Source organism: Urocitellus parryii, chromosome 5, assembly GCF_045843805.1.
Source record: "Urocitellus parryii isolate mUroPar1 chromosome 5, mUroPar1.hap1, whole genome shotgun sequence".
NCBI lineage: Eukaryota > Metazoa > Chordata > Mammalia > Rodentia > Sciuridae > Urocitellus > Urocitellus parryii.
The window spans coordinates 109593659-109665488 of record NC_135535.1 but is presented as its reverse complement, the minus strand read 5'-3'; the positions used below and the strand labels follow the sequence as shown (position 1 = coordinate 109665488).

The window sequence follows — 71830 nt, the reverse complement described above, 5'->3', positions numbered from 1 at the left end:
GGGCGGCCGAGGAGAGGCCAGGGCACAGGCAAGTGGGGCTGGAGAGGGAGTTTCTGAATCTTGCTCTGTACACCACTCGGCGGTCCCTCATGTGGACTTTCTGATGTGACCGTGAGATGAGAAGGCTCTGAGGACAGCCCAGGACTACTCACCCCTGAATCCAGAGAGTCAGTCACGGAGTCCAAGCCTCTACCTCAGCTCAGCCCCAACCCTGAGTTCCCCCAGATGATGAGTCAGTCTGAATCCTCATCTGCAAGATCTTCAGAGAAGGAGATGCCTTACTGATCTCTTCCTGGGTCTATACACTTGGATGGTTTCTATGAACTTCCTTGGGTCTTGCCTAAGTCCTTCCTGCTGCATTTTTAAAAGGCCTCTTTTTGGGGTCTCTGTGGGGGCAGAGCAGGCATGGTGCCCAGGGGCAGGAAATGAAGTCATGATGCTGATCATTTCCCACTTTTCTTCCCTGTCTTCCCTCATCCTGCCCCATCTCCCTGTTGCCCCCACTCCTGGGACCACTCATCAGATGTCCTGTGACTGTGACGAGAAAGGGCTGTGTGCACAGTGCCCTGATGTGTTGTCGATTTTTGCAGTGAGCCTTGAGGCTTCTCCTGCAGCCCCGACAAGGGAAATCCCATAATGAAGGATTTCACGGAGCTCCACACACGGGGGGAGGCTTTTCTTTCCATCTGTCATTTTACTTTAAGCCTTGACCTTTGTGTTCCCATGTAAGGCAGGACCAAGAAGAGGCTTGGACTGGGGAGTGAACGTCTGGGTTGGGACCCTGGACCGGGTGGCCAGTGAACCAGGGCAAGTGACCTAAGACTCGGGTGGCATGGAAACGAGAAATTAAGCAAGATATACACACTCGAGAAGTGGAGACGGGAGACAGGCGGGAGGAGTAGAGAAGAGTTTAAAGAAAGGACAGCCCCCTTGGTTTAGGAGTTCCTATAAGGAGGTAGGAAGGCTGAACAAGCTACGAGTCCCCTGGTCTAGCCAGACACTCAGGGAATTCGTGATGACCAAAGAAAACAGAGGGTTCAGAGGAAAAAATAAAAAAAAAATGGGGGATTTGAATACCAGTTCCTCCACTTGGAGCAAACTTGAGCAAGCTGCTAAACTTCCTCAATTCTCATTATCCTCTTTTGAAAGTCAGGGATAGTGATGCAGACATAGAAGACATTGCAGGTTTGCTTTGCAGATAAAAGCACTTGGCAGCTGGGCGTGGCAGCTCAGGAGGCTGAGGCAGGAGGATTGCAAGTTCAAGGCCAGCCTCAGCACCTTAGCCAGACCTTAAGCAACTTAGTGAGACACTGTCTCAAGAAAAATAAAAAGGGCTGGGGATGTGGCTCAGTGGTTAAGTGCACCTGGGCTCAGTTCCCAGTTACCACCCCCTGACACACACATATGATCCTTGGCATAGCATCTGCAAACAGGTAGCACTTCATCATGGGTAGCTACAGGTCCTTGGAGAAAAGATAGGACCTCAACATCAAAAAGCCCAGCCTTCGTCTCTCTTTGCCAATGGGACCCCCTGAACCTCCGCAGAGGGGCCTCAAACCAGCTCAGACAGCCGATGGGAAAGCCAGCCCAGGGCTTTGATACCAGCAGAGGGACCATCTTCTGCCCAGCTTTCCCATGTCAGGTCGATAGGAAGACTGAAAAAAGAGAAAAACCCGGTCTCCAAGGCTCCAAGACAAAACCCCCGCCCCGCACGGCTTTGAAAGGGCAGACTCTCAAGATGCACAAGGATTTTGATTGTTTGCAATGTTGGTAACATTTCATCTTCCCAGAGACCTTGTTCATTTATCAGGGTTCTTAAAACCCTTTTGTTCATGAGCTCGTGGTGGGGACAGAAAACATTCCATCTAATATCAGCACAGCTGTTCAGTGACCGAAAGACTTGGGGGGGAGCCCTGAAGAAAGGAAGGGGGGACCCACGAGGGACAGAGACATGGGAAAAGGAGCTGGGGCAGGAAGGAGGCCCCACAGCCACAGCTGCCTCGCAGGAACACGGCGTTGGGGTGGTGCGAGAAAAAGAACCAGCTCGCTGACGGCGCAGCTCCACCAGGTCTCGGCCAACAGGGCGGGCAGGCGACAGGGCAGGCCCCCAGCCTGGGCTCCTCCTCTCTGTAGGGTTCCTGGCAGTGGCGCACGAGGTCCCCAGACAGGGCCCCTAAAAATGTTTGAAGTAGGTGTGGAGGCCTGAGTAACATCTTCTTAAGGGCCAGTGTGGCTGGGGGAAAAAAAAAAAAAAAAGTCTAGTGGAAAACTTTGTCCATCAAGGCCACAGCAGAGCAGGCAACATTTTCTAAAAAGGGCTTTGAATGCTGCTGAGAGCACAGGACAGAGCGAGCAGGGCCAGGCCTAGGTGGGGAACCCGCGGCACTGCCACCGGCGGTGTGAGGTGAGGGCAGACGGTCCTGAGTCTAGACTTTATGTGCAGCTCTTGATTACCTAGTCCTGTGGAACTTCACAACTTAGGAGAAGGGAAAATCACCTCCGTGTCTATGAAATGTCTGGATCGTAGGACATTTTTTAAATGTGAATTTATCTCACATTTAAAGTCACTTCCAAAAAAAGAGGGAAATAAACTGAAGGACTGTTTTTTTTTTTTCAGAAACAGAGCTCAAAACCAGGGCCTCACGGGTGTGACCTCAGCCTTCTACCACTGAGTTACATCCCCAGCCCAGGTTCATTTTTTAACACTGAGAATTACAGTTGCCTCGCATGTGCATATTTGTATGTGTGGACCAGTCTGTGATACCAGTGTATTATAGAAATCATCATCACCGTGAGCTCCTGAATCGTGTGTGGGTTTGGATTCTGGTGCTGGGTGACCTTGAGAAAATGTTTCCACCTCTCTGGGCCTGGCATTCCTCACCAGCACAATGAGAATAAAGGCACCTACTTCATGGGATTGTTATGAAAACGACGTGGGAGGCTACTTACGAAATGTTTAGAAGAGGACAGGAACCTAACGAGCCCCACAAAATTAGAAGTTATGATTTTAATAAGAGGAGGCCGTCATGAGATTTTGTTGCAATAAGAAGAACCAAGTCAGCAAACATGGTTATTAATTTGACCATAAATTGGATCTCATAACATCTCTGGACCTCATTTTTCTCTGTCAGAGGCACATGACCTATCTACCCTATCTGACATGCACGTTATGTTCAAAGAAGCTTACGGAACATGAAGGCACTTATGAGCGTAACCTACAGTTTAGGTAAAGTGTCCTTATTCTGTGTTTTAGTACAGCAAACATTCTCATGTAAGGACTTTGAATAACCAGACAGTGGTCCCGCCTGATAACCTGGCCTTATCTCTGATTTAGGATTTTGATTCTAACAAACTAGTTACAGAGTGGGGGGCAGACACAGAGACAAAGAGGAAGAGACAAAGAATATGGGAAGTCCAGTGAGATTAAGGAATTATTGTTGATTTTTAAATTGTGATTGCAGATATGTATCAGAGGTTTTGCTCACAGTTACACATGGAGTAGTCACTGATGCAATGATAGGAGGTTGGGATTTGCTTTAAAATTATCTGGCTGGAGGGGAAACAGGGTTGGGTATTGGCTGTAGTTAATCATTGTAGAAGCCAGGTGAGGGGTGCATGGGAGTGAGCTAGATTATATTCTCTACTTCAATGTTTGAAAGTTTTCCATAATAAAACAAAGAAACAGCACAGATGAAATCCAAAAAACTGGATCACTGACTAAGCATCCTTGAAGGCAGCTGAGGACCAGGTGGAGTTCCAACTAGGAGTCCCGGATCTTGGACACCACATGAGGCACGGTAATGGGAGAAAACTGGACACTGGACTTTGCAATGTGAAAAGTCAGGAAATTTCTCCAGGCCACAGTTTCTTCCTTTCTAAAGTGAAGAGTGGAGACTCAAAGTCCCTCCCAGAACTAACATGATGTCAGTTCCAGGGGTCTCAAGTGGCCAGGTATATGGTGCCAGACTTCACGAGTTGAATGTTCTCTCTCTCTTTCTTTTTTTTTCCTTCTTTTTTGTACTGAGAAGTTAATCCAGGGGTGCTTAACCACTGAGCAACACCCCCACCCCTTTGAATTCTTTTCTTTTGAGACGGGGTCTCACTGAGTTGTTGAGCTGGCTTTTTACTTGTGATCCTCCTGCCTCGGCCTCCCAAGCAACTGGGATTAGAGGTGTGCCCCACCATGCCCAGCCAGAATGTTCTCTTTCACATAATGAAATGGTTTTAAGGTACCAGAAATATTCTCTGATTTAAGAAGCACCACAACAGAGACTCCAGCTAAGTAAAAAAATCCTTAATGAAGTGTGTCCCTTCTTCCCCAATTAATTTGTGGTTTCAGATTTGTTTTTATAGTAAAAGTTAAATTGATTCAAACATTCAAAGCTTGGAGAATTTATTCTAGATTCCATTTTTATGAACTGAATATTAACTTGAGAAAAAAAAGAATCCTTTATGTTTCTTTCAAAATTGGGTTATTTCTCTCAAAAGAAGAGTCTATTTTCCCATCTTAGCAAGCACAGAGCAAGGAATTCAACCTTCTGGGTTCTGACCAGAAGTTACCACAGGCATGGACTCTCACCATCTGGGATTGGAGATGTGGACAGAAGGGTAGAGGTGAAATTGAGTCTACACTGATGCCTCAGAACCTTCTAAAAGATGCATGTTCAATATCGGTCTTTGTAGGAGCCTGTTTTATTGCAGCTTCTCTTATAAATAGAAGACAGAAGAAAGAAGAGTAGTTAATAAAGTGTTTTGGTTGCATCACTTTTATGAAATGTGTTTTCTCCCTGAAGTCTCAGTCCCAAACACTTCTCAAAAGATTTGGAGTTGGGCACTGTGGTGCATGACTGTCATCCCAGCTATTCTGGAGGCTGAGGCCAGAAGGTTGCTTGAGTCCAATAGTTTGAAACCAGCCTGGGCAACAGAGTAGGATTCCCATCTGAAAAACAGAAAATGAAGAGGATTAAAAAAGACTTGGAATAAACTTTTCTAGGGCATCTCTCACTTCTTCTAAGTGCCTATTTTCTCTAGCATCCATTCAATACTTTTGCTCTCTTCAAAGTACCCTGTTTCACTGACCATTGAAAAAGCAGACAAGAAAGGTTAATAAGCCATCATTTACTGAATGGCTGCTGCATGCAGACACACTCACTGGGAGCTACAGGAGATAAAAAGGAACAAGAAGGTCCCTGAGAGCAGGGCACACACCTGGAATCCCTGCTACCTGGAGGCTGAGGCAGGAGGATTGCAAATTCTAGGCCAGCCTCAGCAACTTAGTGGGGACCTCTCTCTCTTAAAAAAAAAAAAAAAAAAAAAAAAAGACCAGGGATGTAGCTCAGTGGTAGAGCACCTGCTGAGCATGTGCAAGACCCTGGGTTCCACCTGTAGTACCAAAGGAAAGAAAGAAAGGGAATGCCCCCAACAAGTTCTAGACTCTGATACCAGGGTTTCTGCACTGTGTTTGTCCCAGCTTGCTTCTCATTCCCTGAGCACTTGGGCTTCCATTTCCTTCTCTGTTACATGGTGATTGATATTACATCCCTTCTTGGGATGGCTGGGAGGACTGAATCCATGGAAAGCAGTTAAAATAGTGCTTGGCATAGGCTCAAGAGGCTTGAGCATCTTGGAAAAGCACGCGGGAGCCCACTAACACCAGGAGACACTGTACCAGTGGGGCAGTGTGGTGCTTCACCAGAGGCCCGAAGCCATCAGGCTGCCTGATCTGGGACCTCAACTTCTAGAACCATGAAATAAGTAAAACCTTTCTCTTTAGGAGTTAATTGTCTCAGGTATTTCCTTGTAGTATCAACAAGCTGACTAATAATAGCACAGGGTGTCTGAGACTTTCAACACCCAAGTGGCTGGTCTGAGCTTCAGCCCACCAGGGACCCCCTCCCTAAATGAATGTGGAAGGCCTGGACCTCAGGGCACCTAGGCTTCTGTCCACTGAATAGAATTGTGAGTTCTCCAGGTCGCCGGCTAGAGGGGGCATCATGGAGGAGGCGTATTGGAGCCAAGACTTCAAAGATGGGTAGGGCTTTAGAAGGTTCGTGGACAGAAATGATGAAGAGGTCAGCTTCAGAGGAGCACATCTCCTATTTCTAGAGGACCCCTTGGTGGCCACGTCTTCCAGGCTGAGACCTCAGGTGCTGCGGGGACTGTGTTCCTCTCTCCCCTGGGAATTCCCAAGCTGCTGCCTGAATAGCAACTGACTTTCTTGCTCCCCTGACTCTTGGAGGAGCTTCTACCCACATCCCCCTCTTCCACAGAACAGCCCTTCTCAGGCCCGACTGCTGAGGTTTGCCAGTTCTTTCACGAGGTGTTCTCCTCTCCCGGGGAACGCGTTCGGTTGATTTCCTGGAAGCCAGGACTTGTATGTGTGCACCGCCCAGGGCAGGGTTGCCAGCCTTAGGGTGGGGCTTGAGGCCTTCCCTGGCAGGCCCCCAGGCTTGTGGCTGCCATGTAGTCACCCTTCTACTGCCCTGCACCCTCCAGAGTTGCAGGGACACGGTGTCACTGGATCCCCTTCCCAATTCAGCTTTTGAAAAGTTGTTTCAAATCTAGATTCCACCAGGTACTGGCTGTAGAATTTGGGTGCATTGCTGGATCCTCCCTAGCCTCAGTTTCTTTCTTCATCATACGGGAACTATAAAAAACACCTCATAGCAGAGCTGTGAATTAAATGATCCGCCACAAGCTGCATGGTAGATAGAAGAGCGGAATACATTTTGGCCATTATTGTCACCCCCTGGGCTCCCCCAAGCCTGAACACAGCAGAGGAGACTGCTCACGCAATAGTGTTAGGGAAAATCTTGCACTTTCTTCATTTTTCCAGTTGAGGGTCAGAAAAAAAAAAAAGTGAAGCAAGGCTGAGTCCCTGGAATACTTCTGCCCAGTGTCCCACATCACAGGATGTGCCCATCCTGCTCCGGAGTCCTCGTCCCCCTCTGGCTGCAGTCCTCCTTCCCCTCACCATCAACACCCCCTCCTTCTGCAGAGATGGTGAACACTCTGGCATTGTTTCTTCCTGCCAATGGCTTCTCCCTGGCCTGTGATTGGTACCCCCCGAGATTCCACTGCAATCCAGGCATCCCAGCTATGTCAGCGTGACTCAAATTGTGTGTGTCTGACATCCACATGGCCCCGTAGAAGGCCGGCTCCAGCAGAAGGTTATTTGGAACACTGCTGAATGTTTGATGGCTGTCAAGTTATCTTTTTGGGGTCGGGCCATTAAAGTTGCATCTGATGTTTTAGGGAACAGAGGAGATAAACTGCATGTTGACATCCATCGGGGCACAAAGCAGATTGTTTTGGACACAGACACGGCGGCAGCTTCAGCTAGGTGGGTTCCCCCACCAAACTCTGGAGTTTTTTTTCTTCCGCATGGCTATTTTACTCGAATGCAAAGCAGAAACAGTCTCCAAAAGCAAAGCACAGAGACTGCCAGAGGAACAGATTCAGTAAAATCTGGGCCTGCTGGGTCCCCTACAAAGCACGTGGCCCTATTCACCGGGCTTCTATCATCTGGATCAGAGAGCTCTCGGGTCCATCTCTAAATTCTCTACCTAATCTGTATCATGAATCCTGAAAAAGCTATTTTTCTAGGCAAACCTAAATCCCGCCTGAGTGCCTCTTAGCTCATGCCCCCCTGTACCTCTCTCTCCACGTGACCCCAAGGATCAAGGAGTCAGTGCACACTGTGTACCCCTCCCACTCTTCTTCCTGTTTTCCAGAATAGTCTTTCCTTCTGTTTCTCCTTGCTATATATCCAACCACAGGTCCCACAGAGTCCTACCAAATGACAGACACACCGCCAGCCAATACTATGCAGATAAGCAGACCAGGAGTCACAGCGATGGTCCCTGAAGCCAGGAATCCTGGGCCACCTCCTCCATGCAGTCTTCTTGGTCATCCACTCAATAGAGGTGACTTATAGGATCACCTCAACTCCCTTAACATTTAGTTGGTCCCTACTGACCTCTCCATCATATTAAAGTACAAGGTGTGTGTGTGTGTGTGCATGTGTGTGTTGAAGAAGGGGCTCTTGAGATGCTCATTTTCTTTCTTGGACTGCTTGATTAATAGAATCAGGACCTTGGGCATGGTGGAGGCTGAGGCAGGAGGGTCACAAGTTCAAAGCCAGCCTTAACAACTTAGCAAGGCCCTAAGCAACTCAGTGAGACCCTGTCTCTAAATAAAATACAAAAAAAGGGTGAGGGATGTGGCTCAGTGGTGAAGCACCCCTGGGTTCAATCCTGGATACAAAAAGAAAAAAAAATCAGGACCTTGAGATTTTTCTTCCCCCACTGACACCCAAATACACCAAGAAGCGAGTACCATGATGCTCCATGGAATGTTACTTTAAAAAGCACACAACTGGTAAGAGATGGCACCCAAGTGCCCACTCATCCTGGGAAGTCATTAAATCTTGATACATCCTAACCATTGAAAAGCAATCTGTGCTTGCAATGAGTCAAGTAAATCCACAAGTACTTGCACAAAAAGAGGGTTATTGTGAACTGAAAAATATCAACTCACAGAACAAGATGTCTGGCATGTTCCTGCTTAGGTCTTTCAACTTTCATGTGGAAAAAAAAAAAAATTGGCCAAGAGTAAGGATCTCCCTAAGGTGATTGAGAAGGTGGTGGGTTATCTGAAAATAAGAATGAGAATGAGAAATGAGAAACCATTACAAAAAAATTAAACACACCTTAAACATTTTATCTGGCTAATGCACACATATTCATCAACTTCTTGATGTCAGGCCAAAGCCTATTTTTAAGTATGGGTCTGCTGATTAGCTCTCTCCATTACCTTTCATGTGTAAGCCACACTCATCATGCATTATGTAAGATTTCTAGTTTCATTTTCTTTAAAGTAGAATATGAAGTTGAAGATGTGGAGATAGTAATTTGAGTGTAGGCCCTTCAGTCATGATAGAAGCTGTGAGATCTCTCCAGGCACCAGTGTCTAATAGGTAACACGGGGCATAACAACAGCACCCAGAGGAGCTGGGGACACAGCTCAGCACAGAACATGAGCTTGGCACGAAGGATGCCCTGGGTCCCGTCCCAACATCTCCAGATAGAGATATAGATATCTACATCTATTTTACTTTCCCATCATTGTAGTCCAGTGAGAAGACGAAGAAGCAGGACGGGGTCACTCTATCTGGGACTCTGGCCATCTCTTCCTTCTCCTCAAACATGCTCCATGTCCATAGGTACCAGGAGGAAGTGAATATCCCACCATGAAGCAGAAATGAACAAGCCTGCCACGTGCCAGCCCCGTGGGAGATGGCACAGCAGCGCAAAGCTTAGTAAGAGTTCTGGTTGTCAAGGACGTGATAATATAATGGCAGAAGGTTGGAAATACCTGGGAAGGTAATAAATAGAATGTCAGTTAGGATATTTTCAGTTATAAGTGATATAAAAAACTAATGAAGTAGCTTATTTACTAAAATTTTTAATTGACTCAAGCAACGGAAAATTCCAGAGGTCAGGTGCTGCTTAAGCCTCTGGGTCCAGTTCCTTTGATTTTTCTCAGTTTTGCCTCGCTACATGTGTCAACTTTGTTCTCAGGACAGACAAACTGCAGTCCTGCAAGTCACTCTGAGGGAGTCAAGTTCATGTCCCTAACTCTTAGTCAGTCACTCTAACTTGATAGACAGGATTATGTTGATTAACCTGGTCATTAGGGCTCAGCCCTACATTTGGTGATGAATTCAAATTATTAAGCACTTCTTTCACGTGTCAAGCACTGTGCAATTTGCCTTTATACAGATTATTATGTTATTATAACCTAACAATAACCCTACACTGTAGGGTAGGTGCTACTAGCATCTCTTGTTGATAGTTGAAGAAAGTAACTCCCAGAGAGGTTAAAATCATATCAAGTGAAATTTCAGAGTGGAAACTATGACACAGTAGGATAACAGAGCAGGATCAGACAGATGTCAAGGGTTCCACATAGAGATGAGTTTTTCCCAGTAATTTGACTTCTCTAGGTTCAAAGGTTGCCCTGCTAATGCATGGTAGAGCCAGGATTTATACCACCAAATTTATGCCAACACATAAGTTCTGAGGTGGTTCCTGACATACGATGCCAACAATACTTGCTGAATAAATCAGAACAGAGGAGCACTTGTCTAGGCTGCGATGATGATGAGAAGGTAGGGCTTGAGGTAGGTGTGAAGCAAGGGGAAAATCATATCAAGTGAAATTTCAGAGGTGGAAACTATGACACAATAGGATTACAGAGAGCGGGATCAGACAGACTGTCAAGGGTTCCACGTAGAGCTGAGTGAGTTTTTCCCAGTAATTTGACTTCTCTAGATCCATAGGTGAAATAAGAAGTCATCAGAGTGAATCAAAGACCAATGGGAGATTCTAAAGAGAGAATTGGGCTGCAAATATGATCCTGGACCAGTGGCAAATGGAAAGGTCAAAGAAGACTACAGAAGTCCAGGAGTTCACAGTATGACAAGTCTACAAAAATTATTCTATGGCTCCTTCACCACTGCCAGCTCAGGAAAAGGAGGGGGTGATGAAGATGAAACTTCAGACATCTTAAGAACATAGCCAGGCGTGGTGGCACACACCTGTAATCTCAGCGGCTCGGGAGGCTGAGGCAGGAGGATCAAGAGTTCAAAGCCAACCTCAGCAATGGTGAGGTGCTAAGCAACTCAGTGAGACCCTGTCTCTAAATAAAATACAAAATAGGGCTGGGGGTGTGGCTCAGTGGCCAAGTTCCCCTGAGTTCAATCCCCAGTACAACCCCCCCCAAAAAAAAGCCAAACAAAACATACTAATAAAGATAACAAGATGTCTGGCATAGTGCATTATAAACAGAGATGCTCAATAGAAAGTACAATATTTATTGGTAGAAAATAAGTTGTTTTTCCTTGAAACTTTTTATCCAAGGACTAAGAAGTTGATTACTTGCTCCCAAAGATAAGAATCCATGTAGGTTCTTCTGATACTCTTGTTTTGTTTTGTTTTTTCTTCCCTCTTCTATAGCAAATTTGAGATGAAGAATACCAGGTGTCACTGAAGAAAGAAAAGTTACTTAGTCATGTTCTCCCTCACTAAGAAAAACACCAAAACCCAAACAAAAACAAACAAACAAACAAACAAAACAACCAGCAAAACAAAGAAAGGGAGACTATCACGGAGGAAAATGTCAGAATCAACATTGAATGAGGAATCTGGAAACCGAGGTTATGGATCTTGTTCTTGCATTAACCAGCTCAGTGGTCTGACCATGTTGGGCAGCCATTTACTCAGATGCAAAAGTAAAGGTGTAAATAAGAGCATCTCAGTTAACTTCCAACTCTGAAATTCTGTGAAATTTGTTTGCTCTCCTAACACTGCATTTGTCTTCTTTACAAAAGACCATAATCACATTCCAGGAAAGATTGTCTAGGGCCAAAGTCACATAAAAATGGAAAGCAAGGGAAGGCATGAGAGTTGACTTCACGTGTTTGAAAAACTCTCTAGTCATAGAGGGGTTAGATTTATATTGTGTGATTGTCCAGAGAATAGAAATAAGATCAAAGAGCAAAATCAATAGAGAAGACAAGTTTCTGTTCAATACAAAACAGGTTTTTTCCCCATGTAATGTGGAGCTTTGTTATTGAGTGCATATACATTTATAATTATTAAATGGATTAACTCTTTTTTTTTTTTTTGTACTGGGGATTGAACTCAGGGACACTTAATCACTGAGCCGCATCCCAAACCCCTTTTTGTCTCTTTAGAGACAGAGTCTCACTGATTTGCTTAGGGCCTCATTATGTTGCTGAGTTTGACTTTGAATTTGTGATCCTCCTGCCTTAGTCTCCCCAGCTGCTGAGAATACAGGCATGCACTACCACACCCAGCTGGATTGAGTCTTTACTAAAATGTTATTTTTGTGTCTAATAGTAACAATTTGTCTGCTTTGTTTGATATTGGAATGACTACTTCAGCTCTTTTTCTTGCCTACTGTTTGCATGGTATATACTTATCCATCTTTTTTTTTTTTAAACTTATTTGTCTTGGAATCTTAAGTGTGTCTTTGATAAGACGGCATATAGTTGGATCATGTTTTCTGCATCTATTCTTTCTCTCTTGATCAAAAAGTTTAGTCCATTTACATTAAATGTGATTATTGATAAGGTAAGATTTATGTTTTAATTTTGCTCTTTGGTTTCTTACATATATTTTGACTTTTTTGTTCTATTCCTCTTTTAGTGTCTTTTATGTTAAATACCATCTAGGGCTGCAGTTTGTAGATCAGTGGTGGAACACTTGCCTAGCATGTATGAGGCACTGGGTTCAATCCTCAACAGCACATAAAAACAATTAAATAAAATAAAGTCATATAAAAATAATATCACCTGTTTTAAAAAATGCAAACTGGTATGTCATTTTAATTTTCTTATTATTTCATTGCATAGATACATTTGTTTTCTTAGTGGGTGCCTGGGGATTATAAATAATATCTTAATTTAAGACAATCTGGTTTGAAGCAATGCCAAATTAACTTCAGTACTATGTGAAACTTTATACAACTTACAATACTGTTTCCTCTCCATCTTCTGTGCTGTTGTTATTACAGTTACATAATTATGTGCTATAAACCCATCAACACAGTTTTATAAGCATTGCTTTATGCATATAAGTGTCTTTTAAATCAGATGTGAAAGCTTTTACAATAGAGAAAAATCTATATTTATATTATTTTTTTTATATTTACCTAGGTAGTTACCTTTATCAGTGCCTTTTATTTATTTGTGTGACTCTGTGCTACTGTCTAGTGACTATAAGAATTCCCATTAGTATTTTCTTTCCTTCCTTCCAACCACCCTTCCTTCTTTCCTGCTTCCCTTTATTCTTTCCTTCTCTCTCATCCTTCCTTCCTTCTTTCCTTTCTCTCTCCTTATTTTTCTTTCTGTCCCAGGAATTGAACCCAAGGCATCCCACATACTAAGCGTATTCTCGACTACTGAGTTACACCCCTGACTCCCCTTCAGTATTTTCTCATGGGGAAATCTGCCAGCAATACAGTCTCTCAGTTTTTGTTTATATGGGGATGTCTTTCTTTCTCCTTCATTTTTGAAGCATAATTTTGCTAGATATCCAATTCTTGGTTGACTCTCTTCTTCTTTCAGCACTTTGAACTTGATATCCCACTACCTTCTGGCCTCCATGGTTTCTGATGAGAAATCAACCATGAAACTTACTGAGGGTTGCTTGTATATGGAGAGTTACTTTTTTTTCTTTCTGTTTCCAAGTTTCTCTCTTTATATTTGGAAACTTTGACTATGATATATCTAGCAGCAACTCTCCTTGATTGTATTTTACTAAGAGTGTGATGAATTACTTGGGTGTGTAGATTAAGGTTTTGAAAGAAATTTGGGGAGTTTTGAGCTATTCTTTCTTTAAATATTCTTGACTCCTTTCTCCATTCCTCTCCTCCAGGACCTCCAATTATGTGTATGTTGGTAGGCTTGACGGTGTCCCACAGATCTCTGAAACGCTTCACTTTTCTTCATTTGTTTTTCTTCTAATCCTTGGACTGGATACTCTCCATTAAACTATCTTCAAGATCATCAATTGCTACTTCACATCTGCTATTGAGCCCCCCATCAGTGAATTTTTCATTTTCATTTTCATGCTTTTTAATTTTAGAATTTCTATTTGACTCTACCTAATAATTTCTGTATTTTTATTCATATTTCCTATTTCATATGCCTTAATTCTTTGGAGATGGTTTCAGTTAGTGCTTTAAACATATTTATAATTATAATAGCTGATTTAAAGTCTTTGTCTAATAAATGCAACATCTGGGGTGCCTCATGTAATTTCTATGGATTGCTTTTGCCCCTTTGTATAAACCATACTTTCCTCTTTCTTTCCGTGCCTCATATTTTTTTAATTGGAAAGTGGACATTTTAAATAATAGATGTGAACTCTGGAAACCAGAATTCCTCCTCCCTTTCACCAAGTTTATTATTATTGTGATTTTGCTTACTTGGTGACTTTGCTAGACTAATTCTATAAAGTTCTCTATTCTAGATCATGTTCAATTTCCAAAGTCTGTCTTTGGTTTGCTCAGTGGGTTGCTAATGGCTAGACAGAGATTTCCTTAAACACTTTAAGCCACTATGTCTTCCAGCCTTTGCCAAGGCACTCTAGGTGGTGAGAGATGAGCACCTTCTCAGGTTTCTCCCAGTCATACACAGAGTTATGTAGGTGGCCTTTACATTCTCAAGAACATGTCAGAGTTTTTCCGAGCTCCCCATGGACAGCACATGTGTTAGCTTTCCATTGCTGTAACAAAATACTTGAGATAATCAATTTAAAAGGATGAAAAGTCTATTCTGTCTCACAATTTTGGAGGTTTCTATCTGTGGTCCCTTGGCCCCACTCCTTTGGGCTTGTGGTAAAGCAGTACATCATGGAGAGAATGCATGGTATTATAGGAAGTAAAGATAGAAACAGGAGGGACTAGTGTCCCAATATCTCCTCCAAGGCACACCTGAATGACCTAATTTTCTCCCACTATACTCCATCTCCTAAAGACTCTACCTTTAGATCACAGTTTTCCTGTCATAGGCTGGGGGGCCAAGCACCTTTGGAGGATATTCAAGATCCAATTAGCTGCACACCTCCCAGTTTTCCCCTTTAATTTCCTTTTTGTCAATCTCTTGTTATCCCAGCTGGTGTTGTCACCTCGGGTAGCTGAAATGTTAAACAATTGCTGATGATTGTTTTGGACAAATAGAGAGAGAGCTGACTGCAGGCAGCAAGTTCTGAATCAAATAAGGATAAGCCCTAAGAATAGAGCTTTTCCAGAGAACTGTCAAATAAATCAAGCAATGACTTTTTAAAAAGCAAAGAAGTAGGGGCTGGGGATGTGGCTCAAGCGGTAGCGCGCTCGCCTGGCATGCGTGCGGCCCGGGTTCGATCCTCAGCACCACATACCAACAAAGATGTTGTGTCCGCCGAGAACTAAAAAATAAATATTAAAAATTCTCTCTCTCTCTCTCTCTGTCTCTCTCCCCTCTCTCACTCTCTCTTAAAAAAAAAAAAAAAAAAAAAAAAAAAAGCAAAGAAGTTTGGAAAAGTGAAAGGACCAGGGCAAACCCACCCAGAGAGGCAAAAGTCACAGGCAGTGGTGGTCTGGTAAAAAGAAGGACACCGAATTCAAAAGTTCCAAGTAAAGAACATCAAAAAACAGACGTCGGCATTAAGAAGTATCTAGGCCATTTGGAGTGCATACTTCATTGGTGAAATAGAATAAATCCAGGAAAGTAAAATATTTACAGAAGAAAAACTCAGGTGATATGGCAAAATTCAACAATATTGTTTAAATGAAAATAATTCATGCAAAATCTTAACTTCTTTAGTTTCAGGAGTGAGGGGCAGCAATCCTTTAGTCACAATCACGCTACTAATAGGTATGTGATTGTGGGTGTAAGTGAGCCACCGTCCCTCTATGATCCTGAGTTAATGTCATTGTGTAGGGAGGGCAGTGGGGTGGGTAATGCTGGGGATCAAACCTAGGACAAGTGCTCTAGCAACTGAGCTAAACACCCACCTCAGTCCTAAGGAAGGACGACCTGGTGTCAGCATTTCCTAAATTTCACTTGTTGGCATACAACTTATGAGATGTTTAAAAACCATATCTGCAAATAGTTTCTTCAATTATAAGTATATTCTTATTTAATTTTTTAAAAAGGTTCCTTTTTTAAACTTAAGTTCTACAGTAACATTTGTGAAATTATAAGTTTAATATATTACATCTTTTCCCCTGATGTTCATCAAAATAAATCTCAAATCACTAAGATATAAAATTCTCCTCTGTATGCCATCTACCTCATTATGGAAAACATTGGATTTGCTATCTAAGATTCCTTCCACTTCTGTGATTGTGCTGTGTGGCTTTTCTGCTGTCCCTTCTGCTGAAGTTGGAAGATTATCTCATAGTACATGTCTGTAGCAGGGAGGTAATCTAGAATTTAGAATGGATTGGCTTGAGATTAAGCCATATTGGTTATAGCGACTGAGTAAATGACCCCTAATGGTGATGAACAATGAGTAGGGATACCACAGAGCTGAGATGTGGTACGGGAATGTCCATATCTTCAAAGAGTATATGAAATACATTAAGAGTTCCTCAGATTCCCAGAGCTGAAATGTTTCTTAAAGGAGATACCACAACAGAGATTAACAGTAATAATAAACTCCACTTGGATTTATTTCAGTGCTTATCCTATGCCAATGCACCAGTCTGTAAACATTTTCTCCTTAAAACCACTTATTATCTCATTCACAGATGAGGAAACCAAGGCTCAGAGCAAATAAATGACTTACCAATCACCTCAGCAACTCCTACTGAGTTATCCCAGACCCTTTACCTGATCATGGAAGGCAACTCTGCCATGTTGTAATGGCTTGCACTGAAGCTCATTATATGAGCACAGATCTGTCTCCTTCTAGTGTTTCATCAGAGACACTAGTTCTATTCTCTGGAGCCACAGAACACAGATGAGGTATGGTCCACAGTTGAATTCACTCGATTTTTAGATGAGAAAATAGAGTGCTACTTTGGGCTTCATTTGTGAGGTCAGCCTCTAGAAGAGGAGTCAACCCTTTTATTTTTCTCTAGACTAGTGCCCCACTGGTACTAGAACTTGCTTACTCCAGGACCCTGGGGTCCACTGAGGCAAAGATGGCAGACCGTGGTCTTACTGTGTTTTGCTGTAGCTGTCTTAATGGTGTGTAAGTTTCTGAAGTTGCCCCAGGTTGCTCTTTCTCACTAGTCACACATTAAGAAGGTTGTAACACTTTCAGATGGATATAGTGGATTAGTCAGGATCTGAGGAGGGTAGCCTGCTGGGGCTAAGGCCAACTGAATAAATGAGAAACAGTAGAGCAGTTTAGGGAGAAGAAGATAAAGGCACGGGTATCCACAGATATCTGCTCCACTCTCTGTTTAAATGAGGGAAAAGACTTGTTCTTCCTTATATCATTGGCCAAAGATAGCAGGTTACAACTGCCAGGAAATAGGAAGTTTGGACCTCTGGCGAGCTGTGTCACCTTTAGTAAGTCATTTCACCTATTCTTTCTCCAGGATCTGAATGTGACATGGTTTGGGGGGAAGATTCTTTAAAGAACCTGGTTCAAGGCTCATCATACATTAAGTAGATGCTCACTAACAGTTACGAAGTTTGGATGTGGATGAAGTATCCTGTTCAACCCAAGAAAGAAAAAGTACAACGCAGAACTGTTCAACCGTGGGGTGACATCACACATATAAGCGCCTCATCATCTCAATGCAGGCATCACTAATCTCTGTAAGGGGTGCTCCAAAGGAGTTCTTCCATGATGGATGGGAGTATGATCTGGGAGACTCATGGGGTTTCTGGACACCCCTAAACTGCTGTGATCTCATCTGAGTCTCTCTCCAAGCCACACCATGCTATGGGTTAGGTGTGGTCAGAGCATCCTCCAAGGCTCCACTGTGACTAAAGTCTTGGTCCCTAGGGCAGCACCATGGGGAGGTGGTGGATCCTTTGGGAGGTGGGGCCTAGTCAAAGTCTCCTGGGTCATCAGGGATGCATCCTCAGGAAGGATTGTAGGACGTCAGTCCCCTCTCCCCCACTTCCTGTTGGGTAATGTAAATTCTTCCTGATCTTGAACTTTGAACCTCCAAAACTATGAGCTCAATAAGCCATTATCTTTACATATCTTTACATTTGCCTCTGGTATTTTATTATAGTGATGAAAAGCTGACTAATATAGCTGGTGGCAGAGTGACAAACAGAACACACTTTCTCTCATCCCAAGTCCAGGGCTTTCTCCCTGATACCACGAATTTTTAAAAAATTAAAATTTATAAACCCCATTTAGAAACTATCCTAAATGTAATTATATGTTAATGACTACAAGTTCCTCTTTTTCAGTAACCACATTTTAAAAGGGAAACATGTACACACATATAACTTGGTAAAGCAAATAATTTATATCTTCGTGAAAACTGAAAGTTTCTTTATGTTCAAAGTAATGAAAGTGAGCGAGGAAAATGGAAGACAGCTCAAAGCTTTATTTGCTTGTTCCTAGATATTAGGACATGCCAGAACTCAAGAAGTCATGTCTCATCCGAAGAGTGTAACCTCTGGGAAATTTGCTTTCCTCTCTTTTCATGAGAGGAGGAATTGATTCTCCCTGAGTTCCATGTAGCTCAGAATGAATCTCATTTAAAGAGGCTCACAGCTCAAAGGACCACGTATTGTCACTGAGTCATCTAAAGAAGGAGCCACAGGTTAGAATGCATTCCAAACTAAGTCTGTTTTTTTTTTTTTAATTTGTTCTTTTTTAGATATACTTGACAATGGAGTATATTTTGGCATACTATACATCCATGGAGTATAACTTATTCTAATTAGGATCCCTTTCTTGTGGTTGTACATGATGTGGAGTTTCACTGGTGGTACATTTATATATGAACATAGGAAAGTTATGCATGACTCATTCTACTGTCTTCCTAAACTATGCCTGTATTCATTCTGCTGGGGGCTCTGTTGAAGAGGCAGGAATAAGCACCAGGTTAGTTTACACCACCTGCAGGGATTCCCTTAAGCACCTTGGAACCAAGTTACGTTCCATGCATTCTTGTATTCTTTCTATTTATGAAGTTTTCCATTCTATTGTATTGACTTAGGACACGGAAAACAGCATATTCCATCCATTGACAACAGGTACCAACTGCCTGCTTAGATGAGGAACTGAATTTAAAGAGTTCTAAGGCTTGATGAGTTAATATCTCCCAGGCAGCTAGGGAGCAACAGAATACCTAAATATATTATTTAAGAATCCTTAAATAAAACACAAAATGTGTAAGAGATGCCATAGAGATTTGATTCCTGTTTCGATGATCATAATAAAGTCATGGAAATTTTTTTAGAGATGTAGAACTGAAAGGGAAAATTTTGGTCATTCATTACAGACAGTTAATTTTGTAGATGAGGAAATCAGTCTCAGAAACACATAAGCTATCCCCAAGGTCACAGTGCGAGTTGGTGGCAGAGCTGGAACCACAATGAGAGTTTTTTTGACTTGTAGGCCAGAGCTGTTTCACCCAAGTGACACCAATGGCAAAGACAATCTCTTCTGCCTCAATTCTAGGAGACATGCAGACTGTTAATCACAGATCTATATTCTGCTCTCAATGACTGGGTGACCCAGGGCAGGAAAATGAGCTGCTGTGACCTCAAAATCCCTCACTGATGGAATGACACACTAATCGATACCCTGTCAAATACAGGGAGAGTTCATTGAGATGAGAAGTAGATACGCTGGGAAACAGAGCTACTCAAAAAAAAAAAAAAAATGAATGCTCTAGAATGATGGACAAAGGACACAGCTCTTTCAGTTCTTTAAACGGACTACCAAAGCCCCAAATGTGTGACAAATGACTCAGATAGTCATCCAACTAGTCAACAACAAGTAATCAACCAATGGATGGTAAACAAAAAAAAAAGAACAATCTAAGAATAATTTAGGAACATAATAAAAAATACTGTGCAATCCAAGTAATAGTTACTTGACCAGACTGAATTTAAAGAAGATACATGTCCATCTCCCTGGCTTAAGGTAGGTTGTGTAAGATGGATAGCACAGTATCTCACTCTACACCTTTTCCCCTTATGGGTTTACTATTAAAAAAAAAAAAAAAAAACATTTATTGAGTATATTAATTCCTTCCTGTACTTAATCACTAAACAAAGTGCATCTCAGGGACAGGGGCTGTATTATTCAATTCTTTTCTCCTTCCCTGTCTACCTTCAAAAGCATTTATTGAATGTCTAATATATGCCCACGATATCCCCTACACCTAGCAGATTTTGGCATGTGAGAAGGACTCAAATAATCATATAAATGAATGAATAAATTGCAAAAGCCAAACACATTCTCCATGCATAGAAATTTCAGCATATTTGACTCTTCCATTAAAATCACTTAAATTCTGTCTTAATAAATCTGAATGACACCCCTGGCATGCTGATGCATCTGTGCAAGCATCAGTTTAACATACATGGGATCTCTCAGCATGAATAACCTTGATGAATACTCTATAAAGTTTCAAATGCAGACTCCCAGACACAGAAGGCATATTTATGACAGGCTAATATTCTGCGACAAAATGACATCAAGTCCTATAGTCCATTCCCCTGGCTCCAAGTAAGACTGCATCTAATCTGCAGCAGAGAGGAATGATTTACTAACTCAGAAAGATTTCCATTGAATGAAACACACAGTCTTCCAGGCGAAGTCTTAAGTGACTAAATGGGAGGTCAGACTTTGATTTCTTGAGGTAAGTATGGTTTTAATCCCAAGTATAGCAAATTTCACTGGCGTTCCATTACTAATTTAATTAAATCATTTGTTAGATGACATAAAATTACTGGTAATTACATTATAAAGAGTAATTGTACAAAATTTTCTTGTACGAATGCAAGTATATTTGAACCTTATTCAATATTTCGTTAAGGAAATTTTAAATTAAATATACTATTTTAGTTAAAAAGAAGAACAGAACATATATTCAGAAAAAATGTAGGGGACAGAAATAGCTCACCATTCACCAGTTTATTGAAATCACACAACAGAGATGAAATGCTGTTTGATACAACTAAATTTTCTGATTTAAATTATTTCAGTAAGACTCTCATGGGGGAAAAAAAAAATGGCCTGCACAGACCTAACTCATGATATAATCTCCCTGTTCAATAATACATTTCTTAAAAATAAGGTCTCCGAAATAATTGGTGGTCATAAGCTGCCAGATGTAAAACATTTCAGCTGAAATCTCCTATAAACTAACCCAAACCATTTGTTTTAGAACATCTTTGTCCACACCAAGGAAGAGTTTGGGTTCTGGTTTTGCATTGGCGCTATAGACCAACTGGCTGCTCTCAACAATGGAAACATACGAAGGCACGATGAAGGAAGAGGCTCTGGAAATTAAAAGGTGTTTTCTTGCTCCTTTTTAATCCTATGTGTTGTTTTCCTTTCCCTAGACAACAAGTATACTAATTTTGGTGATTTTTAATTTTCAAATGTGAAAAAATTTAATGTTTTTAGTACTGCTTCCCAAAACGAAACTTAATTTTAATATACCTAATTGCTTTACAATTGGATGACATTTCCAAATAAATCAAGCAAAGGCTCTCACAAACTCACTGCAAGATTAAGACGGAGAATTATTGTTATCATCATCATCATCATGATTATTATTAATGAAATGGCTCCAAAGAACTCACTTCTACATATCACAAAGCAAGAATTACTTGGTTTGTAGCTGACGGGACCATATTGAAAGTATGATTTGAGATAGCTGAGAGGAGAAATAAATTTGGATTTTTTGCTCTAATTTCACCTCCCACATAAACTCTGATGTAGATTTGTGCTTTTCCAAGTTGTTTACATAATGCTTAGGCACAGACTTTGTTTCAAGGTCATGTAAAAGCAGATGCCCTCACTTAAGGCTGAGGGAAGAGGAAATGCATTCCTCATAGGAGTCTAAATTCAACCTAACTTGGATTGTCTAGCATACTTATACAAACTGCTTGCTTTCTGGTCAATTCTAAAACATAAAGAACATCTCTCCAAAGGTGTACATTTTGAAAGTTAAAAAGCTTTTAAAATAAACTGTTTCATATTTCAAAACTCATTCTTTTTAATGCCAACAAAAGAACACCAAGAAAATAATTTTACAAATTTTTTCAATCTGCCTCTGAAATTTGCCACCAGGAAAAGGGGGGAAAAATGCCTGAGAAGAAAATTATTTCTCTGTTTTTTACTAATTAGTTATTTAAAGTTTGGAGAATATGAATTCAGCATGTTGTAGAACTGCTATAAATTTTTACAAACAGATGCTGGCAATCCTTATGCTTAATGATTGAAAAATAAAATATGAAATGAAGAATATTTATGAGAAATATTTTATATTGCTATAATTGGTTGTAGCTGATACACAATAAGTAAAACCACAAAATCGAAAGACTATTCAATCACACTGAAAAAGTGGATATTTTAAAAGTGATTGAATGTTTAAATTTGAACAAAATTGAAGTATCCAGAAAACAAATAAAATTGACTATTACTCAGAAAAAAATTCTGCTTGGTGTAGTCTGGACATTTTACAAAGAATTTACATCTACAAAAGTGCTTAACTTCACTTCCTCAACTTAAAAGTCTGAAATGAAGCTGGAGCAAAAATTAAAGGACATTTATCTTTTGGGTTTTTAATACATTTCCTTTGCCTTCTTCCTTTTTTATATCTTAATAATTCATTCCATTTTTCTATGCTTTCACACACAAAGCAAGTGTCTATCAAACCAGTCACCTAAAAGCAGGCATTCTTGAATACTTTTCATTCAGACTGAGCCTCAAGAGTAATTATTGACATTTTTATTAATTAGAATTCCTTTTTCAGAACAAACAAAAGGTTTCTTGGGTCAGACTAGCAATTATTAAACGAAAAAGAAATAAATAATAAGTAAAAAATAGAAAAGAATGTCTTAAAACGAAGGAAGAAAGAGATGCTCATAACCAAACTCTACTCATCTTAAAAAAAGAAACATTTCCACACTTCATATCTGATTTAAATAGAAAACTTCTCCCCTACTTTTGAAACAAATAATTCCATCTCAAATCCACATTTTCAAAGAAGCCCCAAGCTTTCTGCATCTGGTTCCTCCAACAGTCCCTTTGCCTCAATAAGGTAAAAAAGCCAGTTCTGGGTATTTTTCTCCCAAACATCCCCACTGAAGCTCCTTACAGATTTCAGCATTGTTACCATGGGTTTAGAAAATAATGACACATTTCAGCTATCACCTCCCTAGACTGAAAGATTAAAAAGACTTTGCCCGAATTCAGGGTAAATGAAGGTGCGTGGGCTCACTCTATAGTTGCAGCTCTCAGCTCTTGCACTCTATCTAGAAGGTTCTCCACCACTACGGATGCCACAAGGGTATCCAGCGAGCGGGAGGGGGAGTCGCCCACACTCTGCCCATCTATTTGTAGAACTCTTTTGACCAAGGTGTTTCTAGATCGACTTGCTCTGAATGCAGCAAAATTCGTGCAATATTGTTCGCATACATCCTCGCAAGCTCTTGCATGTCATTATCATAGTATTAACAAACCCAGATGATATTTAAATAGTGAAAGGGGTGGGGGGGGCAGGGAGGACTATGTCGCACGTGAAAACTCTGGGTGTGAGAATAAATACAGAAGTCACTCCCTAAGGAACAGAAAAACACATGCATGTCTCCCTCGGTGGAGAGCGAACCGAGAGCCAAGCGGCGGGCGTCGCGACGAGCAATCGCGATATTCAGTCTCAGCATCAAGCGGAACTGGACCACAACCCAAAGAAATCAGCTTTTTCCGGAGCAAAGAGCTGCTCCCGATTTCAAAGTTAAAAAAAAAAAAAAAAAAAAAATCAAGTGCCTGGGGTAGAAGATGGCGGGGGCATGGGAAGGGAGGCTGAACAGGAGAGGCGCAACGCTGGCCCCGGCCGACAAGAGAGCCGAATCCCCAGCTCTCCGCGAGCTGGCGGGGGGCGGCAACGTTGCCCGCGGCCGCTGCGCCCACCGCGAGGGTGCCGGCCCCTCCCCCGCCGCTTCCTCTTGCTCTCCCAGCCCCTTCCCCCACGTGTGGGTGACGTCAAAATTCCGCGAAAAAGCCGCGTGGTGGCTCCCCAAGCAGAGGCGCGATTCCGCCGCCCAGCGGTCCCCTCCCAGGGGCGCCTAGGGGAGGGAGAAGGACCGTGACGGCTGGTTCCTTTTCCTCCCGGGAGGCAAAAGCCCCCCCGACGCCGCGAGCCAGACGCCCCCACCCCAATTTTCATTGGAAAATTGGCTTTTATAAAGCAATTGCATTTCCAGTGCTATTTTCGGCCGTGTGAGGCGTGTCCTGAAGCTGAATCAGACAGGAAGAGGGGGAAGTTCGGGTCTTTAATTTTTTTTTTTTTTAACTTTCCAAGGGAGGGGTGCTAGGTAGGTGAATAGACGGCAGGCGCTAGCCTTCTTCACCCTCGCCTCTCGCATCTGCTGCCTTGGGAATCCAGCCCCGGTCCAGGCTGAGATGTACCGAAAGGCAGTTGGGACACAGGCCGGACGGGCTCCGCCCCGCCAGGTCCCCTGCGCCCCAATGCCGCGGGGGCGGTTGCCTAGAGGAGAGGAACCCGCAGGCACTTTCACACCCGGAATCCTCTCCTAGGCGTCAGGGACTCTAGAATCCCAATCCCATCCACCAACCCTCTTTCCTCGTGCTATACACTTTCCGACTTTTCCCTCTTATCATTTCTCACATTTTTTTCTACATTTCTGCCAACCCACCTTTCTGTGCCTTTTCTCACTTAATCTACTTTAAAATTACCGTCGGGTTTTCACTTTTGATGGGCTGACCATCCATCCCAACTTGGAGAAATGTAAATATAGCCCTATTCTTTGGGGGACTTGGGAGGGAGGGTGATGGCCCCCATTCCTGAGCCTGAAATCCCGTCCCCTTCCCCCACCCTGCTTGAGTGCCCCTGCACCCAGGCGGCGGGGCTCGAACCCTCGAGGCTTTCCAGTTTTGAGCCGGTCGCAGTATCACCTGGCTGGCCGGCATCTGCCAGGTGAGCTTGAGAGAATGTGTGCTTAGCGTTGCAGGTTCCTGCAGAAATGCGCCTATAAACACCCAACACCCGGCTGCACCCTACACCTACAGGGTTTTGTACACTCTCCAACCGAAACTGCAAAACCCAAGGAGTGGTGGCGGGCGGGGGGGGGGGAGCCGGCCCGGGAGGGAATAAAAGTCCAATAAAACTTGCGTTCCTCAAGTTTATCACCGATCCTACAAAGGACAGGATTCCCCCCCCCCCCCATGAGGGTGAAAAGGTGATAAGGAAGAACCTTTTTACCTCCAAAATGACCAGAGCACGCTTGCACTTTTTCTGCACACCTAAGTCTACATTAAAAGAAAATGCGCACGTTTCCCGGGGGCAACGTGCTTTCCCCCCGTGCTAGGTGGAGGGATTTTAAAATGAAATTAAGGTTTTAACTTAAACATGGTCGGAGTAGCGACCAAAAGGGAGAACTCAGTTTCCAGTCCTAGCCTCCTGGAGACATCCTGCCAACCTCCGCACCCTCTCACGCCCCACCCCACGTGTTGGAGACTGAAAAACGACCAGGGGACTGATTCGATGCGAGCGAGGTTCACGTTCGGGAACAGTCTGTAATAGGAAGGGGAAGTGAATGGGGGAACTTAAGAGAAGAGAGCCTGCCACGAGGAAAGCACCCGAACTTGCAGGTCTCCATGAATGAAGAGGGCCACAGGGAAGCTGGGGCATCCGCCCGCGACCCTCTCCGCCCCTCCCCTACGCCGGCCACCTCTACCCCACCCCCACCATCCCCCTCCCCGCTGGAATTTCTCTGTAAAGCAAGGAGAGGGTGGGGGGGAGGGGGAGAGGGAAGGGGCGAGGGGGCCCTTGGCTCACTCTAGAGACGGGCTGACGCGCCACCCAGGCTTTCTCCTCCGGGTGGGCGAGCCCCCGGGTCGACCACCCGCCTTTTGCCCGCCCCGCCCCCCCCCCCGACTTCGGGAGACCCAGAGCTGGGGATGCTGTCTCCCTAGTGGTGAAGAGACCTTGCTCGGTTAGTTATCAAGTGATGTGAAGAGACTGAAGTCCTCGCCGGCTTCTGCTCTTGCCTGTCGGGTTAGATTTATACTTTTAAAACACCTCTTTCCGCCCCCTACTCTTCTCGCTACTCCCTTCTCCCCCAGCAGCTGTCTTGGATCCGCTAGAAGGTGGCCGAGGAGAAGTGCGAGTGTAATTTAATGTTAAGTAGGGAAGTCCAACTTGACTAAAATCAATACGTGATGAACACTGTACTCGGCCCGAGTGTCATCCGCTTGCAGAGCTGTTTCCTTTTGAGTTTGCAACTAAGGTTTTTCAATGAGTTTTTTTTTTTTTTCTTCCGAAAGCTAATGGCTTCCACAGCAATTAGACATTTTCCTCGCCCGCCCCTCCCCTCCCCTTTCTTTACGTATAGTAGATTGGATACTAATTCCCGCTGCCATTGATAAGGTCGCTGGCGCCCCAGCCTCTCCCCGGCCCTCGCCCGCCCCAGTCCCCGCTCTCCCTCCGCCCTCCCTTGGCTTCCTTTTGATGTAGCGGGGAACGCGTCCTACTAAAAAAAAAAAAAAAAAGTAATCTGCCCGGTAACAATCAGCGCGCAGTAGCAGGAGCCCCAGAGCTATTGGCTATGCAAATAGAGGGAGGGGAGACGGCGCCCCAAACTCTTACTCACCCTTTTAAAGCGATATCCCCCCCACCCACCCACCCCTTCCGCCCCACCCTCGTTTAAAGGGGCTGGCTCCCAGGGCAGAGTTAATCGCTTGCACCTCTGGTTGATTCACTCCCCGCCTTCCCCCTTCCAATCCCGCTCCGCCTTTCAGGGAACCTAGTGAAACGGCTCACCCTGCCCAGCGGCCCCCCCCCCCCCGCGCTCGCCTTGTCCCTGCTTGGCCCCCTTTCTCGGCGAAGGAGGTACTCGGTCAACTTCGGAATGCCCGGAAAGCCCAGTCCCACGCCATGCTTACTGCACGTGCCAGCTCGGCCAACACGCTGGGGGCACTGGGCTTTCGCCCCTTCCTCCCCAAAGGAATACACTGAAAGACAGTGTGAGGGGTGGCGGTAGGAAGGAGATGAGGAAATGCCACTAAGTCCCCTGTAAAAACAGCCTTGACCCCAGGATGCGTTAGAGCACATGTCAGGGCCGACTGCGCTGACAGCGTTTCCACCTCAATCTAAAGCCCAGGATGGCCAAGAGAGGCGCGAACCCGGAGGGGTCGGCGAGGATGCAGGGCGAGGATCCGAAGGGCGGCTGAAGCCTCCGGGAAAAGGAAGGGGTGGCGTTGTTTGCGCAGGGGGAGCAACGGGGAGCCAAACCTAATCCCTCTCTCGCCCCTCTCCCCTGCCTTCCCCTCCCCCTCCCGGGCTATTTCCTAGAAAGCTGTATCAGTGTGGCCACGCTCTGCGCAGACACCTCGGGCGGCTTGTCAGCAGATGCAGGGACGAGGAAGCGGGTTTTTCCTGCGTGGCCACCCGCCGCGGAAGAACCGCTGAGAGCCCTGCCCCCGTCCTGCGGCAGCCCTGGGCGTCTCGCTGCGTCTCCCAATGGTGCCCTAGTGCCCCCAAGAACTCGAAGGTTTCTGCTCAAGGATCCCATTCTATCAAGTCCGAGAAGCAGCCCCTTACTGATACTCATTCCTTCATCCTCATCTTCTCCACACACATTCTTGGGGGGTAGGGAGACGTTGTTCTGGTCCCTTTAACCGGGCTTGTGAAACAGCTTCGAAGTTATCAGGAACACAAACTTCAGGGACATAACCTTTATCTTTGGGTATGAGAGGTTGCTATTTTCTAAAATCGCCCCCCCCCGTTATGTTTCACGTATGGGATCTATTTCTAAATTGTCTGAGTTCACCCCATCTTCAAGAAAATTACCCTCCATTCCTGGATCTTGAATACGTGGGCCGGAATATTAGGATCAAATTTGAAGCCAAAATTGGAGGGTCGCGTTTGGGCATTGGTACACTTACAGAATGTGTGACATTAGAGGGAATAAATAGGAATTAGTGGGTTTTTGTGGGTTCCCCTATCCGGGGCCCCTGGCATGCGGGACTGGATAGAGGGAGAGGGCCCGGGAGAGCTAGGGAGAGGGGTGAGGGGGGAGCGGGGGACCGCGTTTGAAGTTGGGTCGGGCCAGCTGCTGTTCTCCTTAATAACAAGAGGGGAAAGGAGGGAGGGAGGGAGGAGGGGGAGGAACGGGAGGGCAGGGAAGGGGAGGAAAGGGGAGGAGGAACCCGAGAGGGGAGCGAGGCAGAGGGAGGAGACCTAACTGCCCAGCCAGCTTGCGTCACTGCCTCAGAGCAGAGAAGAGCGAGCTGGGGAGAGCAAGACGAGTTTGAAGGCGAGGACCGGTGCGAGTTAGGCAGCCCCTGAGGCTCTGCTCGCCCACCGTCCATCCCTTCCTCTCTTCTCTCCCAGCTTCTCTCTCTGCCCTCATCTTTCCCCCGGAAACCCCCGATTTTGCCAAAGGAAGGAGGTAAGGGGAACCCACGCCCCTCCCCCTCCGACAAAATAAAATAAAACTTTTCCAGTCGGAGAAATCAGGAGAACGAGTCGCTCGGCTGGCCATGGAGCTGCTGTGCTGCGAGGTGGACCCTGTCCGCAGGGCCGTGCCGGACCGCAACCTGCTGGACGACCGCGTCCTGCAGAATTTGCTCACCATCGAGGAGCGCTACCTTCCTCAGTGCTCTTACTTCAAGTGCGTGCAGAAGGATATCCAGCCATACATGCGCAGGATGGTGGCTACCTGGATGCTGGAGGTAGGTGTGCAGGCGACGCTCATTAGGAGCCACAGCCCCACCTGGATTCTTGGCCCCCCACGCAGGGACCCAAACTGGGAGAGGGCAACCCCCTCGCGGGCCTCCAGGCTACAGTGCGTGAGGTTACCCCGCGCCTCTGGGCGAGACGCGTGGCTGCAACTCTTTTCCTTGCTAGATTAACCGAGGGAGGGGGAGGGGGAGGAAAATCTAGGAGAAACGAGGCTGTCCTGGGGCGGGGGTGGGGGAAACATCCCGCGCGCTGGTGCCTGCATGTGGCTTCCTCGTCTTCCCACCCCCATCCCGACCTGTCTTTTGCCGATCGGCGGCTATTTTCAGTGCCATGAAGAAGGGAAAATCGCGACCCACAATAAAAGGCAGCCCCCCAAAAGGTCGGAGCAAATTCGTCCTAGCCTCGGGTCCCCGCATGTGGTCGCGACTCCGCGTTGGCACTTCAGGGGGGAGGGGGAGGGAAAAAGGAGGAGGGAGGAGGAGAGAAACGGGGAATTCAGGAGCCCCGGAAGTCGTATTGAAGAAACGCGTGTTTTAGGGGAACCCAAAAGAACCACTTCTTAACCCTCGCTCCGGATCTTTGCCGAGCGAACTGTGTGCCCACGTATGCACAGCTCTGGACCTGCCGTGGTTTCGCCATGTTGCTTTGCAAACTCCAGTTGGAAAGGCTGGAAAACGTCGCCCGCTCCCTTAAGCACCCTATTATCCCGACCACCCCACTTCTAGTCCTGCCCTCTCCCCCGAGTCCCCAACTCACAAAGATTACTTACAGTTTGGTTTTCCAGCTTCTGAAGTGCGGAGATTTGGGTGGGGTAGGATGGGGGGAGGGAGGAGGTGTGTATAGGGGGAATTTCGGGGCACCCCTAAATAAGAGGTCAGAGCCCCCCAGTGCCTCTTTCCGGGGCTCCGTGTTCCCGTCTTTCCTCCAACTGGGCACCACGTTCCTAGTCTCTGCCCTTGTGGGCCGCAGCCGGACACTCCCGCGCGGCTTCACTCCTTCAAGTTTCCCCTCGGGATCCAAAGCCCCAGGGGTCGAGATACAGACCTTCCTGTCACCCAAAACCTCCGTTTCGGGAAGCCTGGATCCTCTTTGGGGTTTTCACGCCAAAAGGGCTTTTCTAGGATATTTCCTCGATTTTTAATTATTTTTTGAAATCGTCCCCCCCCTCCGACTCCAGCTGCCGCGGCTGCGGCGCTCTTCCTCCTCCCCTCCCTCCCCCGCTCTTCCCCACCTCTCCCCACCCACCCCCCCAATAGCGGCCCCTGGGGCGCAGGGACCCCCTCGGGCATTTTTTTCAATTGTCGGGAATGATAGAGCAGGGTCTGGGGATCCGAATGAGACCAAGAAGGAGACTCCCGGAGCCTCCAGAATATTTTTATTGATTTTTTGAAAAGATGACGAAATCCAAAAAAGAGTGAGTGAGTTAGAGTGCGCAAAGAAGTCGGAGCCAAGGGGAGCGCGGTGGAGCCTCGGGCGGCAGCTGAGCTGTTCTTTGCCTCCGGGTCTTGGTTCTTAAATTCGCCCCCTTTTTTTTTGGCTCCATGAGAATATCCAAGCACGGATGACCTATCGGATTTTATCCCAGTTTTCTCTTCTTTATTCTTATCACACTTTTTACTCCCCTCCCCCTCTTACATAAAAAAAAAACTAATCTTTTTGTTGATTCCATAGACGATACTTTTTCATTCTTTTTCTCTTTTTCTGATACTATTTTCATTCTCCCCCGACCCTTGCCCACTCCCTGTATAGGTTTGTGAGGAACAGAAGTGTGAAGAGGAAGTCTTCCCTCTGGCCATGAATTACCTGGACCGTTTCTTGGCTGGGGTTCCGACTCCGAAGACCCATCTGCAGCTCCTGGGTGCTGTCTGCATGTTTCTGGCCTCCAAGCTCAAAGAAACCATCCCGCTGACCGCGGAAAAGTTGTGCATTTACACCGACAACTCCATCAAGCCCCAGGAGCTGCTGGTAATGACTGTCCCCTGCCTCCCTTTCTACTCTTTCCTTCTTGCTCTGTTCTGGCCTGACATTCTGCCTTCCACTCACCAGTCCCAAATCAAATTCCTAGGATCCTGAATAAATCCACCACTGGAGTTTTCACACGGATAAGTCTCTTTGAATAAGAGCGAGCTATCCTTTGTGTTCCTACTATGTGCCAGTCAATGAGCCAAAGCACTTAACCTACATCTGTGATCTACCAATAAGATCGTCATTGAAATTTGTGTTGGTGAAATTCATTTGAGTTGTGTGTGTGTGTGTGTGTGTGTGTGATATCTTAATTAACTGATAATATATTAATTAGGTTCCAAATTTTCAAACACTGAACTCTGAGAAAAGAGCCTGATTTTTCCATTATAGGAATGTGTTGCAGGGTGTCTCCTAAGAATCTGGAGGTCAAAGGTAATGTCCAAGATATTGATAAAGTCTCAAGATACCTACATATAGTGGCTGATCACTAAATCACAACACACTGATTTCTGAGTAAAGTCAAAATTTGGCCTTTTGTAGGAGTCTGAGGCCTGTTTTCTTAGGTCCAATGGAACTGTGACCTCTCTACAGCCCCAGGGGGTCCTGTCTTGGCTCTGGTTTTCTTCCAGGGAGCCTTTTCCCCACCAAATCTAATATTTTTCCCCTTACAGCTTCATGTGTAAGATGGCCATATTGCAACAGTACTGGAATCATACTTCCCTGGTCCACTGGTCCACCTTGGGTGGTTTGCACACCTTTTTCTGCCCGGATTAGAAAGGGGGCCCCCCTTTTCCTGCCCCCTCCTCTCCTTACTGGCAGGGCTTGGGCCTGCCTGCATGAAGTCTAAGTCTGGGTGCTTGAACCGAGCTCTTTGTGAGGAGCCTTCCTTTCTGGGGCTATGCTGCCATCTAGTGGCAGACATGCACATGGTTGGGGGAGGAATTGCAGAGAATGTAGAGAGGGGCATGAATGACTTCACCTTTGAACCGCTGCCAGAATTCAGCTGCTTCTGGTTTGGTCGGAGAGGCCCAGAAAGGTGCTTTTTTCTGGGCGATCTGCTTCCTTTAATAATAGTGCAAGACGAGTGCTTTGTCCTCGAATTTCCCTGTGAGGAGGAAAGACTGGGACTTTAAGTCATCTTTGAAGACGCTGGTTATTGCCTACTGGGTCATGGATGGGTTTTTACCCTAACCTTCTGCATAAAGCCAGGGGAGATTTTAAAGCTTCTGAAGAAACACAGTGATCAGACTTGGGGACTAGTTTTTTTTTTTTTTTTTTTAATCACGAGAGAGCAGGGGGTAAAAAAAAGGAAACTTCCATTTGGGAGACTGGATGTATTCTTCAGGATGCCCAATTTTTCTAGGATTATCCAAGCTAATTTATATTGTTCCAAATAAACTTTTTTTTTTAACTCTCCCATCTCTTTATCCCAGAAGTTGGGATCTGGAAGAGTCCACCTATTTGGCAAATGAGAAAGAAAGCTGAGGCCCAGTGAAAGAAAAGGAATCGCTGCAGACCACATGGCCAGTTGGTGCTGTGATTCAGCATCTATTCCTGGGCCTAACGAATGCAAGAAATTCGGTGTACTCAGAGTAAAGGAGAGAGCCGTGCACTGGGGAGGTGGTCCCTGCCCTTCATTCTTCTGAATATGACTGATAGGCATATTTTCCCTCTGACTACACATTTTTTTTTTTAAGTTTTGGTTTGCGCTTATTTCCTTTTGAGCACAATTTCCCATATGTATCTTGAAGAGTCACAGGATTTTTCATTAGCTGGGCTGCTGGTGAGAGGCCCAGAATGGATAGGTTTGTTTCCATTGTCCCTGAACTTGGCTTAGGGGTTCTGTGACCCTGATAGACACCTCCGCCCTTGTCCCACATTACCTCCATCTGCAAAATGGGATTTCAAATGACCATTAGCCACAGGGGCAAAGACCTGTGCAACATTTAGGTGAAAGGACCGAATGTCATATCCCCAAGTTTTCTGTGTGATGTGTCAAAGGGGAATTTTTTTTTTTTTTAAACCAGCAAAGAAAGAAACAAAACTTTTTAGCACCAGGTAAAAGCCAGCTAAATGGTCGCCAAAGAGTTGGGCCAAGGAAGCCTATTTTACGTTATATCTTCTGGCATCATTTTTTCCATGAGGATTTAAAAGACTATCAATCCAGCGATAGAGATGTGCAGTAAATTATTCCCAAAGGGCTACAATGTCCTTGGCCATAACTTAGGGTAGGCCCAACTTTCTGGGTGGGCAGACAGCAGCATTTCATGGAAGTCAGGATTGGGTGGGAGTGAGGGGAGCTAGGGAGGAAAAGAAGTACAAGAAAATAGAATCTTGGCAACAGAGCCTGACGTTAGCAGCAAAGAAGAGCCATCCCAACTTCAAAGCCCTCGGGGCATCCTGACAAACAGACCCCCTTCCAGCTTAGCAGCCCCATCCTAACGATCATCATTAACACTGGTCTGGACCCCAACCCTCCCACACACACCACATCAGCCTGCGGAGTTTTTATTCCGCTGTCCTCGCTGTCTTCCTCACCAGGAGTGGGAATTGGTGGTGTTGGGCAAATTGAAGTGGAACCTGGCTGCTGTCACCCCTCATGACTTCATCGAGCACATCCTACGCAAGCTGCCCCAGCAGAGGGAGAAGTTGTCTCTGATCCGCAAACATGCCCAGACTTTCATCGCTCTGTGTGCCACCGGTAAGGACCAGGCTCAGAGATGGGAACCAGGGAGGGAGAAGAGCCCTGGGGCAGGGGGATCCTAACTTTCATGCCAGTTGGGGTGTTTCCAGGAGCGGGGAGTCTTGAGCAACCCAGAGTCCCAGGTTTCATTCTTGTTCTTTGTTCTTTAACTTTATCGGAGCTGGTATATTCTCTTTTCTCGGCTAAACTCATAAATGGTTTATGACAGGTGTGGTAAGGGGAAAAAAATGGGTGCCTGTTAAAATGTTCTTTATGATGTCTAAAGTGTTCTTTGAAGATTATGTATACTGCTTACTGGTTGTGTTTAAATCTTTAATCTTTTGAGGAAAAGGATGGCTTGGAGATAAGCCCAAGAGGAAATTTGGGGGGGTGGGGCAAGTACAGGTTAAAGGAGCAATGTCAAGGTAAATGTGCGGCCTTTGCTGATAGTGGCGAGGGAGACGAAAGGAATTCTTTCCCTTTCCACTGTGGGCATTTATTGCTGTTGCCTCTGCTGGGTGGGGGAATGAGCCTTTCTGAGGCCTAGGTTCTCGTGCCCTCCCTGCCTCTGGATTTTGGCTGCGGCCTTTAACACAGCAATTGCAGCTGGCTTTTCCATCCACACTGGGGATCCCACTGATCGATACATAGTTTTTATATTTTCCTAATAGAAGTAAAGGCAGTGGTTTGAGGGTGTCTCATGAAGCTGACCCTTGGCCCATTTGTACTGTTTTTTTTTTTTTTTTTTCTTGCTAGTGACCGTGGTAGGAGACCCTGGAAGCTTAACCACCCAGGGGAGAGGTGTCAAGAGTTCATATTTTTCACAATCAGAAACATTAGGTAATGAGCTAATGTTTGGAGAGGTTCAGCTTCAATTTGCCAGGGTTAGTTGGATTGTATAGGTGGAACTTCGGGTGAACCTCTTAATATCTTGTTACATGTTATGCATGAGTTTGTGCAGATGATTATATAATGTGCTATAGTGTATATGCTCTTTGTCCACAGTCAAAAGGTCAGGCTTTGTTACTTATCACTGAGTGACCTTGCACCGGCTATTTGACCTCTCTGAACTTCATCTGCAAAACGTGCCTGTTGATACATCATCCTATAGCTTTTGCAGAGTGATTAGGAAAATTAAAAATCAGAAAGGAGGTATGTGCAACCAGACATGTAGGAGAATGTGCCAAGGTACGAATTCCAAAAATGCCACCCTCCCTGATTTTTAACTCTGATTTTAACTGTTCCAGCTAAGGTGGATCTGTCACTCTAACACCTCCAGCCTCCCTCCTCTGGTTCCAGCAGGGCCCATGAGTTCTGTGTTTGTTGACTTGAGTGGAAGAGTCCAAATATTCTACTTTTGAATCCAGAGCACAGGATTTGCTGATTTTCTTTAAGTCCTGTTCTTGCAGACCCCAATCAGGCCCCACAACATTGCACATGTCCCCTGAGCTCCTGTGGAGTCAGCGGGGACAGATCCTGCAGCCCCCACCAGCCCCTTTCAGTAGTGCTGCCTTTTGGAGGGCAGCAGCCTTTCTTTGCCTCCTCCGTCTCCTGCTGTCTAGGGTGGGCCCTAAAGGTCAGTCCCTCGTTGACCTGTCATTTTGTCTCCCAGGCTCTGCTGTCTCCTTCCTCTCTTGTCATGAATCTCCGTGGGGGAGGGGTCAGCTAGTCCTTTCTCTCGGGCCCTAGGACAGCTGACCCCTGACCCCAGACTTCCCCATTGCCCAGCTGTTGATAGCCAGAATTCTGCTTTGACCTTGTGTCTTGACTGACAGATCTTTGGGGATCTGTTCACCCCTTTCTCCTCTCTGATCTCTTGTCTGATCCAGGCAGAGGTGCTAGGCAGAATTAGCCAAACATGGGCAGGTCCCCAAATTCTGAATAGGCCATAGGCCCATTCTCTAAAATTGGGGAGCCCATCCCCCACTCTTGGCCTTCTTGCCCAGATCCGTGGGGTGGCTGCCAATTTTGGGGCCATAATAGGGAGCCTGGGATTCAGGGACAGAGGAAAGAGGTCCAAAGGGAAATGAAGTGTCATGAACACTGCCTTTTGGGGGCCCTGAGCTCGCTTTGGCCAGAGAGTGGGGAAGGATCGGAGAAAGTGTGCCTCCAACCAAATCAGAACCATGTGTCAAGTCCTAAGCTACGGACAGATCAGAGCGGAGGGAGGTCCTCAGAAGCTATAGAAAGGAGGGTGTAGGTATAGAAAGGATGGATGGGCCCATCTCACTCGGCACTTGTTCCTTGATTTGCCCCTGAGTTTGCAAGTGACTGAATCACACAGAATCCCCTCTGCATAGAGGTGTATGGCAGGCAGTCGGCCTGACGGTCTGTAAACACCAAGCGCTGCTTTTCTTGGAGGAAACCCCTCCCAGGGAGAGGAGCTACCATATCCTGCAGTCAGGGTCTGAAAAATGGGTGAGTACACAGAACTGTGCCTGGCATGCAGCAGGCTAACAAAAGGTGGGAGACACCACACCCCTCGGCTGAGCTGCTGCTAGCCTGCATCAGGCTCTCACAGATGCCCCCCCTTTCACCCAATCCCGAACATTCTGCCTTGGAGCTGATGAAGCACCTGTGGCCAGGGTCTTGGGGTCCCATGGCTGCATGTGGGGACAGGGGTGTCCTGGAAAGATGGTAGGTGGCCAACCCTCAGACTGTGTGGCTAGTTTATGGGAAACGTTGGTTGTGAAAGAGCTGGCAGTGGTTCTGCAGAGAGCATGGAGAGCGCATGTGTGTGTGAAAGGGGACGAGAGGGCGCAGGAGAACACAGGGGCCACGGGGAAGGGTGGCAGGTTGTCAGTCTTCCTTTATCAGACTCTGGGGGTAAGATGGTGGTGAGGCAGAGAAGTGCCCTCCTTCCCTTTCCTGCATGGCCAAAATGACTTAGGGGTAGCGACAGCCTCAAGCTGCCTGGTATCGCTCTCCTGGCTGGTCCTGGTCAGCGGAAGTCATGGCAGGGAGTGAGGGGGTCTTCCTAACTCTTGCTCCTGGCATTGCATTCTCTCTTCCTGGAGCTTTTGGAACTGAGTGAGCAGAACTGAGCCCTAGTTCCGCTGGGGAGTTCTGATGTCAGATCTCCCCGGTCAGCAATCGAGGAAAGAAGAAGGATAGCACTTAGGTATTGGGAGATTCTTCCCACATATCATGCTCAACAGACAGTCCCAGTGAGTCTGGAAGAGCCAATGGCATTGAGTTTGAACTTGGTGCAAGGGAGGAGGTCACTGCCTCCCCAGGGACCCTGCATCCCCCTCTTTTTGCACTAGGAGCCTACCTTAAGGAGTTGCATCTAGGAGTTTAGCCCCTCCAAGGCCTTCCCAAGGTCTAAGCCTCGGTGATAATGATAATCCATCGTGCTTTCCGAATCTTCCCAGTCTTAACTAAAGATGCTTCATTAGTTTCTTTCCCCAAGTTGTGGCCAGGCTGGGGTGACCCAGCAAACAAGTTCAGTGACTTGGCCCTTGATCCAGAATGGGAGATCTGCCTCAATGGTGGCCAAGAAGAAAGAATTGAAACTCACCTTTCCATCCTGAGCCTCTGAACTGCCTCCACAGTGGAGAGGTCACAGGGCTGAGAGGAAGTGGCATGCTGAACTGGGAGTCTCAGTTCTTCTGTAAGCACACCCCCGTGGGGACAAAAGTGGGACAGAAGTGTGACACTGACTATCTCACTTCCCATCTGGCTGTAAGATGAGTGAGTGCTTCTCGCCCTCTCTCCTCCTCCTCCCATCTAGGGCTTTGGGGTGAAATTGTCATAATTAGTTATTTTGTCTTGACAGTCCTGCCCCACCAGGACAGGGTGTGCTGAACTCTGGGGGTGGCAGATGACTGTGTGCCGGATGACGTCATTGGTATTTTTGGTTGACCAATGAGTACCCTGGGTTCTGGCCCTTTAAACTTCCACCTGGCTGCAGGTTGGAGGAGGTGGGAGGAAGGAGGGGGGAAAACAGACCTGGTTTCCTGTGTCTCCTTAGCCTTAGAACAAATATCTTTCGCCCCCTAGTGGGGAAGAAGAGCATAGCAGTCAAGATGTTTTTTGCAACCATAGCTAAAGTTGGTGCTAAACTTACTGGGGAGGAGGACCACAGAATCTCTGGTCTCTTTAGCTCAGAACTCTTTCTCCAGTGAAATCTTACCAAGAAGTGAAGATGCCAAGTTGATGAATATGGAGCACTTCTCATGGCCCTTGTTCAGGTTATGGAGACCCCTAAGAACCCAGTATCTCCTATAGCTAACCTCCTCTTGGGAGGTTAAGCAATGTATATGAGATCACATAGCCTGCAGGTACCATGGCTAGACTAAGACCCATGTCCCTGGACTCCTGAGCTAGGACTCTTTCTTCTGGACTTTTCTTCCACTTCTGATATAAAAGTACCCTGAATCCGGGAGATAAACTCAAGGAGCTATTCAACTTCTGGTAAGTTATACAGGGCCCTGGATCTGGAGTCCAAAGATGTCCATCTTAATCCAAGGCCCAATTCTTACAGTGAGTGACATTGCACAAACCATTTAACCTCTCAAGGTTTCCACTCACCTGTAGAAGACTTCTGAAACTGGTGAATTTTAGGTCATTTTTATTGATGTGTCACCATCACCACCATCAGCATGAGAAGCAGCCCTTAGTGCTTGTCTGCAGAACCAGGGTTTCTTTAATCTGTGTCCTTTGCCTCTGCCCCGTCACCAAGAGGGAAGAGGTAAAGTCCGATGCTCCTCATATGCGGGCATTGCCCCTTGGCTCCTGGTGACCAACACTGAAATGAATGTGGAATGTGTTGGAAATAGAGTTGCCAACTTAAGTCTTTCATTCATCATAGGCTCTTTCCATTCCCCTGTGGGGCCTTAGTTTTTGCCACTCCCGACAAAGCAGTAAGAGGCTTTGGGAGCTTGATGAGGTCATTTCCGGGACACACACTCAACTGGATAGTGAAAGATTCTCTGGGAAGCACAGAGCCCTTATTCTTTCTGGCCCTCATCATGCCTGGCCTGCTCTCTGCATCTGCCTGCAACCCTAGGATGCCTTTCTCCCTACTCCATGAGATGCTTGATAGACTGCAGCAGCCAGACAGCCCCTCACAACCCCACAGAAAGTTCCAAGAGCAGGAACAGTGCAGGTGATATTGAGATGGAGGCTTACCACTGTGCTTTCCATGGGCTATTTTAATTGATCCTCAGAACAACACTTCGAGGTAGGTATAATTGTTATCCTTATTTGCGGATGAGAAAAGTGGCTTTAGACATTTCCCTGGAGTACATACCTAGCCATTTGTAAAGCCCCATGTTGTTTTGTATTGCTGTGTAAAGAGCTGGTGCCCAAGTTTAAGAAACTGGTGTTTTCTTTAGAGCACAAGCAGTGTTTTACGTTTTGGGGAGTCATCCATGCTGCCTGGAATGGTGAGAACACATTGTTAAAGACTCCATCAGGCACTGTTCCCAGGAGGACTCCCCTTAGCACTGAACGTAGAGTCCCCTGTGTAGGTCTTGCACCTGTTGAAGCCCAGGACAATTCACATATCCTTGATGGCTTCATGTGCTTAACAGTAACGGGTTTTCTTAGCAGTGGGACAACAAACATAGGCACGAATGTGTGTGCTTCCTGGTCTGTGGCCTGTGGCAGAGGGAAGAGAGGGCCAGGGATATTTCCCTGCCCCGTCCCTGCCAGATGCTCTCACCCAGGGCCTCTATGGGCAGAGGGCCACTGGCCGGCTGCCTCCTCTGTGTTGTGAATGTCACAGGGGGAAGCTAACGAGGTTATTGGGCAGAGAAACACTCTCCTGTGACCCACGTGGAAGAGACCTACAGCAGAGCAGGAGGCAGGGAGGCTGGCTTTAGTTACACCATCCATGGACATAAGAGAAGGCACAGGCAGAGTTGGCAGACAGTAGGCGCTGGGTGCAACACCATAATATAGGGCCCTCAGGGTGTGAATGGTAATGGCAAAGGAAAGAGAGCCAGGGAGAGAGACAGACTTACCACCAGGCTAGCATGGTGTTCCTGGGATTCAGCCGAAATGGGAGGGGAAGTATGTGCATGGTTCATTGATCCCCAGTGTGTCTAAGAGTACAGACTTGATATTGTGGCAGTGGGCTCCCCACTAAAAGTGCTTCCATAGAATATGCTTTTACAATGGAGCATTGTACGGGGAGAAGGGGAAATACTAGGGAGACATGGGCTTTGATATGGGCAATACAGTGTGACTCATCTTCCCCTCTGCTCTGCGCCCCCACCCCACATGCACCTTTACTTCTGCATACAGTAAGTTCACTGCTAGCTGGAGACGGCCCACTGGAAGGTTTGTGCCAATCCAGGACTGAGTAATCAAACTATAATCTCTAACACCATAAGTCAAGGGTAGGGCAATGTTAAGTCTTAGCATTAGGGTTATACCTCTGTGCACCTTTTATGGTTGATGCGTGAATTAAACAGGAAAGATGTGGAAGGTATTGTGGGTGGTATTGGTAGCTGTAACAGGCAGCAGCTCTTGTCAGGTCCCCTTGATGGACTGACCTGCTATTAGATCATAGTCACCTAGCTCGCTGAGGGAGTACCAAGGGGACAATGAGTGCCTGGAGTCCCAGGCTGGCCCCGCTGGGGTATAGAATCATCCTCTGACTATGCTCTTGGAGAGCCAAAAGTAGAGGGGGTTTAACTGGGATGCAGCGGTTAATCTTGGCTGCTTGATTCAAGTCCTCTGTCCTGTTGTCCCAAGGATCCTTGTTGTGGGGCTAGAAGTTGAGAACTGTGTGAAACTCAGCCACCATGCACCCCATCTTCTGCATAGCTGCTTCTCTCACTTTGTTTACTTGTATTTATAAGCTAATCTTTTGGTTTTTATTACCATATTAGCGAGATGGTAAGATCACAACAGGACTGTCATTCTTCATAAAAGTTGGCCTGATTCTCCCACCTGTTTCTTGGTCCTCCTTCCAACATGGAGAGCCCTTGGTTTGTCCCACCTGTAGGGCACATGGGGTAATTTTCTGCAGTCCCAGACCTCTTGGGCTCTGTTCCACCATCACCCTCTAGAGGAAATCATGTCTCATTCACCTTGAGGCCCCCACCAGGGCCAAGAATAATACCTTGCACATGAGATCATGGGACTCGGGGCCAGGGACGGGGAGCCCTCTTTGATTGGCTGGGTGCACTCAGATGGGCTCTCGTCCTTCCCTGCCTCAGTCTCCCATCTAAAATCAGGAATAGCCATTCTGTGACAGACAGAGGGCTTGCTGTGAAGGGAGGAGCTGAGGGAGAATGTGCCTTGGACCAGGGGCCACTTGTGCAGCTGGCTTTCCAGCTCCGGCTTGCAAGCTCCTGGGTCTTTCTGTGCCCTGACCTGTGGCCCCTCGTCTCTTGCAGACTTTAAGTTCGCCATGTATCCGCCATCGATGATCGCAACTGGAAGTGTGGGAGCAGCCATCTGTGGACTCCAGCAGGATGAGGAAGTGAGCTCTCTGACTTGTGATGCCCTGACTGAGCTGCTGGCCAAGATCACCAACACAGATGTGGTAGGTGGTGGCCGCCTGCTGGGTTAAGACCGGGTGTCTCAGCCCCTGTAAAGAGGCCATTGGTTTGATTATAGTGGGTTGTGTGTGTGTGTGTGTGTGTGTGTGTGTGTGTGCAGGATAGGGATGATCTGTTTTCTGAGATCATCAGTTAAGGTCATATGAAATACAGCAGGTGAGGTCCCTTGAGGTTTGGAAACACCACTTGCCATAAAATCCAGACAAGAAGAACTCAGCAAGCTGAGACTAGGGGAAGGTTGTTATCTAAATTTTTTCATGGTGTGGGCTTCTCAGTGTCTGAATTGCTACTTCATTTCCATTTATGTCCACGGTGTCTGGCCGCCTCACTGAGCAGTGGAGAGCTTCCTGGCTGCTCACACGCACTGAGATGGCGAGACACAGGGAGAAGGCCCAGCTAGAGCCAGGGCACGGGAGGCGTCCCTGCGAGAATGGCGTCCAGCCCTGACAAACCTCCCCCACTCCCATCTCTTACTTCCCTTTTGTGCAATATAGTAACGGCTTAAAAGGCACTCTGAAAAGACAAAGTGCTGTACACATTAAACAAACTATTATTAGCTATAGGCATCTTTCCTTTCTGTGTGGACAGCCCAGAGGCTGTTGCTTCTAGCTGCCAGAGTTGGGAACTCCTTAGAAGAAAGGGTTTGAGACAGACCAGGGTTCAGTAAGGCCCTGATTTCAACGGCAAGGAAATTACAGTCCTGGAGGGTCGAGACAGGAGGGTTCCGAGAGGGCCCAGAGGCAGGGGAGGCAGTGACCGACCTGGGGGGCCCAACCTCCGAGCCCTGGCTCCAGCTCTCAGGCTCCGCCCCTGCGGCAGCTCCTGTGATCTTGTTGTTTGAAAAAGGTCTTTGGTTGAAAGGCAACTGGAGCGAGGGGTGTTGGCTCCGAGGCCCTTGTGCATCACCATGGAGAGGCTCAGGAATGCAGGGGAACTTCACGATGACACCCTCCGGATGTTCTAGGGGAATTCAGAAGGCCCCGTGTGGGAATGCATTGAGTTAAGTCATGTGATCGACAGGCCTGTGACTGTTGCCTCCACAAGGGACACTGAGCACAAGGTTAAACCTCCTGGAGCCCAAGGCTGCAGCTTGCTGGCTTTCTGACCCACCCACCTGTATTTGGCTTTGGCATTTGTTTTTGCCAGCTCCCAAGAAAATGGCGGGTAGGGAAGGGCCCGAAGGATCAAACCCTAGGTCCTTGTCTGAACCGATTTTTAAGTATTCTTTTTAAGATGCTAGCTCCAAAACCTGTAAGATCTGGATTGCAAAGAGCCCTCCAGTGCAGGGTGAAGGGCGCTCTTGTATCCCCCAGAGAAAAATCGTGGACAGAACTTAGAACTTCACGTTTCTAGAAATGACCCACTTCCTTTCTTTTCTGAATGTCTCCTGCTCAGGTCGTCTAGGACTTCCAACTATGGAAGACCAGCCTCTCCTCAGCGCCCTGAGACAAAACTGTCCAGGGCAGGAGTCTGACTCCCAGGCATTGTCACCTCCTTCAGATATTTATAGACTGGCTCTGATAGGCTGACCCCCCCCCACCCGTCCCAGGTCTTTTCCCACATCTCTCCTTGTGAGTCACCTGGACAGAAGTCACTCCTGGGGACTGCCACTGAGGCTCTTGGGTGGTGTCTTCTTTTTGTGACTGCAAACCAGTCTGCCATGTCATCATATTGGGGAAGCTCTGCCATTTCCAGATACCATGCAACCGGTCCATTCCAGTCAGCCCTCAGGCTGGGCTGCATGCCTGCAAGGCCTTCTTAGCTGTCCTGTAAATCACGGCATGGAGTTGGCACTCCATCTCTGGAAAGGGCCTGTGCCGGGTTTCTTAACTGGGGCTGCATGCCCCTGCCTTGTTTTCCACAGTGGGACTGGGGATTAACGTTTTAATATTAAAAACCAAGCATGAACTTCATTAATAGAATGTAAAATTTGCACCATTAGTTCAGATAAAAATTTGAGACTTCTAACATTCTAAGCTTCCCTCTGGCTCCCAGTGGCTTGCTCACTCTCTCCCTAGGGGTGTTTCAGTGGGAAGGTTAGGGCTTTGGGCACTGGGCTGGGGCACTGTGTATGAGCAGCTTCCTGAGTGCTCAGTGCTCCTCCCATCCATCAGCTTGTGTTCTCTGAAGAGCTGAAGTTCAGAGTGAAGGAGAATGAAAGGACTAGAATTTAGAACGCATTAGCATTTGGAGGGAGGTGAGTTCTGCTTCCTGAGCTCTGTTTGCCATGAATGAAGAAGTGGTGTATTTCGAGCACTTCCTGTCCATTCATTTCTGGAAGGGTTCAGTGAAGGCCCAGTTGTTGCAGGCTGTATAGAGATGAGCATGGCATGGTCCCCAGGCACCGTGCTAGAAGTTGGGGGCAGGTGTGTGAATGGTGCCTGGAAAATAGATGATCACGTTCCGGTTTTCAAGGAACTTAGCGATTATACAGAGAATCAAAAAAGGACAGTATGCAAAACCCTTCCCAGTCAAGATTTGAGAGGAATGTGTGCCAAACGTGTGTTAAGAACCATAAATGCAGTAGGGCAGCAATTCAGAGGAAGGAACTCAGGAGCCCTAATGCAGAAATGCAGGCCTCTTAGCTGTATGAAGTTGGTGACAGAAAATGTCTTTGAAATGCAAGTGCAAAATGTGGTATGGACAGGCAGTGGAATATCATTCAGCCTTTAAAAAGAAATGGCCTTCTGATAATATGCTCCGATGTGTGTGGGCCTTGAAAGTATTCCGATAAGTAAAATAAGCCAGGCACAGAAGAAACACTGCATGAGGGACCTGGAAGAATCAAATTCCTAGACAGAAGTAAAAATTGAGGACCTGCGGGGAGAGGAGAATGGGGAGTTAGGATTTAATGGGTAGAGAGTCTCAGTTTGGGATGTTGAACAAGTTCTGGAGATGGAGCATTCTGGTGATGGCACAGCTGTACTTCATGCCCATATATGATGAAAAATGTCTAAAACGGTCAATTTTTTGTTATGTGGATTTTGCCACAATAATTTGTATATGTACATAGCACATGCACAGTGTGTGTGTGTGTGTGTGTGTGTGTGTGTGTGTGTGTGTGTGAGACAACCTAAGACGTGCTCTGAAGACGTGTTGAGCTGTCCATGTTCACCCTGGACCACCCCTTGTCCCCTAGTACACAAGCACATAACTCAGGAAGAGCTGCCACCTGACCCCCCACCCCCCCAAGGCCAGTACTCCCCATGCACCTTGTGATTTAGGATCCTTTCAAACTTACAGAGTTTGCTCTCACTTTGGGAGATAGGCCACAAATTTTCCAGGAAACAGACTTTTGAAAGTGGGTCCCCCTGATTCATCCGAAGTGGCCAGACAAGTTTCTCTGCCACTGGCCAGCGGCAGTTAACTTGGTTAGGAGGGACCCACGCAGCTCTGAGGAAACGGGTCTTTGTTGCTCCATCTGGTTGCTAAAATAAACCGGAACGCTCCATTCCAGAGAGAAAGCTGAGTGAGAAGCCTGACAGTTTTACAGGGAAGGAAAGTCTCAGAGGGTGGTATATTTTAAGTACTTTTCCCTTCCAGTTATAAGAGTTGCTAAAAACAGACCCCAGCGAGCGAGCGAGGCTGGCGTTTCGGGGGGAACTTCTGCTGAGGCTCTTGTTGCCAAGGGTAAGCTTGAGAAGAGGGATCCACCATCCTGGGCCCCCGCAGAACCGGGGTCCCTCTTCCGTCCCCTGGGCACTGTGCTTGCACTTGGTGCCAGCGTTTACCTCACCGTCCCCTTGTCTATAGGACTTCTTGAATAAGACCCAACTTGTACTCAGCTCTTTATCCAGAGCCCCTGGCAGAGTCATTGGGGAGTGATGCTAGAGAGAGAGGGAGGGAAGGAGGAAGGAAGGAAGGAGTGAAGGACAAAAGGGAGGCAGATGCATTTCAAGCATGTTTCTCATTCATTGGTGTCCCTGGGTCTTTCAGAAAGAAACAGAGAGACGTAACATGGAGACTGTGATTAGATATTGGTGTGCTACAAGTCTGGGTCCTCTGAACATTACCTGACTATCTCAGAGCACGTCACTTAGTTTTCACACCAAATGGCACACATTCATTCCTTCATTCAAGAGTGGCAGGGAGGCTCCCCTGCTATGGAGATGTGAGATGACTGGGAGATGTTGATCAGAACAGCTACAGACTCTAATCGTCTGGCCATGACATTTACCCTCTTCTGTCTCCGTTACATCAAAACTCTTTGTCACATTCTTCAATCCTGCCCAGAGAAGGTTCCAGCATGTCCCTTCCTTGGGGTCATCCTGGCATTTGAAGACCCTGATTGTCAGTGAGCAATTAAAAAGCCATGGGCCTGCAGCGACAGGAAGTCTCCCCCTGTGACTTCGAGGTTTCCTCCTCCCCTTGGGGGAGGAGCTCAGAGCGCACCTTGTTCCAAGGCCTCTCCCCTGGACGGTGCCTTTTGTGGGCTGTAGAGAGCCCGTGGTCAGGAGCCTTGTGAGGAGTTGCTGGAGGGCAAGCTGGGGGCCTCTGCCTGCCGCCCCGCCTCATTTCTCTGCGGGCCTCATTTGGTATGCAAGGAAATAAGCCAAACAGCCTGTGAAGAAAGGAAGAATGAGATAGTTTCCTAAGTTGTCTCTGCCTGAGTTGGCCATGGGTCTGGGGCTCATTCAGCCCTTTGTCCCCCTGTTGAGTGCAGTGCGTGTGTGGTGACAATGGAGTGATGCAGTTCCACTGAGGGCTAGTGGTAGGAGTTCCGTCAGCCCATTCATGGAAGCAGAGGAGGGTGCAGGGCACGGAGCTCGAGCCAGCAAGCAGAGGAAGTCAGAGGCCCGTGTAACGAGCTGGAGATCACAAACGCTGCTGTCAGGGCTCCGGGGCTGGGGGCTGGGGGCAGGCGCGAGGGAGAGGGCCGGGGGAGGGGGCCTATCATCGGAGGAGTTGGAGGGGTGCCCGACCTCCAGCGCTGTGGAGTGCCACCTGTCCAGGCTGACAGACGAGCATTATGGCTTTCCTTTTAATCAGCTTAATTTGGGGCATCAGTACGATGGCTGGTGCTTCTGGAGGCCGCCACAAAGCTGAGATCCCAGAGCCGCGGCACCTCACAAGCACGGAGCATCTTTTTGTTGGAGGCACTGTCGCCATCCTCCCTTGGGCTATGTCTCCCTTTCCTGGAGGTTCTCTGGCATATTTGTCCTTACTGAGAGCCCAGAAGAAACCAAAGTCTAGGAAGAATACACTGGAATTGGAGGCTGGCCCTGATTAAAGCCAGACTCACTTGGTGTCACCACAGGGCAAGCCACTTCACCTCTCCAGGCTTTGGTTCCCTGGCTGGACAATTCCCTGCCCGTTTGCTTTCCAAGAACCACTAGAACCTCCAAATTCTCCAGTTCTATGATTTTTTGGTGGGGGGGGGGGCGCAGGAATTGAACCCAGGGGCACTCAACCACTGAGCCACATCCCCAGCCCTGTTTTGTATTTTACTTAGAGACAGGGTCTCACTGAGTTGCTTAGCGCCTCACTTTTGCTGGAGCTGGCTTTAGTAAGTCATCTGAGAATCCTCCCCTTTGGAAACACTAACTGTACTCAGGTTGGCCTCCCAGCAGGAGCAGTATGGCTGGATTAGGGACAGGGTTCTTCCTCCTGATCACCACCTCCCCCACCCCATCCCATGCCTTCTCCTGTCCTGCTTTGGGCAAGAATGGGGCTTATGGGATGTGATGTCCAGTTGCAGGTAATAACACCACTGCAACATTCTCATTCTCATTCTCTCTCTCTCTCTCTCTCTCTCTCAGACACACACACAGGCTTTAAATCCTCTGAGAATCCTGCCATCTTCTTTAGATAACAAAAGCTTTGAGGCTTTGTTTCGGGTGAGCATGTGCCACCACATCTAGCACTACCACGGCTGGCTAGAAAAAAACATTTTTAAAACACCCCCTTTGCCATTTCCTGGAGTACCTGCACAGTGAAGGAACATCACACACTAACTTCCCAGATTCAACTGATTATTCTATACAAGGAAGAAAGAGAGAAAGAAAAAAATAATACCGTGCACAGAAAGGGGGCTGGTGAGATGTGAGATGGGATGCTGCTGGTCTGAGGTCTCAGCCCCAGCTCATACTGCTGGGGGTGAACATCCCCTCTAACCATGATCTGAGGGTTTGAAGAGGTGTTGCCATGCAGCCTGACCTCAAAGCACGAATCAGCTCCTTCCTGGGGTGCTCAGATGGAGCAAGAACTATCTATTTCAGCTCCAGAAGAAGAACTAATGGTGTTGCACTCACCCATTGTAGTGTCGGACGACCTTCCTGAGGCACATCCCACTGTAGTTTTGACCTTATGCTAGCCCTCATGTTAGCTTTGATTCTTCATTTGAGATGATCATTTTTAGATCATAAGACTTTAACATTTTCAGATTCCTTCTGCTGAAATGCAAGTACCCCTAGAAACATGCTTTTAGTCTTTTCCACTGAGCAAGTCATGACCTGTGGACTCAGGGCTGCTGGATGAGCCTTGGGGAAGGAACACAGTGAAGAGCTCAACAGGGGGCCCGTGACACCCAGATTCCCAACCACTAGTGAAGGGGGTCAGGCAGGGTAGAGAATGGGACTGGGAGATGTAAGATTACCTTACAGAGAAGGTAAGAGAGATTAGATCCTTGGTGCCAGTTCCTGATGCCTTCTCAGCTTTGAGCATGCACAGCAAGCCCCACAGTCAGGCCACATTGGCCTAGTTCAGCCCCATCTGTTCTGAGCACATCCTGAGCCAGTCTTGAGTAAATGCTAATCCACACCTCATTTTAAAGAAATCTAGGCTGGACATGGTATGCTCCTTTAATCCTAGCTACTTAGGAGACCGAGGCAGGAGGACCACAAGCTGGAGGCCAACCTGGGCCACACAGTGAGGCCTTGTTCAGAGAAAAAAAGGGAGCTGGACATGGTGGCACATGCCTGTAATCCCAGGGACTTGGGAGTCTGAGGCAGGAGGATCACAAGTTAGGAGCCAGCCTCAGCAATTTAACAAGACCTTCAGCAACTTAGTGATGCCCTATCTCAAAAAGGAAGAGGAGGGAGCATTCTTTCAGATTCCAGGACTGATTCACTGTTATGCAGAATAAATAGTATTCATTTATTGGACTGCTACTTAGCACTTCATATATATATTACCTCAGTTGCTGTTTTGCTTTGAGCATTTCGTCATTCTGATTTGACAGATGGAGAGATTGAAATCAGAGTAGTTAAATAACGTGACCATTGCCTACAAATTACCCTTCATCGGGCCCTAATTGTTGCATTCTGGGTGATATCGCATCTCTGCCCTCTGCCCTCCTTGTCTTTATTTTTTAAAAAAAGTTTTATTAAAAAGCTGCAGTTTGAAATGTGGAATTGATGAGAGATAGGAAAGGAAAGTTGAGGCATAATGGAAACTTTGTTCCTCAGTATTGGATTCCAGCTTTACTTTAGATATTCTGGGGGGAAAAAAATGATAATGCTTTTGTGTTTGGCAAAATAGCAACCTCTAGGTGGCGAAAATGGCACAGGGAAACAGACAAAAGGGATGTGTGTGTTAAACCGTGGAAAGACATGAGGACGTGCAGTTGAGGGTATTTTCTATACACGCGTGCTGCTTCAGAAAACACAGAGAGGCAGTCTTGCAGGGGAAAGAGGCTGGAAAATAACTGCCAAGAGCAGTTTCTTCAGCTCACACCCCAGCTAGTATTACTAACCACACTCCCTTCCTAGTGACAGCCGTGACTGGCCCTTGCATTCCATGTTGCCCAGCTATTAAAGCTTCTGCTTGGACGGACTCACTCTAGATTTTCCCTACCAAATATAGACTAATAAAAACAACTCTGCAAATTCTTGCTTATTCCCAAATTGGACAAGCTCAAGTGTCCTGAATTTTGTAAACATTCTGTATTGTATTTTTGTTAGCCTTAAGGGAATGGTAAATAAGCAGAAAATCCAGGATTTTTGTGTTTCGTTTTGCTTTTAAGCACTTACACAGTTTATGTGAGGGTCAGGACAGTGCAGTCTCCCAGCTTCCCTTCTGATCTGTTTCTCAGTTACCGAGAAACTAATTGCAGTGCTAATAACAGCACTGCTGGTGGGCTTCTGCCGCCTCCCAACTTCCCTAGGTAGAAAGCATCTAGATTTCCCACTTGGTCCTTTGATGACCAACCGATGCCCTTCTATGAATGGACCATCATCTTAGGCCAGTGCTTCTCAGGATTGGAATCACGCAGGCTCCTGTAGGTCGTGATTAGCTTGGTCTGGGTTGAGGGGGATGTGCATTTCCAGCCAGTTCCCTGCTTGGAGATCTGAGGTTCCATGGAATTTCACGAGCATCTCTCATTCACTTGTACTGGAAAACGAGCCTGGAGTGATGTGAGTTGAATTGTGTGTGCCTTCCTGAAATCATGCCCCGTGCCCTGTTCATCCCCCTAATAGCTCTGGTCTGGACCCCTTTCCTCTCAGGATTGTCTCAAGGCCTGCCAGGAGCAGATCGAGGCTGTGCTGCTCAACAGCCTGCAACAGGTCCGTCAGGAACAGCGTGATGGATCTAAGACGGAGGATGAACTGGACCAAGCCACCACCCCGACGGACGTGCGGGATATCGACCTGTGAGGCTGCCATTCGGGCCCAGGGAGAGAGGCGCGTTCATCACCTGCTCTCTCCCTCTCTCTGGTTATGTTTTGTTCTTTGTGTTTTAGGATAAAATTCTGCCCCCACCTAGATCATATTTAAAGATCTTTTAGAAGTGAGAGAAAAAGGTCCTATAACAACGGAATAATTAAAAAGCATTTCGTGACTATTCAAAGTACAACATAAGGGAATCCCTTGTATATGCGAAGTTATCATTTGATTATGTAAAAGCAATAGTAAAATGCTTACAGGAAAACCTACAAAGTAGCTAGCCTGCAACATGGGAACAAATTAGAGAAGACTCTGTTTTACTTGTTATGAACTAGTGCATGTGCCCCTTTTAGTGGAATCGCAAGGAACTGTGCATGCCATTTATGGCATGATTAGATTTCGAAGCAATGAACTCAAGAAGGAATTAGAAACAAGAAAGCATGATGGGGAGGGGGTACAAAGCAACCTGTCAACACAATTGGACCATTTTGGAGGTAGAAGCACCTTCACGCCTAACCGCATGTTCCTAAGACAGGAACAATGTTGGATCTCTATATTACCTACTCTTACCTACAGTAGCTGCTACCTAAAAGAGGTGTTGGGTTTTGCCAATTGGACACAGGTGATTGGCTTCTGGGTTTCGTGTTGGGTGACTTTCTGCTTCTTCTTCCAAACATGGTTCATTGCAGACACCACTATATTGTTATCTAATGAGGAAATTTCGCTATGGTCCATAACCAAAACTCATCTGAAATGGAGGCAGATGGAGACCAAGGGCGGGATCTAGAATGGAATCTTCTATGTTATGGAAGAGGGTGAGGTGACCTTGGCATCCCTTATTAGAAAAAAAAAATAATAATTTTTGGTGCTGATTGGCATGTCTGGTCCACAGTTTAGCATTGTTATAAACCATTCCATTCGCAAAGCACTTTGAAAAATTGTTCCCGGGGGATAGATGGGATGGTTTATGCAAATTGTGCTGAATACTCCTTCCCTCTTCTCTTTTTTGCCCCTTCCCTTCCTGCCCCAAGTCCGGTTACTCTTCATTTCTGGAATCTGGCATTTTCTGGTACATAGTTCTAGTACCCCTGCCAGGGCTCAAGAGACAACTCTTTCTGCTAACATTCCCATCACATCATTCCTCAGAAAAGCCTAAAAACAAAGGTCTGTTACCATTTGATGGCATAGAAGGATCTGAATTCCCATCTATATATACTTCTCCTTTGGACATGAAAGTTAATTGCTGGTGCAAAGACAGATAGACAGCCAAACATCAGGGTGTGGCATTTTGTTCCCTTTTCTGTTTTTTTGTTAATTTTATTGCAAAGTTGTATTCAGTGTACTTGAATCCGCCCCCCCCTCCACTTCTTAGAGGCATTCAGTTAGCAGAGGGGTTTGTTTTTTTTTTTTTTTTTTTTTTTTGCACAATTGTAATTGACAGGTAATGAAGCTATTTGTTAAAAGATTTGTCTTTTTTTTAAGTAAAAAAAAAAAAAACAAAATCAGAACAGGGCTGCTTTGAAGAATTATGTGCAGATTCTGCCTTGTTTCATAGTATGAGGGTTGAAGATGGAGAAACATCTAAGGGTCTCTTATCTTTCATTTTATTTCATTCAGTTTATTGTTATTTTTTTTTTTTTTGCGCTGCTAAAAAGCTAAGATCATTCATCCTTATTCACATTAACAGTACCTAGCTGTAATGTTTCACAGAGTGTGCTGCTATTTTATAAACATTTTTATAATATATTATTTTACTGCTTAAATTCCAAGTCCTGAAGTAGGTGGTTGAGATATGAGTTCTTCGTACTGGAAAAGCCCTTCCATAGTTTGTTTTCTTCGGGTAGCAGATTCATGGTTGGTTGTTGTTTTTTTTTTTTTTTCTTTTTTCTCTTTTGGTTTTTTTTTTTTTGGGGGGGGGGTGATTTGGTTTGGTTTCCTCTGATCACATTCTTCAAAGACAGAATATTCTTTACCTCAGGTTTACTGGACAAAAATCAATAAGTACAAAGGACAATGGTTCACATTTTTTTGTTTCCATAATACCTCACAACCGTACAGCTTCTGATTGGGAGCCCACTCTCGTGAGGAGTAGAGCAGGCAGGAGGGGCAGCCGAAGGCCCCTTCAGGAAGGCAGGAAAGATTTGGCCCCCAGGTCTCACGCCTGGGGACCTTCTCAGTTTTAAAAGTCACCAGGCTCCCATTTTGACTCCGGTATCCTCACCATGATGGAAAAAATACATTGAACCCAGGGATCCTCCCTCCCTCCCCCTCATGGCAGACATTCAACCCGAACATCATGCCATGGACTAGGAACTCGGTTCCCACAAGGCACCAGGTGTCAGGAAACAATGAAAACAAACTCCAGCAGGCTGTTTGGAGATCCTCTTCTTGTAGACCTTTCAGAAGCAGAGCCTTCGTCGACTTAAGGCCCCTTCATCTTGGAAGTTTCTCACTTCCTCCTCTGTCTTTCCCCTTCCCTGGCATGGACCCCCCCAGGAGTAAGATCTGAATCTGTGGGCGGATGAGTCTAGGGCTGGCGGTATCTATGGTGCTTCCTTCTCTCACCTCTGTTCTTGGCTGTGGCCAGGCAAGCACCGTGCAGGGGCCAGGTCCTCTCCCTTGGTGGCACTCAATGGTTTGCAGGTTCTGAATCACATTGAAATGGCATGGTGGGAAAAACAGGTATGACGAGTCAGGGCTGGAAGTGGAAAGGAGGCGAGGAGGCTGCTTCTCTGTCGAGGTGAATTCCAGGTGATCCAGTCTCTCGGGAAGTGTGTCGTGGAGGGTTCAGGAATTTGTGAGTTAATGCAATCCTGAAATGAGAGGGAATTTCTGGTGGGTCAGTGGGTGGTAAATTCAGAAGTTTTGGAGAGGAAAATTGAGCAGCCAGTAGTTAGCCAGTCCTCTATGGGGAGCTGTTCCCTAGAACCAGGAGACTTAAAGCCCAATGAGAAAACAAGGTGCACCTTCATTTAACAATGACCAAACCGTGGTCTTAAACAAAGCAGCAGATGACAGGACCTGACAAATAAGGAAGGAATAGGCCCTGAGACTCTATCCACAGTCTGTAACTGTCCACTTTTCCTTGAGCCCAGGTGACACTGGACACTTTTCCCCTTTCCCATCCCTGGGGCCTACTGTGATAGTAGGTATGGGGCTGTTTGGCTTTTCTGACACAAAAGAAGGAATCCTGGATTCATTGAAGTAACTGGAACCCCCTTCTTGGATTTGAACTCCTTGGTAGGAGCTTTTATCCCAGAGGGGTTCAATTCTCCCCATGGATTGATTTGAACTTCCTTTCCCCCACCTTTCTTTCCCTCTTTCTCACCACCCGATAAAGGGATTCCAGATTTATTCTTTTCCTACCTTACCGTCTATTCTTCTTTATTCCTCTTTTGTTGTTTTTCCTCCATCAGTGGGGACGAAGTTGTTCCCCCAGCCTGCCAAATTTTAATCCTTTCCCTGTTTTGACCAAATTGTCAGGGGAAGAGATCTTCGTATGCCAAAAATATATGCTAAGCATAAGAAAATTCCATGCAGATTCATAACAGCCAGGAATCCTGCAGGACGCAAGGGGGAGGTTCTCCCGGCTGAATGTCCCACGTGCTGAGAGGCACAAGCTCCTTCCAGAGGGGCTGTTCTTAGAGGTTTCTTCATTTTGAACTGTCCCGGGACCCCACTGAAGAGCACAATGGGTCTTTTAGTCAAGAGCACCCTTGGTCTGCGTGCTCTCTACTGGAGGGTCCGTCTTGCCTCTGTCAGCCAGGGCAGGGTCGTCCGTGGAGCTTCTGCAGCCTGCCTCACTCTGCCTCCCTGTGCTAGCAGGATAGGTGATATCTCAGAGGGAGCTCTGGGGCTTTCCCACAGTCTCTCCATGCTGAGCCTTGGGAGCTGTAGGACTGACAGGTGAGCTGGATGAGTTTCTCAAAGAGGGCAGGGGGATTTTCTCTCCATGGGCCACAGAGGACAGCGCTGGGAGAAGAGATAGACTTGCACCTTATGTCCTGTAAATATTAATTTTCTAGTTCAAGCAGGTAATATATTGATAGTGTGGAAATGGCAGGTAGGAAGAAGGAGGAAGTCTGAGTAAGCAGGTTAACTTCTAAGCCAAAAGGATTCCTCTTTGTTTATCTTTGAGACAGTCCATCCTTGGGAATAGCTTTAAAGGGGAAATGGATGCTGAGACAGTGAAGTCCCCGTCAGCCAACAAACCCTCTCTAGGTATAGATTGAGCACAGCTTACACTGGTGCGGACTTGGAGCCGTTTTCAAGAGCTGCGGTGCAGTCATCCATTTGTACAAAATAGGGTAGGAAGATCTGAGAGGATGTTTATGACTTCCCCAGACCCCGTGACTCTTGATGATTCTGGATTCTAAACAACCCAGAATAGTCACTTCAGCCAGAACTATCCTCCTACACTTGTGCGTCTCTGCTTTTGAACTTGGCTGGGCTGTCAACCCTGTTCTTGGCTCAGGTTTTAAGAAGCCATCAGCAGATGTATACAGCTACACGGTAGCTGCAGGGTGCATCCTTTGCCTGCAGCTCACTTTGGGGAAAAAAGTGCCTTACTGACTATAGCCATTACAGTGTCCAATATATTTTGACAGGTGCCTGTCCTTGGGGAAAAAAAAAAAAAGTTTCTTATTTTTAATTGGTTTAGTTCTTATTGCTGGCCAACTCTTATATCCCCAGCAACTCCACCAGGCCATTGGATTTTTTCCATTATGTTCATTACCCTTGTACCATGTACCTCAGACCTCTCTCTCTCTCTCTCTCTCTCTCTCTCTCTCTCTCTCTCTCTCTGATATAGTTTCTTGTCTTGGATTATTCTTTCTTTTTTTAATTTGCTTTAAAACGAGTGTGATGCCATATCAAGTCAATGTTATTCTCTCACAATGTACTCTATAAGAGGTGTGGGTGTTTATTTGGTCGGGATGCTAGAAAGTGCTAACGTAGCATGATGAGTGTGAACAAAAAAAAGTGTTTTAGGAAGTATGGAAAAAAATGTATTGACTATGATGGTGACATGATAAAAGTCAGCTGCCTTTTAAGCAGTCTTATCTGTTCAGTGTTAAGTGATTTTAAAAAGTAATAACCTGTTCTTTTGACTAGTTTAAAGATGGATTTGAAGATGGATTTGAAATTGGTTTTGGGTGCAATTAGGTTATGCTATTTGGACAATAAACTCACCTTGACATAAATTCTGTGGCCATTGTCAACTTATTTATAGGCCAGCAGTCCTAAGAATGGAATATACCTGTCTTGCAACAATTGATAGTGGCATAAAAAAACAAGTCCTAACCTGAAAGATCGTGTGATTCTGTGTCCTTACAGAACAAGGAGTTGTTGACATGTTTTGTTTTGTTTTGTTTTGTTTGTGGGGTGGGGGGCAACTACCCATGCAGCCAGATTACAAACTAGAAGCTTCAGTCCACTTGATAAGGTGGGTGAGTCACTGATGTTATCACTGGGCCTCAGGTAATACCTCCTGATGACGCCAACTCACTCTTTTCTGGGAGTGGCTTGGATGCCAGAAACCTGCAATGCTAATCTCCAGATTCTGGGGAGTCCCTGCCCCTGCCTGTCCCTGCTTGCCCCTGCCCCTGCCCATTGTATGGCTCCTTCCCTAGTGGCTCTCATCTGATTACTGATCTTTGCATTCCTCACGTGAGACCTGAGCTACAACTGCCCTTGGTGGAGGCTGGTGAGTTACACCCTGGCAAAGGGATGGCTAGGTCCTGGTCCCAGCTGGCCTTGGACTTCAGTTTCTCAACCCATCTTTTTTCCTGGGACAAGTGCTGGGTATTCAGAAGAGAGTGGCTGAATAGCCATTTTGACATTACTATAGAATTTCATTTTCTTTCTAGCTATTAAAGGTTGTTTTCCAGTTTAATTCTAACCTGAGTTGCAAGCAGTAAGATTCAAACTGTTCATTGGGGAAGTTCAGATGAAGATATTCCCTGTCGAACTCAAGAAACTTCATTTAATGTGTGTCTCAGCCCATTCTCTATAGCTGTAACAAAACCCTTGAGTATGGGTATTTATAAAGTACAGAGGTTTTTTTAAAAAAAAAAATATGATTTTGAGGACTGGGACATCTGAGAGTATGGTACTGGCATCTGCTTAACCTTTGGTGAGGGCTTCCTTTTTTCATCATAATGTGGGGATGCATCACTGGAAAGATAGCAAGCAGGCTAGCTCTGGTCTCCTTAAAAAGCTACTAATGCCATTGTGGGGGTTCTACCCTCATGATTTCATCTGATCCTAATTACCTCCCAAAGGCCCTACCTCCAGATACCAATTTGGTTTCTAATACATGAACTTTGGGGGAGCTCATTGAAATCACAGCAATATGGTTGTTAAGGTTATAAGGATGCTAGACATTCCCTTTGTCCTATTTCTTGTTGACATCTACCATTCTTGGACAACCAGGGGTGGATTTCTACCAAGGGAAGTCTGCTGGCCTCTTGGGAACTTCCAGGGCCTTTGACTGCCACTCTTCTTCGTCCTTGTAATTCTCTTGGGCTTGGGCGTGACCAAGAGCAGGCCACCTCTCTCCCACCTCTTCCTCATCTGTTCACTCTACACCGCCAGGGCTTTGTCTGTTAATGGCACTCCAGAGGCCATCCAGCCACACCACTGTACTTCTCCGTTCAGAGCAATGGGTGCTTCCTGTAGGCCAAGAACAGATACAGCAAGTGCTGCAGCCCACACAGCTGACCAGCGACACATCTCACTGCCCTGTATGTGCTCTTTCCATGAGGCAGTTGGAAAACCTCAAACTTGAGACGAGCTTTCTTGGGTACCCTCTGAGTGCTTTTGTATTTCTAACAACTTTCCAGAGCTCTGGAACTCTCATTGAGTCCGCAGAGGAACGTAAGAGTTTCCAGTTGGCTTGGTGGTGGTGTTCTCAACATTCTGGCATGAAGCAAATCCTCAAGAGCCGAATGTGACACCAGATTACTTCTCTCCCACTCGCCCAGCAATAACTACAGCAAAAATGCCATTGGCTGTGGGTGTGAAGGTTCAGGGTGGGAGGGTAAGACCAGTGTCCATGGCACCAACATGTTTGCAGGACCTACCCTGGCCTTCGAGGAAAAGCAGTGAAAACAGCCCAGGCCCCATTGGGGCTGGGGAATCAGCTCATGGCTGAGTGCTTGCCTTGCATGTGCAAGGCCCTGAGTTCAATCCTCAGTGAAGAAGAAAGAAGGAAAAAGAAAAAAAGCACTTTCCATGAAGAGACAGAACATCTAGGCAAAGAGGTGGATCAGCAAATCGCAAATATGTCAATGAATATGGAGGGAATCGATTCTTCAGGGAGGGGGTCGCTATCTGAGGAGACGGGCAGGTTTCCTGGAGCATATATTTAGGAAAGCACTCTTGTTACAGTGTTCTTGTATGGCAATGTGGTTTGGAACCAGTAGAAGCAGAGTTTAACCTTTCCCCAAAAATAAAGACATGGAAAGTTGATTTTTAAAATGAAGGGAAAATATTCAAATAGGCAGTTTGAAAAGCACACACAATCTCATGGCTTTTAAACACTATAAACACAGATGTTGCCCTCATGAGATGGGATAAAACCAGCCACAGACATTGATTGGGGTATACTACCTACCTAATCTCCCAGGAGGCTTAACAGAAAAGGCTGGAAACTTCTAGAAGATAACTGGCGGCTTGCACTCTGTCTGGAGGCCTTCTTTGGGGGCCTTCCCCTTGGAGATGGGCAGATCTCATCAGCTCTGACCACAGGCTCAGTCAACCAGAACTGGGCCGCCTGAGAAAACAGTAAGACAAAGCTCAACTTACTTCCCAAACTCTCTAATTGTCCCACTGAAGCTGCGAGGGGATGCTCATTCAGAAGGCACCTTCGGTTTTGTTTGTGATGATGTGCTGTGGCCCTGGTGACAACGGGTAGCCCTCAGCCCCCATCATTGTGGAAAATCGCTCTAGTTAGGTTCCCAGCCGTGCTTCCCAGCTAAGTCCACTAGGGGGCACTACTGGTGCCACAGAAGGAAGCCAACTTCCAAAGAGACCCAGAGGCAACCAGGTAGAGGATGGCTGTGCCCAAAACACCCCCTGCAGCCCACCTGCGGGATGGCACTCCTGAGGGAGGGCAGCCTGCTGCACCAATGTCAGGACTTTCCCATGCACACCTGGCAGCGCGTCCTCCTGTGTCCTCTGGCCACTTCAGACCACACTCTGACTCCATCTGGGGTAGCTGGTGCTCCAATTTCATCACCTTGTCGGATTCTTTTCAGTGGCTAATCTGGAGATGGGAACTGGCAGCGGGCAGACCAAACACAGCCTGCAGACATAATTGGTTTGACTCCCACAGTGACTGAAATTGTCTTGGACTTACTTACCAATATAAGATGAGGGCTTTCCCATGGAAGTCAGGGTTTTAACTACTCTTGGGAAATTGAAGTCCTGGAGACCACAGGCCTGCAAAGCGACAAGGGCTTGTTGCCTAGCAGTCTGACTGACTAATTTTTCTCTCTCCTCTGCTCCCCATTAACCTGCAGAAATACTTCTCCACAGCCTAATTGATGTTGTCTTAACCCTGTGGCTAGGAAGTAGGACCTCTGCAAACCCCAAGTGGAGGAATCTGGAATTTTGGAGAATGGACGCAGCCCTAGAACTCTCCCTTCTCCTTTATCTCTTCGTGTGTGTGTGTGTGTGTGTGTGTGTGTGTGTGTGTGTGTGTGTTTGTCAGTCATTGGATAACCCAGGACAGAGCTCAGCAGTGCTTAGCCCCACACCGAGGTCTGCAGATAGGCCAAGGTGGGTTAAATGTCCGCCTTTTCTGTTTTTGCTTGGTTTTTAAGTCATTTTTTTTAGTTCTGGCACCATAAGAACCCCATGAAAAGACATGTCTGTGAGCTTTCCGGATCCATTGAAAAAGTACGGATCACTATCTTAATCAACTCAGCCCTTCAAGGTCATTACTTTTACCATCTCTTTTCACACATGGGGCTCCTGAGCACTGCAGGTTCATTCTTTTTTTTTTTTTTTATTTGTGCTGGTTTATTTCCCTTGACATAATGATCCCCTATCCTTTTCACGTTGTAGTAAATGACAGAATCCCCTTCTTCTTTTTAAAGGCTGAATAGTATTTCATTATAAATGTATACTCTATTTGCTCATTTGTCTGATGATAAGACACTTTGAGTCCATAAGTTGGCTCTTGCGAAGTGTTGCAATGAACCTGAGGGTGCAGATTCTCTTTGGTGAACTGGTTTGAAAGCTTTTGTATAAATACCCTGAGGTGGGATTGCTGGATCATCTGGTAATTTTATTCTTAGTTTTATGGGGGAACCTCCATGAAGTTTTCCATAATGACTACACTAATATATATTCCCCACTGCAGGTTCATTCTACAGATGAGGGCTGGTTACAGGCCAGGTGTTTGTATGGAGCACCTCATTGACAAAATTTCTTTAGTACCAACTTTGCTAGTCACCAGGCCCCTTCATTCATAGATCTCAGTAGCTTATGGCAGAGACAAACAAGAAGTCACAGTTTGCTGCTTAAGGCAGTGAAGACGAAGAAGTACCCTAGAAGGCCACCTGCTCTGGAATCCCCAGTCCATCTACCAGCTTGGTAACCTTGGGCACAGTTCCTTGGCTGCCCAGCAACTCAACGCAATCAGTTTCTTTATCTGTGAAATGGGGTTAAATAATAGTAGTACCTTCCTGCAGTGGATAATCTTCATGGTCCACTAGATTGGACGAAAAGACACCTAGGAAATTTCTGGATGTGTCTCTGGGGGTGTTTCTAGAGATGATTGATAGTGTAGAACAACAAACAGGGAAAGCCCCACCCTGAATGTGAGTGGCACTGTACGATAGACTTGGGCCCCAGATGGAACAAACGTGGAAGGAGAAAGCCCACGCACAGCCCACGAAAGCTCCATTCTTCTTGGGCAGGTGCATCTTCGGCTGCTGCCATCTCCTGCAGACCTTGGACGCCAGCTTCTCCAGCCCTTCTGTGTAGACGCTCACCAGTGACTCTTCAGGGAGCTTTGAGTCCTTCAGCTTGGGACGAGGGCTGCATCAGTGGTCCCTCATGTTCTGAGGCTGTAGCTTTTAGGGCTGAGCACCATTGGTTTCTCTGGCTCTCATTATGGGGCTACCCAGCCTCTGATTATGGAACACCCCCCCCCAAAAAAAAACCCTTTTATAATCATACCTATCCATATCCTGTCGGTTCTGCTCCTCTGAGAACCCTGACTAACACACTTCCTCTAGGATTGTGGTCAGAATTAAGTGAGCTAATTCACTTTGGAGCTTGAACAGTGCCTGCCTGGCACAGGGCCAGTATTTGATCAGTGTTAGCTGTTGTCATGGGCTAAAGCAGAGTACAAGACAGGCACTTAATTCAGTCTTTTTAAAAAATAATTTTACAGACAGGTACTAATCTGTTAGCTACTCCGTCTTGCCAACTTATGACCCTGAGATAAGGGAGGCTTAGATAATTAGCAGTGAAGTGCATCTTGTAGTTTTAGGAGATTGCACAAGCCTCCCATGTAATCCTCATGACCTTCTGGTGAAAGTGATTCCTGACTTTGTAGCTAAGTGAAGTGAAGGTCACACTGTTTGTTCAACTCTGGGCAAGGAGCCTCAGCTTGCAGAAGGGAATTGGCTTGGACTTAAAATATCACGCATCTTCCGCTGCACTGGGCAACTTTATTTATTTCTATTTTGCTGAATGAGAATTGAGCTGACCGAGTGAGACCTGGTATGGTGGAGTGACTGGATAATGACATGGCTCGTTACTTCATCAGCAGAGTCAATATCACCTTTAATGAGGACAAAGCCCAAGAAGAAAGAAAAAGACCTCCTATTTGAAGAAGTTGATAGTAGTTGTATATACCGGGAGGTAGTCCGGTTTTCCCCAGCATTTTTGCCTCATCTCTTGGTTGTCCTTCGCAGTAATTCTGTTCCGGTACCTCCCAGTACAACATGTAACTGTGCCCCTCAGCTTGTGAAATCTTATGCAAGTGCAAGGGTTTAGCTATGAAATGTCTCCCTAAGGCTCGTGTGCAGAAGCCTTGGTCCCCAGTGAAGCCATGTTCAGAGGTGAGGCTTTAAGGAAATGGATTAATCCATTTGATGGATTAATCATGTGAATGGATCATTGGGAGGTGATGGAAATTAGAAGGTGGGACTTAGTTGCTGGAAGTAGATCACTGGGGACATGCCCATAAGGGAATTTCTTGTGCCTGGCTCCACTGCCCCACCCCTCTTTCCCGCAGCCTTCCTCTTGAGTTAAGCAGCTTTCCTCTACCGCACCCTTCTGCCATGATGTCATGCCTCACCTAAGTCCCAAAGCAATGGAGCCAGTCCATCATGAACTGAAACTGTTGGCCAAAATAAATCTTTCCTCTTTTAAGTTGTTCATATCAGTATGTTGGTCACATCCATGAAAAGCTGAACATCACAGCAAGTATATAACTCTTTTCCCCTAAAATTCAACTTTTCACCTGTAGAATCTGACTCTCAGACTAGTCACAGTTTTATTCTTCTTTTCCAGTTCAGGTTTTCTTAGCGGTGACATTCAGGATGGGAAGGCCAAGGGTGGGAATGTGAGCCTCAAGCCTCCAGTTTATGTCTGCAGAACCCCCCACCCCTAGATAAGTAACTTTGGTGTATTGATAATGAAAAACCAGCCTCTACCTCAGAGCAAAGCCTGTCCAAGGAAGGGACATCACCTTTGTCCTTGGAAAGACCCACAGAGCACTCCTAGGCACATTCCCACCCTGCTAAATTGTTTATCTACAAATAACAGGAGAGATCTGCTGCCCAGGTGTCCCTGACTCAGTCAGGCTAGGTGGAGACCCATAGTAACCCCCTAGCAGCCACCAATCAGCATGAGACAGGGAAATACCTGGGATGCCAGATGACCCTCCCAGTAGTTTATGGTGGTTGATAACATGTTGGGAAACCAAGTAGTTCAGCACAGTACACCCCTCTGGGCTTAAACCAATCAGTTCAAATGAATACCCCTTTTGTACTGACCAATCATCCTTACCCAACTTGTTCCCGCCGGGCAATGTGCTAATCATGTTTTAGAGTTGTTATTTGATTTTCCCGCGGTGTGTGATGATTTGCTAAGAGATGCTATGATGTATGTGAAGTCCCTGCCTTCTCCAAAGAATGTATAAAACTGCTGCAAACCCTGAGCTTGGGCCTCTCAGCGTCACCAGTTGCTGTGTGTGAGCGCGCGGAGGACCGAGCTAGCTCACAATAAACACCTCTTTGATGTTTACATTGATCTTGGTCTCTGGTGGTCTTTTGGGGGTCCCGAATTCGAGCATAACAATAATTCTTAAATTCTTTGGGCCAACATTTGTAGCCACTAAAAAGTTTAAAGTGTCTGGGCACTGGCTGCTCCCTTAAAATTTTACTATCAACATACAATGGAAGAAAGTCTTAGGCTAAAATTTGTAGCACACACACATAGATCCTTAGCAGACAAACAGCAGTATCTAAGCAGTCTGTATGATTGCCCAAGTAGTAATCGGAGTTACTACTCAGGGTGAATGTCATGCTTAGAAACACCAGCAGTGGAGGAATAAAAGTAGAAGAGAATAAAAGTCTGTGCAGACTTCCAGTCGTTGCTCAGCCAGCCCAGTGAGCCTCTGGGGATTTTGATCCCTACAAGTTGAGTACTTCTAATCTAAAAATCCAAAAATCTAAAATGCTTAAAAAAAAATTGGGGGCAACTGCACAAAACTCAAAAAATTTCAGATTTCAGAGCATTTTAGATTTTAGATTGAGGGATGCTCAACTGATAAGTCCTATGCAAATATTCCAAAATCCAGAAAACTCAGAAATTTGAAGAATTTTTTTTTTTGGTTTCAAGCATTTCTGATAAGGGATATGTATATTTTTAAAGTAATCACATATTTTCTATATACCACTGTAAACTCTAAATAAAGGAATTATAGAAGACTTAATTTAATGTGGCATCTTAACTGTTTTGCTTGCTTTGTCCTACAAAATCTTCTTAGATGTTAGGTCTGGTAAACCAGCATTTTAGTTTAAAAGTCTTTTCTTTCTCTTAGCATTCTTTCAGGGATCTGGTCAAAGCAAAAGCCTTAGCCTTTCCAACAGACATCCCCCAATACTTACTACCTGCCTGAATGTCACTGACTGTATCATACATTTATCTATTATGCACCATCATTGTGACAGGGAGAACCCAGAGTGCTCTAGGGAAAAAAGGTTTACTTTAATCAAGAAAAGTTGGGTTTGAATTCCAGGGCTGCCACATATTATCTGCATGAGCTCTGAGCCTCTACTTGTTCTTTTATAAAATACAAAACCTTGCTGGATTATGAAAAAGATTAAATGAGTTCATAAAGTGCCTAACACATAGAAAGCTTCTACAAGAATCAGCTAATCTGAACATATGCAAACACATCAAGCACTGTTCATTCTTTTTAATGGCACAATAGAGACAAATGTTATTTTCCCAGAAAGGCGGGGGTGTGGGTGTGGGTGTGGGTGTGGGTGGAAGTGTGAGTGGAGGTGGGGGTGGGGGTGGGGGTGGAGGTGGCATTTCTGTGGGTCCTAATGGAGGAGACTACTTTGATAACCTCAGCAGTAAAACTAAGCACCTACAACTTTCATGATCTCTCCTTCACTCTGCCGCCACTCTTCCAAGCAGCAATGAACTTGAGCTTGGGGAGAGTTCTTTCCTCCCACAAAGTGACAGGCTAAAAGGCACAGCATGAAAAGGGATTAGTGGATATGTTTATTCAAATAAAGGGGAGTTTCCCAGAAGTATGTCAGGCTGAGAAGGCATCCTTCGACTATCCATCAGCAGAAAAGCTCTTTGACTGGCAGATATGATTTTTGGGAGCCAGCAATAATGGGGAGCTATTGGTGACAGATGTCAGATGTTGGCAGAGTGGCTGCCAAAACAAATCTCCCTCCACCTTCAGACATCACGCTGATGGAGCACTGGGCACAGTTGGACTGGCAGCCCCTTCTCACTTGGATCATTGGTCACATTATTATTTCTCAGTCGCTGGACAAAGCAGATGGTTTACCATGTATTTGTGGTTTTCCGTTGGCCTAGAGATTCTGTTCTTCCATCAGGGTCCAGCATGTAATCAATTATGACAGTGGGTGGTGCAAGAAAATCCCTGCCAGTGAAAGTCCAAGGCCTTCTATTTTATTGTGTCTGCATAAACCACTACAATCTCCAACTTAAAAGTGATGGAAGAAAAAAAAAAGTAGTGGTGTTAGAAATAATTTGGGTAATTGCAAAACCACAATTCTCGGTTGGTCTCCAAAATTCTCAGCTTTTACTCTGATGTCAATTCTATTCTTTTTTTAGTCTTAAAATCCTCCTGTTTCTATTTTGGTGAGTCTTTTAATTTAAAAATTATTTATCTTTGGGTCAACACACAAAACTATACATATGTATGGGGTATAAATCGATGTTTTGGTTCATATGTATTTTTCTTTTTGCTACCAGGGATTGATCGCAGGGGCACTTAACCACTGAGCCACACCGCCAGTCCTTTATATATATACATTTTTTTGAGACAGGTTCTTGCTAAGTTACTTAGGGCCTCACTAAATTGCTGAGGCTGGCTTTGAATTTGCCATCCTCCTGCCTCAGCCTCCGGAGCGCTGGGATTACAGGCATGTACCACTGCGGTGGGCTGGTTCATATGTACTTTGTCTAATGGTCAAATCAGAGGAACTAGTACAGTCATCATTTTAAACTTGTACCATTTCTTTATGGTGAGTACACTCAAAATCCTCTCTTCTAGCTATTTGGAGACATGTAAAAGTGTTACTGTGTTATATTGACTACTGTGAAATAGAACACCAGAACTTTCCCTTCCCATCTAACCAAAACCTTGCACCCCTTGATCAACCTCTGTATCCTTCCCAGCCTCTAGTAACCATTATTCTACTGCCCATTTCTTTGAGATCAAATGTTTTAAATTCGGCACATTCTGGTGAGTCTTCATGAGCTTTATTTTAGAATCATAAAATGACATAAAAACAAATAGAACAAACACAACAACACCTACGTCCATCAACTAAGACTGTTCCTTTAATATTTAGAGTTGTACTCTATTAAATTGCAATAAGAGTAGGTGGGTTTGCCTTAGTATGAGTGGCCACATACATAGAGCAATATAAGCATTTTCCCTTATCCATTTTCTTGATGATTTTCCTCCTGAAAGACATCTTGTTTATTTATATGTATATATTTCCAGAAACAAAGCCTTTAGTAATGGAACAGAACAAGCATTTTTAACTTTATAATAACCACCTAGAGAAATCCTTTACATAAATAAAATGCATTTTTCTTGTCTTTTAAAAAATAATATGTATGTTTTATTAAAATTAGGATCAGAGTAAATTGATAGTTTTCTTTCCTACACATTTTGTTTTTCACTTAATCACATATAAGGGAATGTTGCCATAATTTCTAATGATAATGAATTTTGATTGGCCTACTATAGTATATCTCTTACTGTTCTAGATACTGGAGACTAGCAGGGAACGAGATAGTCCCTACCTTCAAGGAACATAGGTCCTAGTGGAGCAAGACAGGCCGTGAACCTGTAAAAAAGTAAATATGTGATCTAAGTTTTATAAAAGGGAATGATAGAGGCTGGGCAGGCTATGAGGGTCTCTTGATGACATGACTGAGTTGATACCTAAAGGCTGAGAAGGAGGCAGTTATGCACATTTCTTTTTCTTTTTCTAATTAAATTTTTTTTGTAGTAGTAGGTAGACAGCATGCCTTTATTTTATTTGTTTACTTTTATGGGCTAAGCATAGAACTCAGTGCCTCATACATACTAGGCAAGCACTTTGTCACTGAGCTACAGCCCTGGTCCTTAATGCACATTTCTTGGAGGAAGAGCTTAGTGAACAGAAGGAAGAGAAAATGCAAAGACCCTGAGATACGCATGTGAATGAGATGGTCCAGGAACAGGCAGAAGACATGGCTGGAGGTTGGTGAAGATGGGAATGAAGACAAATGGGACCAAACCCCAGGAGGTGCTAAGTCACAGAACCCTTGGAGGTATTGGGACATTATTCTCATTCCAGGGAGAACTTACAAGAGAATTTTCCAGCGAGGGATTGACATACATGTGAGATTATAGTAACATTATTTTGGCAGCTGAGTATCAGAACACAGACAGCAGGACTGTGTTAACAGGCTGTCACAGTCACCCAGACCAGAGATAATGGGAGGGTGCTATGGTTTGGATGTGGAACTATCCCTGTCCCCAAAGCTCATGTTTTGAAAGCATTGTTCCCAGTGCAGAAAGGTTCAGGGGTAGGGCTTTTAGGAAAATATTGGATGATGAGAGCTGTAATCTCATCAATGAATTAATCCATTTGATGGATAAGTAATTTGAATGGACTACGGGTGGTAACTGTAGGCAGGTGGAGGGTAGCTGGAGGAAGCAGGTCACTGGGACCATGGCCTTGGACTGTATCTTGTCCCTGGCTCCTCTCTCTCTGTTTCCCAGCTGCCATGAGCTGAGCAACTTTCCTCTGCTACATACGTCTACCATGATGTTTCTGCCTTGGAGCCATGGACTAAGGAGACCTCTGAAACCTGAGCCCCAAATAAACTTTTCCTCCTCTGAATGGTTCTTGTCAGTTATTTTGGTCATGGCAATAAAAAATCAGACTAATACAGGGGCTGAGCCTACGATGTAGAAAGGTGATGTCTTTGTTTTCACTTGCTATAACAGAATATCTGAGACAGGGTGATTTATAAGAAATAGAAGTTACATGTAAAATACAAACCATAACACAGGGCTTACAGGTATGGAAGCTGGGGATTTCAAGAGCATGGTGCCACCATCTCAGCTTTCCTCATGAAGATCTGATGCTGCCTCAACTCATGGGTGGAAAATGGAAAGGCAAGTAGGTATGTGTGAAAGAGACAAAACATGGGGACTGACCCACTTTATAACAGCTTGCTTGTGTTAGCATTCCATTACTGTGACAAAATATCTGAGAAAATCAACTTAAAGGGGAAAAGGTTTCTTTTGGCACACAGAGGTTTCCGTCCATGATCCATTGGCCCATTGCTTTTGGATCTGTGGTGAGGCAGAACATCATGGTGGGGAGTTTGTGGTGGAGCATGCTGCTCAGCTCATGGCAGCTGAGAAACCAATAAATAAATAAAATTTTAAAATATATAGAGAGGAGGGCCCAGGGTCCCAATATCTCCCTCAAGGACATGCTCCCAATGATGTAACATCCTCCCACTAGGCTCCACCTCCTAAAGGTTTCACGACCTACCACAGCCACCCAATAGCACTGCAACCAAGGCTGTGACCAAGCTTTCAGCATGTAGGCCTTTGGGGACACATAAGATACAAACCATAACACTGCTCTCATGGTAACCAGTACAGTCCACGAGATCAGCATCAATCTCTCTCAATGTCTTAACCCACTCTTAAAGGCCAGTGCCACAATCTAATGTCAACATGAGTTTCTGAGAGGAGAAGCTATGTTCAAATCATAGCAGGTCGCAAGAGCTGGTGGATTCAGGACGGAGGTGGTGATGGAGCTCATGAAACTTGGGTTGTTTTTTTTTTTAAGTTTTGGGTAGATAGGTTTTATTATTTATGAAATATTATTGAAATTTTGGACCATATAATAAAATTGATTCAGATGTACAAAATAATACGGGAACCACATTCCTCTCAAATACACATGAAACATTTATGCACAATGATGATGGACTAGTAGTTCACAAAGCAAATTTCCTAACACGTCAAAGATGCACACTTTAAAAATCTAAAGTTCTAGAGATTTGGGCTTAGAACTCTCAGTCTTACCATCAGAACAATATCTGTGGGGAAAAAAACCTTTCAGCTTTAAAAACTGATAAACAAGATGAATATCAACGTCACACACACTGTGAGTAACCAACAGACAAACATTTGGTCACGATGTAGTTAATCTCACACTATTGCTATAGTCTGCATCTTGAATGTCCCCCGAAGGTCCATGTGTTCAAAGCTTGGTTTTCAGACCGTCTTTGATGCTGGAATGTGGTAAAACCTTTAGGAGATGGGACACAGTGGGAGGAAGTTAGGTTATTGGGGTTATATTGCCCATAAAGAGAATATTAAAACCCTGTCCCCTTCCTGTCTCTCTTTGCTTCCTCTGAAACATGATCCCACCATGATGTACTATATTACTATAGGCCCAAAGCAACAGAGTCAAATAACCATGGACTGAAACCTTTGAATGTGAACGAAGAAAAGCTTTCCTCTGTATAAGTGTTTATCTCCGGTATTTTGTCATAGTGATGCAAAGCTGACTAACACAGTTATTGTTGACGTTTCTTTTTACTTTCTTTTTTCTTTTTTGGTAGTGCTGTGAATCAAACCCTAGGGATCTACCCATGCTAGGAAAGTGCTCTACCACCGAGCTACACCTTTGTCCCCCTGTTGAAAGTATCTAAATACTCAAGAAGCTGACTCCAAACTATACTCTCTTCCCATAGTCCATGTTCCAAGTAAATTGGACATTTTACACTTGGCTTATCTCAGTAAAGACTGGAGTTGAGTTTTTATTTGAAAATCAGAGTAAAATTCCAGCAGTCATTTCATTAGTGAGCTTATACAAATCTGTGATGAATTTTATGGGGATTGTTAGGTTAAGGTAAAGAATCAAGGATTACATGAGCAACTGTGTAGCTGGTATTGCCATTTGCTAAGATGAGAAAGAAAAGCAGTCTTTGGAGTTAAAAAAAAAAATCAAAAGTTCTGTGGGAACAAAGTCAGCTTGAAATATCTATCAAGGAGCCAAGTGGTGATGTTGAGTAGGTAATTAGATAAATGAATGAGGAGCTCGGAGGAAAGGTCCAAGCTGGGATATAAGAAAGATCTGTACAATGCGTAAGATCATCTAGGAGACTGCATGATTGAGGGAAGAGGCCAGTGTGCACAGTATTGTAAGCATGGTCTACTCACTAACTATCCATGTGTGTCCCACATTTCTCATTGTCTTTGCAGTTAGATAGGGCCATGTAGGTAGCTCTAGACAATGAATGCAGATTGCACCTAAGAACTACCTGAAGATCCTCCATTGCTTTAATCAGCCTCAGCAATCATGAACTCACGGGTCAAGGTGAATGTGTCTAGCTATGGAACCAGCCTAGGTGTCCACTGATGGATGAATGGATAAAAGGAAATGTGGTATATATACACAACGGAGTTTTATTCAGCCATGAAGACAAATGAAATTATGGCATTTGCAGGAAAATGGATGGAATAGAGACCATCATGTTAAGCAAAATAAGTCAAACTCAGAGGTAAGGGTCATATTTTCTCTCATAACAAAGGTGTGGGTAATCTCCTAAGAACCAAAGGACATCTGTAGAAGAAAGGGTCTAAGAGGGTGGAAGAAGGAGAGAAGAGAGGAAGCACTGAGAGAGATATTGGTTAAATTATATTGCTCTATCATATGCATGTATGAATATGTAACAACAAATCCCATCTATGTACAACTATAAGGCACCAATAAAAAATGTGGGATAAAAAAGCGAATGTGTCTGTCAACCCAAGTCCCTGAATATATCTATGTGCTACAAAGCTCCTCTATGATCCATGTCAGATATAGAGCATGAAAAAGAAATAAATATTTGTGTGTGTTTAGCCACAAAAAAAAAATCAGGATTAATCTGTTAGCTCAGCATAACTTTGTCTATTCTTTTTTTTTTTTAATTTTTTTTAAGAGAGAGTGAGAGAGGAGAGAGAGAGAGAATTTTTCTAGTTCTCGGCGGACACAACATCTTTGTTGGTATGTGGTGCTGAGGATCGAACCCGGGTCGCACGCATGCCAGGCGAGCGCGCTACCGCTTGAGCCACATCCCCAGCCCCTAACTTTGTCTATTCTGATTAATTCAGAATTCCATCATATTGTGATACTATGTGCCTCAATGAAGCACCTTGTTCATTTAAAAAATAAAAAAAAGATATATGTGGTTTGATAGGTTGTCGACAAAAGTATATCAGTGGCTGTTTCTAGCTTCTATGTAAACTCCATGTTCAGCTCCTGAATTGTTGAAAATAATGGCAAGATTATGGCCATTATTTGGAAAATGCCTCATTTGTCAACCTGTTTTTATTTTCCTGATACTTCCCCACCACCACTGCCAGTTCTGGGGATTAAACCCAGGGCCTCAAACATGCTAAGCAAGTGTTCTACCATTGAGCTACACTTCCAGTCCTTTTTCCTGATTTTTAAAGTTTATGAAGACTTTAAAAAGTGTATTTCTTGGAAAATTTTAAAAGTTAATATCAGTTGATGCTGTATAATTTTCTCCTAAAAGAATCCTCTTCCACTGTGTCTCTCCTTCCTTCCTCTCTTTTCTTTTCTTTCTATATGGAAGATTGAACTCATGGCTGCTTTACCACTGAACTACATCCCCATCCCCAGGATCTCGCCAAGCTGCTGGGGTTGACCTTGAACTTGTGACCCTCCTGCCTCAGCCCCCCATATTGCTGAGATTACAGGCATGTGCCACAGGACCTGGCTCAGCTTTCTTTTCTGATATATGACTCATTCCACAAACTGATCCTAGTGGATATTTCCCATTCACTCATTGGACAGATTCATACACACACTCACACTCACCCCCCCATATATATATATATATATATATATAGAGAGAGAGAGAGAGAGAGAGAGAGTTGATGGACCCTTATTTTATTTATTTATTTATATGTGGTGCTGAGAATTGAACCCAGTACCTCACATGTGCTCGACAAGCTCGTTATCACTGAGCCACAACCCCAGCCCTCATTGGACAAATTTTTAATAGAGTTCCTATTATGTTCCAAATACTTAGTTAGAAACAAAAGAACTAAGGAAATGGAGCCAGTACATATCCTTATGGCTTATAGTTTTGATACCACCTGGAACATCAGAGATACCAGATATCAAAGATACCAAAGAGATGGGATCTTGAGAGATGGAAATGAGTTTAACCTTTATGTGCCATAATTCTTCACTTGTAAAATGGAAATGACAACTTCTACCTTGCAGAATTATTATATTAAATGAGACCTGAAATGTTTTTATTCAGGTTTTAGAAATTTACTTAGACCGTCTTTAAGAGAAAGTGCTCTTTCCTACAAGGTATCTGATACTATAGTGGCTCAAGGTACTAGTGACCAGAGACTCTTTGCCTTCCTGTGTCTGTGGCTCTGTGTGTCTACATTGTTCTTCCATTACCGTTGCTTGTTCTTACCCTTTTTTCTCTAAATCTGTTCTCAGACATGTCTTATTTATGGTTTGTTTCTTTATAACTTCAGTCTACATGCCCCCTCTTAGCCCTCTGTTTTGTGGTTTCTCTCTATGATCATTTCCTGCATCAGCCCTCAAAATAACTAATTTCATTTTTCACTGAAAAAAATTCAGAAGAATCTGTTGAATTGAGTCATTTTTTGAGGTATTCAAAACACATACATGGAAAAGCTACTATATACAGGAAATAAGCCCGCATTCTGGGCCCCACTCAAAATTTTCCCTCCAACCTCTAACCTCATCCTGAAGATGCCTCCTGTTTACTTGAGGGCTGTTGGATAATGCTGAATTTAGCCTCCAGTCACACTGCCTAACGCCAGAATCTGCATTTAACATGATCCCCAGATGATTTGTATGCACATTCAAGTTTGAGGAGCACTGCTTGAAAACTGCTAGCTCTTCAGACAGGAAACAGCTGGGGACTAAAAAATATTGATGCCTGGGTTTCCCCCCAGAGTTCAGATGTAGTTTTTCTGGAGTTCAGCCTGGTATTCAAAAGGTCAGTAGATAATTCTGATAGGTAGGTTTGAGGACTTACAACTGACCAGCTGCATGAACCTAGATAAATTGCTTTAGTTTCTCTGCAGCCCAGATTTCTCATTTATTAAGCAAAGATAATGCAGTCCACCTATTCCATCTATCACAGAATTTTAAGTCCCAATATAATACATTGTGAAATTGTTTTGAAACGTGCGTCTGTGAATCTTACTTAACTCCTCTAGTCCCATGTTCTTTTTAATCCCATGTTCTTAAATATAATTGAGGATTTGAGATAAATGCATTACCAAATATGTTTATTTAGGTAAAAATGCATGAAAGCTAACATTAAGTTTTACCTGTGTCATGGTCAGGTACTGTTATCCCAGTTTACCTATCATATGGCTGAGGGCTAGTGAGGTTCAGTAATTCATCAAGATTCTGAACATTAGAAATTATTCACCTGATACTTATTACAAAGGCAAAAAAGACTTATACAAGACCACTGTAAAAAAGATCAAGACTATTACAATAGAGGAGACAAACTGACTTCAAGTCTGAAAACAACAGAGGAGATTTACAGCCAGGGCAGGATGTAAGGGATGGGGGAGGAGATGGAAAACCATTAAAGAGGAACTTAGTAAGGTAATGAAGGGTGAGCAAAAAGAGGAACTTGATTGAATATCAAGGGTAAGGGGACTCTGAAAAACTGGCTTAGCAGGATTCTTTGGTAAAACAGGGCTCGGCAGGAATTGAACTCAGAAAGAGGGCCAAGACTGGTCAAGGAAGAATTAGGAATGAAACTGAGTGCGTTTAAATCTG

General features: G+C 45.3%; 1 protein-coding gene across 1 annotated transcript; it reads left to right on the top strand.

Moving 5' to 3' along the window:
* The first annotated feature begins 27994 nt into the window (after window positions 1-27994).
* Ccnd2 (cyclin D2) lies at window positions 27995-49199 on the top strand. The gene is made up of 5 exons (XM_077799031.1): window positions 27995-28430; window positions 30190-30405; window positions 32947-33106; window positions 40441-40589; window positions 49050-49199. Exons 1-5 carry the CDS (start codon window positions 28239-28241, stop codon window positions 49197-49199), a joined length of 867 nt encoding a protein of 288 aa, XP_077655157.1. The 5' UTR covers window positions 27995-28238.
* Window positions 49200-71830: the final 22631 nt, after the last annotated feature.

Excerpts from the sequence above, each read along its gene's own strand:
- Ccnd2 (XM_077799031.1), top strand. The coding sequence starts at position 28,239 with ATGGAGCTGCTGTGCTGCGAGGTGGACCCTGTCCGCAGGGCCGTGCCG. Across the intron at positions 28,431-30,189 it reads TGGCTACCTGGATGCTGGAG|GTTTGTGAGGAACAGAAGTG; the intron begins GTAGGTGTGCAG and ends CTCCCTGTATAG. Across the intron at positions 30,406-32,946 it reads TCAAGCCCCAGGAGCTGCTG|GAGTGGGAATTGGTGGTGTT; the intron begins GTAATGACTGTC and ends CTTCCTCACCAG.